Below are 60948 nucleotides of genomic sequence, written 5' to 3' on the forward strand. Positions count from 1 at the left end.
GACAGTGGTGGACAACCTTTTATTTTTCATGGCACATTTTGGTAATCAACCTCGATCAAAATCAAACACGACTTACGGTTCATGGAATTTCCAAGAATTTTTGGCATGCCGTGGCACACAGGTTGCCCACCACTGCACTATAGTATTTATCATTGAATATTTCCACTAATTTATTAACAATTTTATGATATTGGAACTAGAGATGTCAATACAAATACCCAAATACCCAAATATTTGGGTTTTTTGAACTATTTGGGGTACCCCAAATATTTGGGTTTAAACCCAAATATATTTGGGTCTTAAAGTCATCACTTTTTAGGAAATTTTTCATAAAATTTCTGATTTTCATTAAAATTTATAGTGTTAATTTTTTGCCAATTTGAATTTAATCTCATATTTTGGAATATAAAGCCTAATTAGCTTAAATTTCTAAAATTATTCAATCATAAAGCTAACTTTAAGACATTTATGTTGAATATAAGTTATATTTTGGTTATATAATGTACCTTAGAAGAAAGCATAGTAAAGTTGCATAAATTCAGCATTATCATTACCAAAATCCTAACGAACAATCATACTGCTTATATCAGATCTACTGCAAATTTGAGGAAAGAAGAATTAATATTTATAAAGAAAAAAAGTTTAATCAAGAATCTGCTGTCATTGTCTCAGCTCTTGTGGGTGCAACTTTGGTCCAAAGTGGGTACATCTTCAGTGGGTACAAGAATTAAAATATTAACTATATTGACTTTTTTGCTCATCATTTTAATTAAACTAAGCAGTGAATGACTTTCGCAATGATGTAAAAAAAGCTCAGCTGTTATTTGAGACAATTTTTAAAAGAATTATTCTGGAAATTGTCCTTAGGCCTACTTTTTAGACCAAAAAATTTTTTAAAAATATTTGTACAAATATTTGGGGTTTAATATTTGGGTATTTGGGTATTTGTACAAATAGTAAAAACCCAAATAATTGACATCTCTAATTGGAACTAAATTAAAGCTATTGTTTAATTGAAATGAGATATATTTACAGTTTTGGTGCTTTTAAATTGATATTTGGAATCAGAGACGTATTCAGGGAGATTGGGGTTAGTGGTCGCTACCACTTTGGTGGTCAACTTTCACGCCCCTTCGGAAAATTTTCAATTTCATGTGGGTTTTTCGTAAAAAATTCAAAATCTTCTTTTTGCTCTGTTAAGCACCAAAAGAACCTCCTCTTTCATCCAGAGCACCCTACCTCAGGGGTGAAGCCAGAAAATTTTACTAGGAGGCCCGGTTGTTTTTTGGAATGTTTTTTAAAGCGAACAAAAAATGGATTTTCAATTCTCATAGGCGCTCGTGTACTCAATCCCCCCTGGCAACACCCCTGCCCTACACCCTCTCTAAAAAAAATATCTAGCTACTCCCCCACTCGGACTTTATATAAATTAACGAGAATTCTTTTCAGCACACCTAACTCAATTTTTGTAATTAATCATCAGAAAACTCAGAGTATTTGTAGTCATGAACATCCATTAACTCATGATAATTATGCTCACTCAAAGCTACAATCTAGACAAAGAATCATTTTTTTTAATTGTACGTTTGAGAAATAAAAAAGAAACTTGGCATTAATTAAATATTCGTAATGGATTTTAATTGTTTTAAGAAATCATTTAATTAAAAATGCTAGATATAACTTATCTTCTGATTGATGGATAGATGATATGAAAGATGGACTTGATAAGGAGGTTACTTCTTGGCATATCATGATTAATGGATGTTGTAATTCACGGTTATTTTAAGTTACTTAAGTGTTGGAGCTTAATTAAAGGTAAAGGAACTTTGAAGTTGCTCTTTTTGAATGTAGTCTTTATGGTGTCTAAGTGCTGTGGAATCTGGACTATCGAGACATATATAGTCAAATTTGCCAATTCTAGAGTTAATTCTATTTGGCTGAGTGCTTAGGCAACAGACTAGATATCTGTATTAGTCTTTGTGAGTTCGTGGGTTCGATTCCTAGCAGATGCAGCCCTACTCAATCATTACGTATAGAGTGTTGTCGATATGACAAGAATTCCCCTCAATGCTTACGACTTTACAGTTCTCAACAGTTTCTGAACCTTCTGAGATTCTTCAGATTCCTAAACTTTTCTCCTTGACATCTTATTTATGTATTTTTATGTAAATCCATTACATTAGTGAAGATTTTTCATTCAACAAAACGATAAAGCTTTTCGTCATCAATTTTCCTCAACAAAAAGAGTCTTAAAGCTTCCCTTATTGCTTCTCATTTAAATACAAAAATCGCATACGATTCAGATTTATAAAATAATCATGAACACGAAAAAAAGCATATATGGAACCTATCACATTATTTGATCTCAAATACTTGAAATCAATCTTTATTTGATTTCTTATTCTTGACTAACGTTGTAAGGCATCTATCCCACTTGTGCTTGACTGTAAATACAGGCCGAACAGAAGGAGGAGAATATAAATATCGTGCAATCATCTTGATTGTGGCATTTTACATAAATAAATTCCTTTCTTCCTTTTTCCGTTTTTGGCAATTTTCTTTATTTTCAACTTAGAGCAGTGGTGGGCAACCTATGTGCCGCGGCACTCCTTGATGGTAAGCTTCGACTGAAACTCCAGACGGTATACAATTCATGGGATTTCATTGAATGGTGCCGCGACACACAGGTTGTCCACCACTGACTTAAAGCCTTAGTTGCCTTCTTTTATTTCCATCTCATGGTGCCAAATGATCAATTTAGATAAAGACTACACACATACATACAAGCTGCGAGAAAAATGTGAATAATAAAAAACCAATAGCAGTAAAAATGGAAGTTAATTTAGTGTAATAAGAACACATCAATGAGCCTCAATCAACAAAATCTTTTGTAAAAAAAATAATATTGAGACCAGCAGTCCATTGACTACTTCCTACATTATATTCCAATGGTTTGTTCCATTTACCATTCAACATCATTAAGGAATTTTATTGCTAAACTTTTGCCTTTACTGCCTCCTTTTTGTATTATATATGCCATATTGTAAATGCTCGAGCTATTATTGAGCTTTTCATGAACAAAACTTTTCATTGTTCTTATTGTGTTGAGTAGAAACTTTTTTGCCGGCTTTTTAGCATTGTATTTATGAAGGAACTTTATTTGTTGGATGCGGTTTGGGTCCGTTGAGGACGGTAATTGATTTTAATAGTTTTTGAAAGCTTTTCTGAGAGATTTTATGGGATTCTTCTGTTAAAAGTTTATATTGGAAGTATTTCATTGCATGGATGTATGGAGGATAGGAGTTGCCGGGGTTCAGCCCCTCTCCCCACTCCTTAATGGGAAAAATTCTTTAATTTAGGTTAGAGTTTTTCGTAAAAAATTTCTAAAATCCTCTAAATGTTTGTACAAAAAATGACGATTTGCCTGTTCCTGATTCTAAATCAGTTGCATGGCCCAAGGTATGCTGATGCAATGGGCTTAGCCACAATTTTTGTAACGCGAATACACAAACCGAGTTAGAGTGACTAGAAACAGCGAAAAAGCATCCGAATCCGACTAGACTTTCCCTGGGATCGAACTCGGGTCGTTAGGGTCGGTTGGCCGACACTCTAACCACTACGCCACTGATGCCTTTTTGCTGCTGGATACTACTCGTAATATTCAAATATAAGTGAATGATATTTACTTTATAAGCAAGATTTCCATTAGATGCAATCTAGCTTTATGCAGTGGTAGAATCAAGCCTGATGGCTATGTACTTACTTTACTTGAAACTTCCATTTGTGAAAAAATTCCATTTCAGCACCAAAAATAAAAGACTTGTCTAACACTCTGATTTGAAACACGTCCAATAGTGTTGCTAAGCTGCGTTCCAGCACATCCTCAATAAACAAGTCCTCATCCACTTACTCATTCTATATTTATTATTATTTCATTCTCTTCCATCTCATTCATGCCAAACAACTTTTTTTTGCTTATTGAATTGCCAATGATTTACACAAGTGGAGCACAAAAAAAGTGCCTCCTTTTGTGTCTATGCCGATTATTTTGACCTACTTAACAACGTGTTGGAATTAATACTCAATCGACATCATAATGTAATGTGAGGAATCTGTCATTGACATCCTCAACTCAATAGAAAAAAGTTCTTTGTTTTGGTGCGTTTTGGAGGGGGCAACAAAAAGTTTTATAGCACATAGGAAGGAAAAATCGATGATTAAATCTAGTCCGGAAAGCATATGATGGTAAAATGGATGAAAATTAGGTCCCATGCCGAGTTGACCGTGGACTGATTCCGGGCTTCATCAAATCTGGCTCAGGGCAAAGTCATGCTAGCTTGGAACCTGATTTCCATGGCCATTCCTTAGTCATGTCCCGTCCGGGTGCTACAAAACTTTCACTCACACGTATCGACATTGAAATTTAATTGAATGTTCTTCTTATTCAGCAACAGAAGTCAGTAAGAGATGGAAATTAAATATTTATATTCACTTTCACTTTTCCATTCAATTCCTGGATGGATGAATTTATTAGCAAGTGTATTGTAGAAAATAGCTAGCATGGAAGAATTTGATGATCTCGATGGAAACTCCCAATAGACTATTGTCGAATTTATATTAGGATGAAATTAAAAGGAAAAGAAAAAAAATTGCGAGGTATATACACAAAGCAATCGGGTTTGGTGTGTAGAGTAAATAATAAAATATTAAAAGGGGGATATAAATTGGATTTTTTGCAGGAATGATTTTTGACTGTTTTGATATTTTGAAGTGGTGGAGGTAGTTGGTTGGAATTGCTTCAAATTTTCTTTTGAGTCATTAAGAAATGATGGCTTTAATATATTTAATTTAATGGAAATTAGAGACCGACCCTCTTTATTATTGAGTTTTCTTAAATTCTGTCAATTTCCTCAAAATTTCCCTAATAGACACTGAGTATACTTAGCAAACTAAGATTGCTCATAAACATACTCAATCTATGTAGCTGAGCATGCTGAATTTTATGAGCATACTCATGAGCATGCTCTTTTTTTGCTCGGGTTTGTTTGGACTGCCACACGGATTCTTATTTAAATGCCATTTTTGGAATTTTCGAAACATGTTTCACAAAAGGAGCTAATTAATGCACAGTGTTCGTATGGCTGACGATAAATCCTTTTGATCTAGACATCGTAGAGTACTCTAGTTTATTTTAATAGCTAACTTCTATCGAGTTATTGGTCTGGCGGTAATTTAAAAGTTACAAACCAAGGAGTAAATACTACAATTAACAAAATTTCATAAAAACACGTTTTTTATTGTTTTTTAGGGCTCTTCAATGTTTTTCAATGTTTTCGCATTGTTTTCTGAACAAAGTTTGAATTTGTCGTAACGGTAAAAAGGTTTGAATTATAAAAATACGTTACATTATGAAATTCTAAAATGAATTGTATGATAATTTAGAGCTTACTGGATCTTGTTTTATGCCCCGAAAATTTAATTGGGCATTATTTGATCTTGTGTTTTAGGTTGGGATAGTGAATTGGATTTTACTGGATCTTATTTTTTCATACATAGTGTTGAGTTCCTTTTATGTTAGAAACATTCATTTTCTGATTTCAATTCAACTCAGCTCAACTCAACTCTTTTTCTTTTTACAACCATCCATGATAAGTATTCCAAAAAATCCCCATTCTCCTGAATATTGACAACAATATGTAACATGCATCCGATAATAATAACATAATATATTTACCATACGCATATCCAGAAAATTCCCCATCTAGAGATATAATAATAAAATTTTAATTACGTCTTAAGTAGCTTGTATAACGTTCTTAACGCTATTGTTTGATAAACCCACTCAGTATTTCAATATTATTCCTATATCAACTCCCTAAAATCCACTTTTTGTTCTTTAATTTAACTTCTCATCTAACTTGTCACATCATATTAGAACTTCAAACTCAAATTGTAACTCCTTGAATGTCTAAAGACACTTGCCACAAATATGGAAGGAATTAACATTTTAAAATTCAATTTTGACTCTTTTTTTGATGCTGAAAAAATAATTTTAACTCGTTTAAAAAAATATTTTGCTATATGATAAAAAATATCCTATGTTTCTGATTAAACCGCAGGGGATTTAATTAAAAATATGGAAATTTGTTGATGTTTTTCCTTCTCAACCAGGAAGAGAGAGTGAAAGAGTCGAGTATAAAAAATTGATCACATGATGAAAATAAAGGGGGAAAAGCAAAACAAAGAACGACAATAATTTAATTACGCGACGCGTTTCAATAGAGCAGTTGTGGGCAACCTATGTCCCGGGACAAGCAATAATGTGACGCCAAAAATTTTTGGGAATAAATTGAATCGTATGTTTATTGTAGTTTTGGTCGAGGCTTACCACTAAGACAGTGATGAGCAACCATCGTGTCATGTGACTGTAGTGTGTGCCATGAACAATGTGCAGTAAATGGTTTCGATTTGGGCTTACCACCAAGGCAGTGATGCATAACCTATGTGGTGCGGAACACTAGTTTATGTATTAGATAGGACATGAACTTTATTCCATGTGCGGTTTAAGTCCAGGCTTACAACCAAGGCAGTGATGGACAACCTATCGCCGGAGAATCCCGATCCCGATCGCGATAGCGAGAAAGCATAGGTACACTAGTGTACGCAGTGGAAATGTCATGAATCTTGCCACGTGCAGTATCATTTCGGACTTACCACCTAGGCAGTAATGGACAACCTTTGTACCACGGTACAATAGTGTATATGTAGCTGCTTATGTTATATATACAGTGAAAAATAACCCCATGAACCGTATGCTTTGTAAGGTTTCGGTCGAGGTTTGTCACCAATCCAGTGGCGGGCAACCTAAGTGCCTCGGTCTAGACTTATGCCTTGGAATTGCCTTGAACAGTATGTCATGTGCAATTTCGATCGATGCTTACCACCAAAGAATTCTGTCGCACAAAAAAGGTTGTCCACCACTGCAATAGAGGAACATTCTTTAAACTGTCTGAAAAATGTTTATAATAGTGAGGAAAATATGAAAATTGAGTGCAATTTTGTGTTGGGGAATTAACGGAAAATCCTGTCTCTTTAATATTATTTATACAACTTGAAATTACAAACTTTTTTATGCCGCATCTTTACAAGCAGAAATTCTTCATTTTTCATGCTTTTCAAACCTAAATGAGTAAATAAAATAGAAAATAGAATGGGGTACGAGGATATATAAATTGGAGAATATTTGAATAGAGTAAAAATCTGGTTAAAAATTGTGAGCTGCATATTTAATTATTTTATGCGGAAATTGTTCTCTTTTCGGTCTAGCAAGTTTTGCAATTTAGAGAACCAGAACAGAACAGAGGAAGAAAGAAACTTTATTTATGTCCATTCAAATAATATGTAGGGTATATTTTATGTATCTTTTTTAATACCACCACCTTGTTAGAAAGGAAATAGGAATCGACTTTTTTTATTTTTTATTATTCTGCTTTCTTTCTTCTCTATATTAAAAAGACCTTTAATGATTATGGGGTAAGAAAATTTCTGCATGATTTATTGGATTCTTTTTTTGTAGTTTATAATTTCAGAGGCTCAGGGGTTTTGGAATCATAAAAACGTGCGTGAAGGAAGGAAATTTTTAAATTTTATTCAAAATTGAGTTTCAGGAAAATGATTGAAATTTGAATATCTAAGGTTAAAGCCGACTTGAGTTGACTTTTCTATTCTAAATCCTAGCCGACTTCGAGATCTAAAATTTGAAAATTACCGGGTTTCAAAAATTTCAATTTTAACGACTTACAAAAATTTAAATTTTAACGGCTTTTAAAATTTTGAATTTTACGGCTTACATAAATTTGAATTCTAGCCGTAGAATTTTCGTTCAAATTCAATTTTGAGAAAAGTTAAAATTCAAGTTTCTGAAAAAAGTTAAAGTTAAAACTTTTAAAAACCGTTAAAATTCAAATTTTTAAAACTACTAAAATTAAAATTTTTGAAATTTTTAAAATTCAATTTTATGAAAAACGTTAAAATTCAAATTTTCGAAAACAGTTGAAATTCAAATTTTTGAAAACAGTTGAAATTCAAATTTTTGAAAATCGCTAAAATTCAAATTTTTGAAAACCGTTAATATTCAATTTTTTGAAAACCGTTAATATTCAAAATTTTTGAAACCCTATAAAACCTTTAATTGTTGAAAATTCTTCATTCGATACTTTAAAACTCCAACTCTATTCAATCCTACATTGAATCCATTTTCACACATTAACAATTTTTATCCTGCCAAAACTCAGTGTGTCCATTAAATAACAATCATCCTATCCCCAATACTAAACCCCTCTTTTATTTAAAATTATTTTAAAGAAAAGGTTAAATAAATTTTTTATAATAAATAACATTGTGGAAATATTTTGCATGAATATTTAAAATAAATTGAAACTAGAATGAATTAAAAAAGGGATCGATAGGCTTTGCACAAAGCCTTCAAAGAGAAAAATACCTTTCATGTTGGATATAAACCTCAGATTTTATAAAAGCATAATTTTTTTGAATAATTCTCATAATCGTTTATGAACCTTTATGAATTACGAGAATGAAAATTTATGGGCAATATAGATATACACAAAACATCTTTGCTATGGAAGCAGTAGCAGACAACTGAAAGAGAAAGGGGCAAATTTAAGAATTTACTCAGTGAAACATTTTCGAAAATCATTTCATGCTCTCATTTTGTGCCTCTCTCGCTCTCTCAAACCAATTTTCGAACTTTTTTTCTCTCATTTAAATCCTCTCCGGCTTGAAATTTAATGAAAACATTTTCATGTTGAATTTCTCCTCAGCATCATGATTGAGCAATTTGAAAGATGCATGAATTATAGGAAAAAATGTTTAAAGTCTTTGTGTTATTGATAGAGGAACTTAAGCGCATTTTGCTCAGCAATCAGTATTTGGATAGCAATAAGTATCCAATCGTAGATCCACAACAAAAATTTCATGGAAAACAACGGTCAAAATTTCATTTGAAAATTAACGGTAAAAATTATTTTAAAAATTAACGGTCAAAATTTATTTTGAAAATTAACGGTCGAATTAAATTCAAATTGTTGTTCAAATCCGACCATCTAAGCTCGTGGAAGACCAAAGAACTCCTCAAAGGAAGCTGTCGATAGAGACAGTATTGAATTCGGAATTGATAACTGGCAAACGGAAGCCAGCGATAGAGCCAGCTTTAGGCGTCATCTTAGGGTACAATTGACCTTCACGTCCAACAAAATAAGTAAGTAAGTAATAGCTTAAAGTTGGCAAACCAAGCAATAAACCAGTAACCTAATAGTACTGAGCTAATGCTTCAAACCCGAGCTCTCAATGATGTCTGGTTGCTGAGATATCTCGTCTTACCTAGTCAGCCAGCCAACAAATCAAAGTCATTTCTTTCAAAAATGCACTAAAAATTTTCATTGCCAAAGAAAAATAAATAAATAATTTTCCGAAAATAGAAATTTACTTAGGGATTAAAACTTTGATATCGTCAAAAAAAGATAGATAGGAAAATGTTCAGCTGCACGTGAATGTGCAAAGGATTGATGTGGGTTGAAGAATTTCATTTTATTATTCTCAATGCAATCATTATGACTTGAAAGTAATCCGATTTAGATTTCAAACGATATGGATGAGATTTTTTTATTTTTATGGAATATTTTCAGCATTAAATGAACATTTTCCTTTATACTTGAATAGACAAATCTAAAAACTAAATAAATAAGTTGTTTATGGTGCTGTGTCTGGTCGATAAAAAAATCCTCTACTTTAATTTCGCATTATAGAAATTGCGAGCATTAAAAGTCCCTCGATAGTTCTGTTTCCATAATAATATTTCACTATTTGACGCTTGTTTAATGCGTTTAGGGATTTTAACTGTTTACGGAACTTAAATTATCCATTTAATGTTGGTCTCTATAGGTAACTGATATTTTAAAAAAGGAAATTACTTTAAACAATCTGAATTGTGTGCAAAACATAAGCAGGAAAAGGCATCAAATTGAATTTAAAGCAATGCTTTATTTTTAAAGTTACGATTTGAAGCGTGACTTGCTATTCAAGGCTAATGATTGTTTAATTAGTAAGGGTGCTTCAGATTCTGTAGGAAACTTCAGTTCCTTGGGCTAATAGCAACATCGGCACTGGAATCGATGACCTGTTGTACCATTCTAAAGTCTACAAAATTCCTTTAGCTTTGATAATACCAACAATGTCTAAACAACGCACAGACCTATAGTTGATCGAATTCAGTCCTTTAGTGGGTCAGAACAACTTTTTAAGGACATTAATTTTTTAGCCTTCAAAGGAAGGCTATGAACTGCATTTCCAATACAAATGATTCGAAAAAGGACGAAAGTGAAAAATTTCTTCTAGCGAGTTTCGAACCCATGACCGTATGGGTCGGTTTGCAATAATTATCTACCAAATTACTAAACCACTCCGCCACCAAGCCACTTTGACTTGATAAAATGTCAATGGCAAAAGTAAATCCTTTATACAGTCGTAGAATATTCAATTCATGAAATTTTAATGCAACTTACACTTCAAATATTGAAATAAATTTAAAAATCCAGCATTAAATTCACATAAATTAAATAATCAGCACATAATTTACATCAACCAAGTAGCTTCTGTAAAAAAAAGGATAACTCTGAACCCCTAAATCTAACACATAAAGATAAAATAATCAATTTAAGTAAGTCGTAATGAAATTTTCGTACAACAGAAGGCAGTCTGTAATGTCCATAAGTCTATCTAATATTAAGCAATTTATATTAATGGATTTCATACATCGTGTATCGTACAATCTCCTATAATGAGCCGACTTTTTTTTGGGATTTATTAAATTAGTTTAAATTAATATGTCACACATAATGCATCTGTTCAGTGTGCATACAACAATGTTGTGTATGTCCGCATATATATGAGCAGTAAATTGTTGTGTAATCATTGTGTGACATTTTACTGCTATATAAATGAGGGATAATTTAATTTGAGCGCTGTCTATATATGCACACATCACGGCTAAGTGCAATGAGTCACCAACGATGTAGTGAGAATGATTGCACATGTAACGAGCAAGACATTTTACCAGATGATGGGTAGTCTCTTTATGGTGCTTATTTTTTGTTGTATGTTGCAAGTGACTTGATAGAGCAGTGGTGGGCAACCTTTGTGTCGCGGCACACCTTAATGATAATCCTCGACCGAAACTACACAAGCATGTGCTTGATAGCATTTCAAAAATACACAATTGTACCGCGACACACATGTTGCCCACCACTGCACTAGAGCAATGCATAAAAAAGTCAACACAGACGAAAGCGTAGAAAACAAAGAAATTTATGTGCGATTATTTTTTGATGTCTGTAACCTAAAGAGTAAAGAGTCAGATGGCCATCAATGTATTAAATTACAGATTCTCGTATTGCACTTCCCTTGTTATTAATACATAGACATGGATAAATATTTTGCTGTTACTGCTGTCAAAAGGCAAATAAAAAATTCAACGTACTGGACAGGTTAGGAGGTTTTATGGCAGTTGATGTGGATGTGGTGCATTTGGGGTAGGAACATGGGACTTGCAAAACTTACATTACTTCCGAAACGAGGGTCCATTGTGAGTCCTTCTGTCTTTAGATAAAGTTTCTAATTCCCTGCAATTTTACATGGGTGCTCAAAGTAATTGATACTTATCTTGGATCTACCTCGAGACCTATTTCAAAGATAGGGTTGCAAGCAACTAAAATCCGACTAGATTTTAAAAATTCAAATATTAAAAAGTCGTGGGGCTAAAGAACATTTCAAAATGTTCTAGCCCGCCATACGGCGTAGGATAATCAATGTCATACAGGTCTGGAGCTGCATTTTGGCCATTTCTAGATCATGTGCTTTCCGGATAATCCATAAAACTCCACTAGACAAGCCAAATAAGTCATAAAAGTCTTACAGACACAACATAAACATTTGAATATCCATACCGCAAATTCCTGCATTCCAAAAGAGAGATGAGGATGCAAAAAAAATGTGAAAATGTCTGTTTGTATTTTGGTTTATGTTGTGTTTGACATTCATTTAGTTGCCCGCGACATAATGTCTCTTATTTCTCCTGTCGGATAAACTTAAAATGATACTACAGACAGAACATATGTGGTCATTTATTAAAATTCTATACCGCAATGCACGAGGACAAAAAAAAAATTCAATTTTATAAATTTGAATGTGGATATTGGGAATCACAATGATGCTTCACGTCATGGTGGTTTTGAAGTGAAAATTATGAAAATTGTTTGTCGTCTTGCTGCCTTTTTAACCCTTTTTAAATGATATTTTGTTGTATAAATTTCCATCATGCATAATTGACAATAATTGACGTTTTTCACAAGCAGCTTAAATGACGAAGGAATTTTTGAAAGGGAGTAAGCACGCGACAAGCCCTTATTGCTTGCTGCCGCTCATATTTTCAAAAAGTGTCATCTGTCAGAAGCTAATTAGGAAATTCATATTGTAATTATTTAATTTGATTTTTGACCTCTCCCTTATATTGTGTCAAATGGATTCTCTTTGTGCTGTAATTCTGAATAGTCATAAATATTCATTTTAGTGCATGTTCTGAAGGCTATTTAAATGAACAACTAAAATTCCGTTAGTAAAAAAGAACCTGTAATCTTCAATTGATGGGAATATAAATCATACAAAAGCTGGTTATTCGGCATTAATCCACATGTGGTTGAATTAATTAACGAGAAAAAAAAAATATGCTGAATTAATGCAATAAGGCAGAAGTAAATTAGCAGGGAATTATTTAAATTAATTTAGTGAATGCAATGTTGCTGTCCTAATGTCTTTTTTGTGACGTTTTCTATGTTCTGGAAATTTCTGGCGAATTTCAAAAAAATTTCCAAATTTTCAAACTAAATTTTTAACGGTTTTTTAAATTTCAAACTTATTATCGGTTATTCAGATTTCAAATTTTTTAATGATTGTTAAAATTTTAAAATTTTCAACAGCTTTTAAAATTTCAAATTTTAAACGGTTTTCAAAATTTCAAATTTTTAACAGCTTTTCGAATTTTTAACGGTTTTTAAAAATTAAATTTTCATCGGTTTTTTGAAATTTTAAAATTTTTATCGGTTCTTAAAATTTCAAACTGTTTATTTTCTTCCAAAGTTGATGGGGTTTGAAGCTTACCCCCAAATCCTTTCACCTCTGAAACAAATTTTGGCTACGCAACTGACTTGCCTCAACAAAACGTCATCATCAGAACCTTAAAACAATAATATTTACAATAACAGCAACATTCATCAATGTAAACTTACTAAAACCTTTCTCAATGTTTACTTATTCATCAAAATATCGCCTAAATTCCATTAAATCCCGAAAATAAATCAACTTATTTTCATAAATTTTTGTGCCTTTTCATTTTCATGTTTCACATGATTTCCTTTACTTTAATGTAGAAGTAAATTTCAAAATATTGTGTTTTTCTAACCTAATTTTACTTGCTTTTGATTGATGATATGACTTACATCATAAGCAATAAAACTTGTAGTTTAATATGACTTAAAACATTTACAGAATAATTTCTTCAATCGCACTTCATGTTGAGTTACTTTAATCTTGAGAAGTTGTAATAAAAGTTTCTGCATCCAGATTACGTTTTCTCTACACGGCAATAACTAAAAAAGACCGTCTGATAAATTTAATGATGCAGCATTCCATTAATCACCGGAACAAAACTGCCATGTGCATGAACCGTGCTCATCTATTATTACTGCAAAACATCCATGATAGTTTCCCATTCATTCCCTTCGTTTCACGGATAGTTTTTACCGCATTTTAGAGAGAATAGGCAGCTTAATGACGGCACTTTGTACTGTAGGTCGGTCGGCTGACGTTGACAACTCGTTAACCAGACATAGAGAGTCCAAAAAAGCTAGTTCCTTAATTCGATAATTGATGATTTTAATTTCATTTGTAAACATACCTGAAGTTGGCTGCGAATTAAAATTGACACTCGAAAATTTGAATTTCAAATGACCGTTACAAATTTTATTTTCTATGGATTAACAGAAAATTTTCAATTTTATTAAAACCGTTAGAAAATTTGAATGTCAAAAAGCCGTTAATTAATCAAATTTTGATCGCTGTGATAAAAATGCGCCTAAGTCACTCGATAAGAACTAGGAACTTTTTTACTTTATTTTGAACTCAGTATATCAGAAATGTACTTATATACTGCTATCGATGCATTTAATTTCCCAACTGAAATTGATTATTCACAGGAAGGCGATTCGATTATATTGTGTTGCTGTAAATGGTTGTTGCTACCGCTGCTTGCTATAAGAGAATAAGTGCACTTGTGATATATATTTTTTAAAAAGTGAAATCATGTGATTGCGATGCTCATGTGCATCAATAGATTCTGTTTTTATTTCCTATTAAATAATTTATTTGCATTTTGTTCATGCAATTCGATACGATTTTTAGTTTTTTTTTGTTCCTGTTTTTCTATTGTGGAAATTCGATGAAATTAATTGTTTTGCTTTCAAAATGAAATTTATTGTAGAAAATATTATTAAAATATTTATATGAGCGTGTCGAAGATTTTCATTGGATTTGTTGAAATGGAATTTATGGAGAGTTGAAATTTTTAAATTAAATTAAATGAACTTTTCTGTCATTTTTTTGTGAGTTATTGCACCCTTAAGAGCTTCTTTCGATTGAATTTTAATTCAACAACTTATTAGTTCTGATAGCAATTTTAATTGGTATTTATATGTTTTCTGAGTTCATCATTTTGTTGTATCATCCATGATTTAATACAGTGGTGCAACCTGTGTGCCATGGCACCTTAGTTGTTAGACTCGTTAAACCGTGCACAGCACATGGCTTATGACATTTTCAAAAACTTTTAGTAACACATAATTTTGCGATGGCACGCTGGTTGTTCAACCACTGATTTAATACATTCTTACTCTGAAGACCAGAAGTTCTCAAACTTTTCAATGGTCGATAAACTAAAAACTTTTTAAATAATTCGAGACACAACGCCGAATAGCGCAAATCGGTTTATCAATCAAAAATCCGACTTCAAACCCGGCGTGACTCTTACTTGGTGCCGGATTTAAACCGAATCTATAATCCGTCAGCAGAACGACGTGACTCTAACTTAGTTTCTGGCTGATTTAAATCCGGATTTGGTCTAAATTCTGCACCAAGTCAAAGTCACTTCGGTACAATGTTGATCGATTATACTAATCAGTCGACTTGTACTAATCAGGTTAATAGAATGATGACCATTTTAGGTTGAAATTTGAGATTTATCTCGACATACCTGAGATTGCGTCACAACCCAGTTGTGAACCCTTAGCAGGTTGCTGATACTTAGATGAAAAGCCTCTTTGCAATCTAAGCTCCACATAGGAATAAGGTTTCAGTAAGTTAGTAAGTAAGTACAGCTTTGCATCTAAGAACATGGTTTGATTAACATGCTATAGAAGAAGCGAACCTGTATTAAAGTAAAAGGATATATAGCAAAGTAGTTAAGCAACAAATAGTAAATCAATAAACCCTCAAATTAGTAGAAACTTAAGTGATTCCCATTAGAAGCCTATACTTAAGACATTAAATATTCGACATGTGACAAGGAACCGACTAATACTCCTCAACGTCACAATCTGAAATCATCAAACTCCATTGTTCATACTAAGACAGCAATGGATATCTTTACTCTTCAGTTTAAAGCAATCAAAATATCCTTTTTGAATTTCTTCATCCTTAAAAGTAATGAAATAAGTATGAATATATAACTAATAAATTTAAAATCATAATAATTCACAACAAAAGACTTAACTCCTACATATTTCCAAACCACATTAAATTTACCCAAAAGTCTTCTATCCTCCCCATTACTGAACCTCAGCCATCAACTCAAATCTCATTATCTCTTTGTTTACTCTTATCATTAAAGTCATTTTTGTGTACATATAGGATATGCATGGAAACCTTTATTCTATTTTTGAATGATATAAATCTCCCTAATACATAAAAGTAGATAGACATCTTGAGAGATATAAATTTTTGACATTTTCTTCTTCTTTATCTTTCCTTTTATTTTATTATCTTTTTTTTGCCATCAACATCCTGCATCTATGGGTTTATTCACAAATTGTGTCCATCAATAAATAGGATTTGAACAATCGTCCATTGTCATAAAGTTTCGAGACTGAATACATACTAGAATAGGACAGTTTGCTTGGGTAAAGCTTGTATTAACCAAATGACGCACAAGTACCCTGACGACATCGTGATGGCTGATTTCGACCCACTTTACACGTCGTCACATTTTGCACCTCAGAAGAGTTCCAGACTCCAACTACCTCTATTTACTTTTCTGGTCATAAAGGTCAATTTTAAATCATGGCCTCTCTCAAATGACACATGAAGCTGAGAACGGTTTCTTAACATTGCCGGGTTACTCTAGGCTACTCGAGGATACCTGATCCATATCCGACAAAACCTTAACCTAAGATAAAAAAGGATGACTTAAGCTATCCTTGCTAACTCTAGGATGATCCACTTATCATATCTCATTTTCCATCTAAGGCTACACCACCTACTCTTTTCTAGCTTTTCTAGCACTGGGTTATCCTCCCCCACTTCATCCTTTGTTCCTATGATTACTCTATCCTACACTATACCAGACCCCCTAGAGTTGTTGTATACTAGGGGTTACCCTAAGATAGTTCCATCTACCCGGTTGGTAGGGTATCCGAGCTAGTTTAAGAAACCGGTCACAAGGCCTCTATTGCTAGCCTCCATCTGTTAATTTCCATTATATGTTAATATACATTATTTGCGTATGACTCCCATCATCCTACCCTGATAATTTTCATATGAAATATTTTTCACAATAGAAAAAGCCACATGCGGTCAAATTAATCACTGAATTTAATGATGATGAATACAATGAGAAGTGATGCGACTAGAAAATGAAAGCAAATTTTCCATTTTCACATTTTCAATACAACAACAGCAAAAAAAAGGGAAAATTTTCATTGTGTCTGTTCTCTATTGATTTTAAAATGAGAAAGACGTGTGGCTGAACAAGTGAAATGATTGTGTGTGAAAATGAGAAATAACCGCAAAACCGTAAGGTTCAATTTTAATTTAGCATGAGATGTGATATGATATTAATGCTGATTTTAAAATTCAATTTGTGCTGCTAAAGATGAAATTCGATTCCTTTTTGTGTGTCTCATTTGCTTGCAGTTTGCAGAACAAATTTTCTTTTATTTTTCACACTTTTTTTTTTTGCAATAATGCAGTACGCATTAATCTCCCTTAGTGACATGTGCACAAGTCGTGTTCATTATTTCCATAAAACTACATTGACGACATGCTGCATTAAACAACTAACATGCTTTGTATGCTCATTAGAGCTTGTTTTGTGGAAAAAATGAGATTGATGGCTGTAGTTTGTTTTGTTGACTGTTTTGGTTAGGAAATGCTTGGTATAAGTAATAGTTGGTCGGTGATCCAGCTGTTTAGTCCAGTGGTGGACAACCTAAATGGCGAGGCAAACTAATCAAGGCTTTCCACCAACGTGTAGGTATGACACATTTTGGTAAGCATTGTAAGCATAGTGCACTTGCAAGCCTCGACTAGTGTGCCGCGGAACACAGGTTGGACAAGACTGGTCAAGTTCAGTGCTTGGCAATTTCTGTGCCTCAAATTTCTAGTGTGACAACAAAATTCTTGAAAAAGCTGTGAGCCGCATGCCATGTGCGGTTTTGATTGAGCTAGTGTGTCGCGGCACAAAGGTTGTCCACCACTTGCATAGCTCTTTGGCACCTTAAAATGAGTTACGGTAGTTATGATTTCCAAATCATAGGAACAAAGAAGGATGCTAACATATTTTGCATAGAGCAGTGTAGTCCAAACTGTGTGCCGCGGCACATTAGTGTGACTTCAAAATTCTAGGACTTGCCATGAACCGCCTACCGTGTGTGGTCTCAGTCGTATTTCACCATCAAGAAGTATTGTGTCACAAAAATGTTTGATAACACTGATGTAGAGTTAGAAAAAATGCGTTCCAAAAATTCCCAACCTTCACACATGACCATCACAAGACTTTCTTTATTATTTTTCATGAACAAACTATCAATTGCATTTAATTTCCATCCAAATCGATTTTTCACGGGAATAGAAGCAAAACAGAGAAGGAAAAAAAAAATTTCATTTAATTTCAACATAAACATAAACGTGCATGCATGTTGAAGGAAAAATAAACACTTTTTGGCCTTCCAATGAACGGCAATGAAAATGAAATTATTGAAAAACATTTTCATCAGAATGAAGAAAAAAAGAGATGTTGTTGTTGTTGTCATTGCCTGTACATGGAAGCGAATGTTTTCAATTTATTTATTCTGTCAGACATCCGAAAATGGCTGCTGCTGCAACTAAGACTGCATTATCATGCCGAAACTATTTGTTATTCTAAACCGTTAAAGCAATATCACATATATCCAGCATTTGTTGAGCATTCAATGCACTTTTATCAATGAATAAGAAATTGAAAGAAGCAGAAATGAATTTTTAATGAATATAATGATGATTCGACTCATTTTTCATCCTTTATGGCATAAATATTCTACATGCTGCATTGAAATTATTCATTTCCTTTGTGATTCATACGAATATGTGACTAAATTTGATGAGCTAATTACTGACTAATATGAACAATGTAGTATTTGGTAACTTGTGTTCGATAGTAATTCCACAAATCGCATGCAGTATGCGGTTTTGGTCGTAGCTTATCATCAAGGTTTCCCGTGACTCAAAAAATATTACTCATCTCTGAAATAATGATTAAAAAAACCAATAATTTATTATTTCATTGAAACTTAGTCAACCAAGTTTATCGGACAATAATCCGCACAATAAGAATTAATTGACTTTGTATGTTCTCTTTGCTGCAAGTTCTTTATAAACAAAATACAAATCTCCATTAAAATCTTGCAAAATCAGCATAACGATCATTAGAAATTTGAAAATTATTTCATTGAAATTTGGAGCCAACTTCACGTTGATCGGACAGTTATAATCCGCACAATAAGTAAAATTAAGATTTAAAGACATTTTTGAGTGAATTTCAACTAATTAAATAATAAAGAATAAAGTCTTAAGCACTAATGATCTGAGTAAAGAGGAAAAGAATAATTATAAAGAAGAAAGTAAAAGCACAAGAAAATTTAAAGTTATTGATTAAATTTTGTTTTAAAAGTTTCTGGAATTAATGACAATAATTAAGTTTTTGATCCTATTTCTATAGTTGAAAAGGAACAAAGTCATAAGAATGTATAACTAGTTTTTTATTTAAATTAAAAGTAAAAACTGTTGACTTTATTAAGTATTTTACAATAAAATTAACATTTGTCAAATAATTCACTTACAAAACTACAAGAACAAGGAATGTTTGGAACTTAAGTAATACTAAAATAACAGATTATGAACCCGAGCAACACAAATGAAAAAGGCTTCGCTATGGAGCATATAAGGTTTAAAATCCTTATTAGCACCAACTAGAAATACCTAAATTTGGCAGCCATATGGAGCCTTCTTTGAAGTTCCACAGCGGAGCCCTCTTCATTTGTGTCGCTGGGGAAGCCCCTTTGCCCTTACCACAATGCATTGAATTAAAAGTTTAAGCTTCATTTTACAGATGCAAAATCAATGCCACAGGCAATATTACATTTATTATCACTATTACGTATCATTTTTACGTATCCATCTTCACCCCAAGAACTACTCCAACTATTCTTAACCAACCAATAATCCAATTCAGATGATCCATAGCCAACAACAACCATCGCATGATTTACATCTCTACAGTCATTTGGGCAACTATCTTCAGAGAATATTCCTTCTGTATAATGGCTCAAACTGTCTGGAGCAAATAGTGATACAACAACTGGTCCATGATTTGCTACATATGATGCCAGGTCATCTTCATTACCATTTAACTGATCATGTTCTGTAGAGGATATTTCTGCGTTCATTTTTTTCACGTCATTCTTACATTGTTCATCCTGTCCATCATATTTATAGTCAGATAAAGCCGAAAAACCGTTGGTTTTCAAAAATGCTAAGAAAAATATAATCATTAATATGTAAGTCGGGTTTGAAATCGTAACTTACTTAAAGCTTGTTCAGGAACACCACCTCTATTGACGAAAAATATTAAAGATACATTAAAATCCTTTATTTAAAGCGTTGCTGTCCAAAATGTTTAATCCAAGACACACCTTGGTGACAAACCTAAACCCATTCACGACATGTGGCACACCAGTGTGCCGCGACACACATTTTGGACAACACTGGTTAACAGAAAGCTTAATAAACTTACTCGCAAGATCCAGCACCTGAGCAATCCATAATATACTGTGGTGATATGTAAGTATTATAATTAGGATCACGTCTTTTCAGCTGTGCCTCAACTTGAGCTGTTGATGCAAATGCCCAACAACTTCCACAATTTCCTTGATCCAATGGTGGCATGCAATAGTCTTGGTAAGTAATTTCGTCAGGTATCGCTGGTCGAGTAATATTGACAATTCTTTCAGGAACTCGAGGAATGCCTTTCATTGACTGCAAATAAATTTCTTTAAATTCTTCTTGACTCATGTCTGAAAATTGATTATGTCCCATTTTGTAAGTGGCTTGTCCTTTGGAATATTTGTCGTTATGCATGTTAATCATGTCATCTTTTAATTTGAAGTTCTTATATCTGATAATCTCTTCCTGTTTAGTTGGATATTGCTTATTGAACCTATCCTTGTAGCTCAACCACTGTCGGTCATTTTGATGAGGCTGTTCAAATACTGACAATGCTAGTGTAATAAATATTATGGACTTCATTTCACGTCTGAAAAGTTAGAGCACTAAGTATATACTGAACATACTATTTATGTGATAAACATGATTTCGTTTTGTGACTAATTTAATATGATTAATATTTTATTGTATTAAGATTTGATGAGTCTCACATTGTAATTAATACATTCAAAAGCCTAATACATTAAAGTGTGACAGTTCTATTAATTTTCATGGGATCGTTCACTAATAACGTAACGCCAAAAATCGTCTTATTGACCCCTTCGTTCCGTGGAGAAACTAGACGGAGAACATCGACACCCTCCCACTTTCCAAGAGCATTGCATAATAAGTGGATGGACCCAATATATGAATCTATTGCCTACTATTGCCTATCATCGGTTCCTTATTGGGATTCTAGTAGAAAAAAACTTTTAGCATCTCAGATCTTTTGAGATCCATAGCTGCGCTAGGGCGATTCGCGGCTAAAGATTGTTTAACGAGTGAGGGTGCTCCAGACTACTGCACTTAATGGACCTAAAAGTTTATAGTGAGATCACGACCACTCCTTTAATGACGCTATTTTCAGCTTTTTGTCTCTAGCCTACAAAGGAAGGCTATGTGCTGTGTTTTCACTATATATGATCCGAAAAAGGACACGAGAAAATTTTTCCCATGTCGAGTCTCGAACTCACGATCGCTGGATTGGTGTTGCATTAATTATGTACCGAAGTACTAAACCATTCCGCCACTGAGCCACTTTGACTCAAATTCACTTCATGCTGTAATAAGAGGGATACAACAAATGTATAATTTACATATGGCACTTTACCATATAGTCGCGAAACCTCCAATAGTTCAGTAGTAGGAGCATGCGGTCAAAAATCGTAGGACATGTTTTTGAGTCTCAATTGGAATCTGATATTCGGAGTTATGAATCTTGAACATTCCTAGCAAATTGAAGATTTACTTCTTTCTGGATATAGTCATGCTCTAGAGTTTTATTATGGCTGAAAAGTGTTATTCATGACTGAATAATTTTGATGGAAATAAGTGCACAAAAAAAAATTCATAATTTTTTATCATATTTATTACGATAAATTTTATTGTGGTTTAAACTGTGACTACATTTTATATTGTAAAATAAAAGGATGAATCCAATACATGTTCATTCCCAAAATGTGTTTAATATATGGATTAATACTGCGATTAAATGTAATAATTTCACAAAAAATAATAATAATCTATACGACAGAATACCGAATATAACAAGCGACATTGCAGTTATTTTTCATAGCATTCCAGCCCTTAATCATCTTAATATATCCACTATCACCCCATGTTTTACCCCAACTATTCTTTACAATCCAATAATCAACTGGTGTCTTATAAGTTGTTTTGTCTGTGCCATATCCAACAAGAAGTACAGCATGGTTAATACTACCGCAGTCTGATGGACATTGTTGATCCCAATAAACTCCTGATTTGTAGTTAAAGAATGAACTTACGGTTTGTATGTAAACCACGACAGGACCAATGTTTATTAGGGCTTTCTTTAAAGTCTCTTCATCTCCCTGTATAAAAAAGCTGGATGTTGAGGTAATTTTCTGTGGAAGTTTTCGAGCACTATAATTGCAGGTATTTTTTGTTGAGGTGTAAGGATAGCTAGTGAGGGCCACAATTCCATTATTCTTCATGTATGCTGAATAAGAAAAGGATGAAAAATGCTGGTTATTATCCAGAATGCACATGACGTAGAAATGTGTGAAAATCCAGACCCAGGCTAACTTGACGACTTCGAATCTTATTGGATCTTGCCTGAAGCAAGTGTCATGCTGGCTTGAGGCTGGATTATCAACCATTTCTACGTCTTGAGTCTACCGAGTAGCTATGAATCCGTCTAATACAGTGGTAGACAACCTCTGTGCTGGTTAGAAATGACATGAACCGAATTTTGTGTGCAGTTTCGGCTTACCACCAAGATGTGCCACGAAAAGTAAAAGATTGTCCACCACTGATCTAATACTTACCTAAAGCAGTTTCCGATTGTCCTCCACTATTTAACAAACAGAAGCATTAATATCAGCAGAATGAGCCATTAATCTCAAACTTACCTGCAACTTCCACCATTAGAGCAATCAAGAACATATTGTGGAGATATGTACTGATTAAAATCCGAATATTTTCGTCTTAATTGAACTTCAACTTGAGCAGCAGCAGCAAAAGCCCAACAGCTACCGCATTGGCCTTGATTCAATGGAGGAAAACAAAATTTTTGGTATGAAAGTTCTTCTGCTTCAGGCAAGGATGAATTGAATGATAATTCCGTATATTCCATTTTTGGCTTTATTGGATGCAAGTAAATTGATGCAAATTCTTCATGGCTCATATCCGAAAATTCATTGTGTCCCATCTCGTATCCAATCTTTCCTTTCATATATTCGACATTGTGTGTTTTGATCCTTTCGTCATTCAACTTGAAATTGTTGTATCGAAGAACTTCTTCCTGTCTATTGAGATAATTTTTGCCATACTCGACTTTGTAGTTGGTCCAATCTTGATCATTTTTGAATGGCTGATCAAAGACGGACAGTGCCAATGAGATGAAAATTATTGAGTTCATCTCATAGAGGATTTAAGGAGAACTAGCAGATTCTTTTGAAAATTATATACTGGCAATTTTATAAAGTTATTTGGCATTTTTATACTAAAATGTATTATCTGTTGTAGTTACGCATATAAGTTTGTGATTCTGTCATGAGAAATGAAACCACAGTTTATCACTCATATTTATTACGACTTGGGAAATACTTGAATTACTATAAACATGAATTACTCTTAATAGTAATACTATTTCTTTGCTACGCACTGTATTATCTTTAAAGCTTAACTAGTAAAGCTAAAATAATTAAGATTAAAGTCAATGCTTCTATGTGTATGCTGAAATGTGTTGCTTATTAATAACTTGATAAACAAAATTCCTGGAAGGCAATAAACACGCAATTGCATTAATATGACTGGATAGGTCACTCACGGAATAGTGGTGTAGCGGGATGAGAGACACAAGCTTGCTATACTGCCCTTGGTTGGAATCCACAAGGGAAATGGTGTCCTGGTGCTCCAAGAGCAACATGGCGTAGCATAGTAATGAAGGAATGCCAGTTAGATGTCAAAACAGCAAATTTGTACAAGCTTTGTGATGCGGTCAGTAATAGAGTCAGATTGAAATGCTTTCCTAGGCATCAGGTCGGAGCATGGTTCCATTAAGTAAGTGTTAAACGCGCAATATAAAGGACTAAAAATCATGTGCAGGCTAAGGTATTGGGCTGAATAACCTTGGCTAGGCCATTTGTGAAATCTACCTTATGACAGGTGTCAAGCTCCAAAAGCAAATCCTTCGGCCACCCTAAATTAAGATCAAAACAGTGATGGGCAACCATTAATCCACGGCAAACCTTATTTATAAACCTCGACCAAAACCATCCACGGCATACGGTTCATTTCATTTTAGGCGTTTCACTAATGAGCCGCGGCACAAAGGTTGCCCATCACTAACTTAAAATAATAAAAAATATTTGATACCATCACATTTTTTTATTGGAACTTCTTAATATTTAAGATGAAAAATCAATCATGCACGCAATGTTACAGTTGTTCTTAAATGTAGGTGAATTTCTGATCATTCGAATATATCCAGCTTCGCCAAAAGCTGCTCCAAAACTATTCTTAAATAGCCAGTAGTCAATTGGCTCAGAATAAGTTTCCGTGTCGGTTCCATATCCAACCAAAAGCATTGCATGATTAACCTTCTGACATTGATTTGGACAGGTTTCATCCCAATATATTCCACTTTCATAATGCATAAAAGTTGCTGCATTTACGTACATAGATACAACAACTGGACCTACAGCTGCTAAAACATTCTTTAATAGATTCTCATCTCCATTCAGGTCATAGTGAGTAACTGAAGTGACTGTTTGGGTTAGTTTTGGAATATTGGCTTTACAAGTTTCTTCAATGCCTGTGTATGGATAGTTTGCTGCATCAACGAATCCATTTTGCTTGAGATATGCTGAAATGTAAAGTTTTATGTATATTCATGTTGTGAATCATATGATTATTTGACTTACTAAAAGCATCAGAAACAGCACCGCCTGTTCTGTGAATAATAGAAATTTGCGATAACATTACAGTGTAAGCATATACTTCATCATTTTGGAAATTTTCTTGATTATCAGAACAATATTAAACAGTGGTGGACAACCTTTGTGTCGCGGCACACTAGTGTACCGACTAAATATTTGTTTTGCTATGTACCGCATGCCGTATGCGATTATCGTCGAGGCTTAGTGTACCGCGGCTCAAAGGTTGTCCATCTCTGATTTAAAACTTACGTGCATCCAGCATTTGGTGAGCAATCCAACAAATATTGAGGTGAAATTCGAGTAGCGTATGCAGGATCCTTTCTTTTTAATTGTGCCTCAACCTGAGCAACAGCTGAAAATGCCCAGCAACATCCACAATCACCTTGATTCAAAATAGGCAAAGTAGATGTTCGGTACGAGATTGAATCTGGACCAGGTGGATAAGAAGAAGCCGGAACTGTTGGTGTCACTTTAGTAAAATCACGTCGAGTAAATTTATGTAAAAATTTTCGTTCTAGGTCTGTATCGTTTCTGTCTGAGAATCTATTATGTCCCATTTTGTAATGAACTTGACCAGTCTTTTGCTTCTCATTATGTTTTCTGAACTTATCGTCGTTCTTCTTAAACTCATTTTTTCGATGCTTCTCTTCTTCTGGACTTTTGTATCCCTTCTTATTGCTTTGCTTATACTTATCCCATTTAGCATTGTCATCATCATGCTCATCACTGTCACTGTCATCATGGCCCTTTTTACGACCCTTTTGATCAGCTACAACTGCAACTGCAAGCAGACAAAACGCTAAAATCCACACTAACTTCATTATTGATAAGACTACCAAATTAAACTGAGGTGACCGAGAGATGATTCAGATTTTTATATTCGAATATTAAGTCAATACTAATGAACATCTTAAACTTATGTCAAGTATTTACAAACAACTTCAGATGTCCAAAATTAGGTAGCATTTTCTGACTAAACAAGATTATTTCTTCATATTTTGTCTGAATGTCATCTTATGAATATAGAATGAGTGAGCTCAGGGGTTACATACCAAGCATGCTACTCACCAAGTCAGTTGACAGTAAACGTATGAAATTATCATGCATTTAAAATTAGTGAGTATGGGAATTTCTTTAATTTCTAGTCTTACTTGTTTTGTATGATTATAAATGTGTACATTTGTATATGTCCGATAAGAACAAGTTTCTTGTGATGTTCATAAAATCTTAATTGCTTGAGTATTAGTTAATCTGTTTTAATAAATTATTAGGTTTAAATTCAGATTAGTTTTGTTTATTGGATGTTTTTGTTTGTTGATAGCCCGAGCAGTACATTACGGAGTTGGGAGAACTTCAAAGTTGAGGAGACTCTGCTGGCGTTCGGAGTCCAAATATTGGAATCGAGTCCATCTATTGAGTTATCTATTGAATACATGTATTGTATAGTCTTAAATCTTGTTATCATTCCTAAATTCGATAATTAATGATTTTAAATTCATTAATTTTTAATTTTTACCACACCTAAAGTTGGCTGCAAATGAAAAATGTTATTCGAAAATTTGAATTTTGAATAACCGTTAATTAATTAATTTCTGATTGCCTAGTCAAAAATGCTCAATAAGGTCGAAAACTTTTATAATTTTTTGGAGTTCATAACCCAAAGGACCCGAACTGACAAAACATGCTTATTTAAACTGATTGAGTATACTCGTGAATCAGCTCATTAAGGTGAGTATGCTCATTGTCTGTTAGTTTTTTGGAAATATATCTAACATTTGGAGTTCGGACTGCGGTTGAAGGAATTCCAATTTCATAAATCTAAAAAAATGGAACTAGCCAACAACTTGAAATCATCACCTAAACATAACACGACATTCCGTCCCATGTACAGATTTAAAATATGTACATAAATAAAGTGAACATTTGTGTAAACATTTTCAAAAGTAATTATACAACCGACTTGTTATTATTTCTCATTTGATCCTCACACAAAAAACTTTTAGGTCCCTTTCGTATTAACATTTCGTTCTTCCGTCCCTCTTGTATTTTTAAACAGCATTAATGAAAATATAAAAATTTGTATCCCATTGCAGCACGTGACAAAAAAAGAGAAAAAAACTCTAAATACGCGTCAATAATTTTAAATACTAGGGTTTAATTGCCACGATATCTTCATTTCACATGTGCTGTCGATGCTATTATATCTGAATTCGGGGTTGATGCTATTGTAGGAATAAAGTCATTAAAAAGGAAGAAAGGAATTTAGTATTTGAAGCAAATGCTCTCCAAAGTGTAATAATTCAATTCTTGAGTAAATAAAATAAAAATTGGAAAAAAATTTTGATCAGTGCCGGCAGAGTAGCTGTAAAATAATAGGCAATTCATTTTAGATGTTATTCTCTGTATTGTGGTCGTGATTAAAAAATTGAAAAAAGATGTTCCAATTCTTCGTATTATTGACAATTTATTGATCAAGGTACTCAACCCCGTTGGTGCCCAGAAATCAGTATTTGGTTAGCTAAGAATAACCAATTATTAAATTTCATGAAAATTAACTGTCAAAATTTTATTTGAAAATTAACGGTCACAACTAATTCAAATTATGGTCGAAGGGAAAATTTTCAAAGTATTTTGCAAATAAAGCAGATCATTAATTAAGGCATTTAGCGATAGTTTTAAACTAGTAAACCAAACGATAAGCTGGTGACTCGATATGACTGAACTAATGCTTCAAATTTGGACTCTCGACGATGTCTGTTTGCTGAGATCTCACTTACATCTTCACCCTTTTATCCAAAGGTTAGGTGGTATACAGAGCATAATATTCTCTAAACAGTTGTGTGCAGCAGTCAATTAAAAACATAGGGTTCGCCAAAATTAGATGCAGATAGATGCAGAGATGCAGAAAACTGCAGGCCTTGGATGCGCATCCAAGTGCATCTGAAAATTTAACCAAATACTTTAAAAACTATGAAAATGACAATTTTTTACATGAATTCACATATTATAATAATGAATAATCTTGGAAAATGCTAGTTTTCCCTTAATTTTCATATATAATGGTGAAAAACTTGGAAAAACACTGGAAAATTAAATTTTTTTAATTTTTTAAAAATAAAGTTAGAATATCGTAGAAAATGTTATTTTTGATTTAGTTTCCCAATTACGACGGTGAAAAACTCTCAAAAATGCAATTTTTCATCATTTTTTTTGAAAAAAAGGCCTGCTGCAGGCCTGCGCATCTGGGCGAACCCTATAAAAACACTATTAGGTCTTAGGCTCGGTGTTCATGTCAGCTCTCGTTCTAATTTTCAGTAAGCTACAATTTATTCAGGCCCGTTCCAGTAAAAATCCTCCTCGGAGAATTTACAGCTGTCGTGTCTTTATTATTCTAACTACATCATTCATGACCCGTGCTTACATCACACGTTGTCTAATTCTTGGTTTCCGTCATTAATCTGCTACACCCAAGAAGCTGAAGTATTTAAACTTCCCATAAATCACTAGGTTGATTTAGGGATTTGAACCCGGAAGTTCAAATTCAACATCAACTTTCGTGACCCGCACCTTGCTATAGTTCGTTCAAGGTTGCAGGCATACGTATTTTGTTTTCAGATCTGCAATTTTAGAATAACCTTAAACAAGCCTTAATCCATAAAAAGAAAAGTTTTCCATTTATTCCCCAAACTATAGATAAAGTTCATACCAATAACAATGCTAATGCAAAACACTCCAACAATAGAAATGCTCAAAACTAAAAATTTTCCACATCTAAGTAATTACCATACAATTTAATTTCAAAGATCAACGTCAAAAAGTTCTAAAAAAGAGATTTGTTGGAAATGTCATTTGAAAACCACAGAAACTACTCATCATATCGTGTAAAACAATTTTCTTCATCATTGTTGCGACTCATTGTAAGCATTGCCACAAATTGTTTTAGATTTTAGACACTTTTAAAATTCCCAATTGCCATAAAATAGATGTAATTTAATATACATTTGTATCATGCATGTGTCTGGTTAGTAAAAGTTTTTTGGATACGAAACTTCATCAACAGTTAAGGAAGTCAAAAATATTTTCTAGATCCATAAAATTATTAGATTCTCCAAAATATAAATATGATTTTATTTCACACACAAAAAGTCTTTCTTACTCAATTACATTGCAAAAGTAAGCGACTATCATCATCATCATGATAATCCATAGTGAATGTGTGCAGAATTAAAAGTGTGAGAAGCAATTTTCATTCAGCAGTAGCAGCAGCAGCATTATAAGTATAGAGCAGATGTGGGCAACCTGTGTGACGCGGCATGCTAGTGTTTGAAATGCCATGAACCGTATAGAAGGACCGGAAAGACCTTCCTCCGAGAATTGGAAACCATTTATTTTGTAACGGTTTTTTAATTTTTAAATTTTTCGTTTGCTTTTTTGAATTAAATTTCAAAAAAAACCGTTATGAATTTTTCTGGCTACGCCCCTGCCATGTCCAGTATCGATCAAGGCTCACCACCAAGCTGTCCCTTAGCACACAGGTTGCCCACTCCTGCCACAGAAGATAGCAATATGAAAACTAATTAAAACTATGCTATATGTCTGTGCCGATGCTGCTGCAGGGATAAATTTTTATCCCTTTTTTTTCATGCTCTACGGTTAGAGTTAAAGTGTCAGACATGAACATGTATATGAATGTGTTCAAAATTGCCACAAAACATTATGCAGTTGAAATAATTTTCAACACAATAGGCACAAAAATTAAATTATTTAAACGCCTAGAGATGAGTCGTCTATACTACTCATGGTGGTACTCATAGCCGTTATTGTCGTTGTTGTATTTCCAACATCACCAACTGCCGGTGAACGCTTCGATGCCAAACTAAATTGAATGAGTATTATCAGGTAGCTTGTTATCGCACCAGATATAGAATAAATCGTTTCCATGTCAAGATCAAAAAATCCACAGGCTGTAAAGTTTAGATGATGGTTGAGTAATTTTAACGACAAGTGATTACAGACATTATACAGATGATTCTCATCAACAACATTTGCGATTTTATGTAATTGTACGCCCGTCTTTTGTGAGTCAATTTTCGTTTTCCAGCTTATGTAAATGACGATGACACATTTGTATGCGGTGTAGACAATCGACACGATAGTCAAGCCGATATTTTTTGCTGTCCGAAATAGCACTGGAATGAACTTGTATGGACACTTATTAAAATTAATTAATCAACTTAATGAGTCACAAGCGACTTTTTACCTGTTCCTGTAAGCCACAATACATGAAGTAAAATTGTGCGGTTATGAAAATGAAGCCATAAGCCATTGTTATTAGCATTTGAATGCTAAACATTCGATTCACTTGCTTTGCTATTTCACAAATTTCATCATGTGCTCGACATAAATTGATTAATTTCATGTCCAGCTTCTCACTAACCATAACATTTGAATTGGTGAGCATTGAACCTGAAAATAAAAATAAAAATGGAACTGCCGTTAATAGCGCATAACGTTCACAATCAATCATCAACGAACGTTATCGACCTTTATAAGGAGCAACCTGAATAATTTTCTTCATTGACTTTATTCCACTCAAATTGTTGACATCACCAACTTTATTTGTTTTATTGTTACGTGCTCCATCCCAGTAGTTCCACCCATCGATTTTACCACTTGTCGTTGAATAAATTTCCGTCTCCAAATAGCCGACAGTCTCCATGAATAAATTATCCTTTCTCGATGGCTTCAATTCGACGGCTTTTACGTGACGTAATTTTCTCTCCTGAAAGCTCCTTTTTATATCATTTAAATAGGTGTTAATTGCTCGTAGACGACTTTGGACGAGTAGAATGAGCATCAGGAACCAAGTTTTAGCAATCACATCGATAAACAATGGAACGCAGCTTATGATCCATGAGAATGCTTGAATCATTGAAAATTCTTCCCAAAAAATACAAACTACAGCATATCCAATACCAATTTCACATATTATGAATATAGACAGAAATATGGTTGATGTAAAGCGATTCTGACGATTATCAAGGTACACATTCTCCTTTTCCAATTTATTATCAATCTCCTGTAAACGATCAAAAACATCTATTAATGCTGTTTGATTAATAAGCGCAGCCATAATATCAATAGTCATCATGAATGGTTCCAAATAGATTATAAACATTCCAATTATGGCTGTCAATGTGGTAATTTTATTCTCGGGATTTTTTTCAACCATTGTCTCTGACATGAGAATGTGATAAGTGACGATATAAAATATGCAGGATAGGACGGAAAAGGCACAACCAAATGACGAAAGTTGTAATCGCTTTTTCGTGATGTAATCACTGAGTGAATATGGAATTACACCGAAAAGTTTTGATATATAAAATAAGCCGTCCAGTGACTCTAGAATTGGACTTTGATATGATTTTTTGTTGCCAATTTGTTGGCCACGATTGACAATTGCCATGTTTACGGATGATGAGTTGAGCTGTGATGTAGGTTGAGTATCAGTGGAGATAGATGCTGTCTGTAAATTGATGGGATTTGTCAATAGAGTAAGTCATATTCTGCTTTACTGTCTTTATCCAGTGGTGGACAACCTTTTTTGTGCCGCGGCACACTTTTGTGACAAGCCTTAACCGCACACAGCATACGGTTCACGATATTATCCAGGAATTTCAGCAGCTAATTAGTGTGCCGCGGCTCACAGGTTGTCCACCACTGGTCTATATCAGTTATGGAAATGGCATGAGCCCTATGGCATGTGCGGTTTCGGTCGAGGCTTACCGCTAAGGTGTTCCGCGATACACAGGTTGTCCACCACTGGTCTATGCCTTAAAATAACCTGCCTATGTCTTAAAATGACCTGTCTACAACTTAAAATGACTTCTTTATGAACTAAAATAAGTTGTCTATAAATTGTGACAATTGACAGCGGATAAACGTCAGTTGATCACTAATTGAGGTAAGTTGACTACATTTTGAGGTATGTACACATTGGTTTGGATGTCTTGTTTTATATTTTTACATAATTAAAACGTATGTGGACACTAATTGATTGGGATATTTTGATGACAATAGTTGATAATAATGCATTATAATCAAATTAATTTCATGCTTCATATTTTGTGGGGGGAGGGTGATGTGGGATTCCCAGTTTGTTAAAAATGATGCATTCGATGTTCAATGTATGACTGAGTACGAAAAACCGCATTCGCTTCCTTGTTGCATGAAATATAAAAAAAATAACAATCAAGTTTTGCGGTTTGTAAATCGGGGCATGATAATTATATGTACAAAATATTGTGGTCGTGAGTAGCTATGGATGAGGCAGTGGGGTAATCAATAAATTTTGATGAGGGGTCAATAGGGGGAGGGGGAGGAGGTGTTGAATTGCAAAATTTGAGGGGTTTTTTGATTTTTGACTAGCAAATATCCTAGCAAAATTGAATAATTTTGTCCAAAAGAGAGGGGATGGAAAGGGGGTTTGAGGGTTTTGGGGTTTAACATCTACCTCCCCCACCCTCTGTCATGAAGAATTTTTCAGAAATTTGGGAGATGAGTTCAACTTTTTGTATCGAATGCAAAAGTTGAAAGAAGTTTGGATTTTGGACTCAAAATGGCAGGGAGTGATTTAAGGGTTCAACCCCACTGTGTACTGTGTCCACTGTGCCTGTTGTATGACGAACTGCATATGAATTATTAAGTTTGTGGCTAGCTACAAATAGAATATTTAATGCAAATAAAACTATTACGTCATGCAAAAATACCAAGCCATAAAAAATCCACACAAAACAGCTGACTCAACGATTCTTGTTCTCACTGGGTATGGAAAAAAAGAATTAATAATAAGAGAAAAAAAAATTCATTAAATAAATTACTAAAACCCCGCAATCTATATCTCTTCCACTTAATCGAACATTAATTGGATTAATAAATTGAAACAATATTTTACTTTCACCGCACATATACAGCCAGCCAGCACATTAATGGATTGATTTGGGATGAAGCTTTGTGGGGAAAATAAAATAATAAAACAAAAGAGTATATCCGCATTCTCTTGAAGCTTTTAGTTTTGTAAAAGTTTGAAAGCATTTTGATGTTTAACATAAAATTAATTTCTTCATCCTTAACTTTGCTCTTGGTTGAGACAATAGACATCAAGATAGAATGGATGGATGATGATGAAGGAAATATTTTCCTTCCTTCTCATCTTCTATTACTCAAAAGATAAATATTTGCTTTCACCATCCGAACATTTTTTGGTATCGTATTGAGGAAATACGAAGAAAGGAGGAAGAACAAGAAAATTTAATTGCTAGAAAATTTAATAAAAATTCTTTGTGGGCTTATTGAAAACTGAAACTTAGATGAAGAACAAAAGGGAGTTCCTTTTATTTGGGGAATGAATTTTTTTGGGAATTTTGTGTGTTGAGATTTGAGAAAGCTTTACGTTCAGTTTGTCTGGAGTGTAGACGGGGATGATTTCGAGATTTCGACTAATCGCAGCGTATGTAGCTTGTGTAGCTAATTGCAGCTACACTCGGAATCATTATAATCAATTTTTAGAACCAGAATTGGAAAGTGCTGGGTTTTGCTGTTTACCAGTCCACCTTCTCTTTATGCTTTCTCGATACCGGGACCGGGACCGGGAAATCCCGGGACAGTCCCGTCCCGGTCCCGTCCCGAGTCCCGAAAATCTTCCGGGACTGGTCCCGCGGGACCAAGTTTTAAAAAAATTCGTACAAACTATTAACAAAATAAAAAGAATAAAAATAAAAAATTACAAAAGTCCTCGTGTTATTGATCGAGGGACTTAAGCGCATTTTTGTCCCAGCGATCAGTAATTGATTAACAAGTCATTTCCAGACCTAAAAACCAAGATCCAGGTCACTTCCAGATCTAAAAACCAATATCCAGTAAGATCCAGGTCACTTCCAGATCTTAAAAACAAGATCCATATAAAACTTCCAAAAATTTAAGAACTTCATCATTTAACGGATTTTCATAATTCAAACCTCATAACGGTCAAAAAAATTCAAACATTGTTCAGTAAACACTGTAAAAACATCGAAGAACACTGTAAAACAATGAAAAAACGTGTTGTTGTTTTTGTTGTTGTTGTATTTGAAAATGAAAAACTGTTAATTATAGTATTTATGCGTTGATTTGAAACTTCTAAATGACCGATAACCCAATAACTCGATAGAACTAAGCTATTAAAACAAACTAGAGCTCTCTACGATGTCTAGTTTTCGAGATCTCGCGTTCCAGCCGAACAGCCGACCGAACGAACGAACGAACAAAGTGCATTATTAAGCTACCTTTTTGAAAACAAGTTTCAAAAATGCGCTAAAAATGTTTAATTTGTAACCAAAAATTTAAAATCAATATAAATTATATAATTTTATCATCAAACTCAAATCAAACAAACCCTTTCAAATAAACCAATGGATTTTCAGCTAATTTTTGGGTTTTTCAAAAATTTAAAGATTTAATGCTTTTTAAATTGATCACAAATATTTGAGATTATTTCTCATAACTAAGATTTGTTCTTCATAATCATATAAACGGTAAATATGATAGTTAAATTCAAAATTTTTTAGTGTTTTTCTATTTTAAAATCATTCAAAATGAGTCAGGTTCAAGAGTTCTGAAAATTTAAATTCATCTTTAAATTTTTGAAAATACATATTAAGCTTAAAAATGCCGAAAAAATAGTATTTTTGATACACTTTTTTTTTTCGGGAAATCCCGGGATTTCCCGGTCCCGTCCCGATACCGTCCCGGTCCCGGAAAAGTTTCGGGACCGGGATTTCGGGAAAGCATACTTCTCTCGATGCACTCTTCTGCAGGTTGCCCCTTCCACTTTCTGTATCCGCTTTCTTTTGATGACGGCTTTAAATTTTGCAAGACTAAAGGCTCAAGACTGGCAGGAATCATCTGCAGAGAGTGGCAATCTGTGAACGAGGCCATCGATGGAAAACGATAACCTGTGAAAAAGTCCAACCACAGAAGATGGCAATCTGCAGAAGGGTCAATCAACGGAAGGTAGTGACTGGAGGAAAGACTATTGTCGGAAAGTGGCAACTGCAGAAGGAGCAGCCTGCAGAAGTTGGCAATCTGCGGAAGCTGGCAACCTGTGGAGTTGATCATTTGCACAAGTTATCAACCTGCATGTCGACTCTACTTAGAACAGTACGCTGCTTTAGAGAATTCACAGACAGTAGTCAATAGTCAGGAAAGTGATAGAATTCAAGAAAGTCTAATTTTGACTAAGATAGCTATAACTTGGATACAACCTGTATCTTTTCCCAGCTCATGGAACGGGACCTTTTACAGTACAAAGAGCAACTTTAAGATACATGAAAAAATAATAACCCTGACTCCAAAAATTTTGCAACTCATATTTATTTGTTTTAAAAAATATAAAAAAATAACTGAACTTGCTCCACTTTTCATTCCCTCCCCTCATTGTACATCTCCATGGAAACAGAATCGATCGATTCAACTTTTTCAAAGTACAAAAAGGAATAAAAAATTAAATAACAAACTAATTTTCCTTCATTTCCAAACGAAATCTTTGTACATTTAGAGTTTGTTGTTCAAAAAAGTTACAGATTTGTGAACGGAAATAAGCTTTATCATCATGATATCGTGTTTGTGCGTAGGACCAAAAAATTCTGGCAAAACAATGCTTCTGACAAGTATCCAATATCCCGACAGTGTCAATTTTACATCACATTCCGTTAACACAGTTGGAACCAATATCTTTACAATCAATTATGTGCCTTCAGCTGACAAGAAACCATTGAAGAAGAATGCCAAGAAAAGCATCACGGTTCGGGAGCTTGGAGGCGAGATGGCAGTAATGTGGAAAAATTATTACTCAGAAGCTGTAAATAAGATTATATTTGTTGTCGACACATCCAATTTATGCCAAATATCATGTGCTGGTGAGATTCTTTTAGGCTTAATTCAGTGTTGTCTAAACTGTGTGATGCGACACAATAATAGCCTGCTGTGTGCCGCGACAAATTAATGTCACAATGGATGCCACGAAACACTAGTGACACTTTGCGTGCCTCGAAACACTAGCGACACATTGCGTGCCACGACATACTAGTGTCACATTAGGTGCCACGATATACTAGTGAAACACTGTGTGACACGACACAATAGTGACACAATCCGTACCCCGACACACTAGTGACAATTTGCTTGACATGACACAATAGTGACACATTGTATGACACACTGCATGACATGGCACAATATTGGCACACTGGATGATGCGACATGTAAGTGACACACTGTGTGCAACGGCACACTAGTGACACACTGCATGACACGACACATTAGTGACAAACTGTGTGACATGATACAATATTGACATACTACATGACACAACACATTAGTGAGGTTACACGGCACACTGCGTGACACGTCACACTAGTGACATACTACATGTTACGACATATTAGTGACACACTGTGTGACATGCTTCACTAGTAACACACTGTGTGCCACCTCACACTTGTGACAGACTGCGGATCGCGACACACTAGTGTGCAGTTTTGGTCGAAATTTACCATCAACATGTGTCATGTCGCAAAAACATTTGGACAGCACTGGCTTAATTAAAACTTTTCTTTCATCCATTCCACGACTAAACTTATTTAATCCACCCCAAAAAATAAAACTTTTTCTGTTGTTTCTTTAAGGCGTCCTGCTGTATTCAATTTTGGTTGAGCCGAGACTTCAGAAAACAAAAATATGTTTGGTATTGACAAAAATGGATTATGCTTATCGACAAATGCGAAATGAGGCTCTACTAATGCTCCAAATTGAGACATTAAAGAAACAAGTTCCACAAGATATAACAATAATTGAAGCTAGTGCCATCACAAAAGAGGGTTTGGATCAAATAACTGAATGGCTCTTTAATTGAGTTTCTCTCACTCTCTCACTTCCTCTTCGTCCACAAAACCGAGCTGAATAGTGAAAAAATTTATTTCTTCTTCCTTCCAATTCTTGTGTTCATTGTGCTGACTTTCCTTTGTTTTGTTAGTTTTTATGTGTGTGTGTGTGTAGGAGAACAAAAAATGATGATAATAAAGTACCCGACTGTCGTGCATTGTCGTGGATGAATTGAAGTGAAAGCCTGGAATTAAATTTATGAGTTTAGATACTCTCTCCTGAAATCTAGATAATGACTTAAATTTTCAAGCATCCAGACAATAAATTTGAGGCAATTTATTCTCCTGTTCCGGTACTCAGCTTATAGTCTTTTTGGTATAGCAGTCATAGGGATTCTGGAAGTTCGTGAGATGGTTTTATATGAAGGAATAAATTGTAGCATATGTTAGATATGCTGAATGAGTAAGTATCTATTTAGGTAGTTAAGTTTATAGTATAGAGTGTATTTATATGGCATATCAGGGTCATCAACTGCAGGTTTTGTTGATGTGGATTTCCAATTAAAAGGTAAAGATCTAAAGACTGTCTAGAAACCTTCAGAGCAGCTTTCTTCTAGCTCTGCACAATTGCATAACCCAGAGTATACCAATGCAATACACCTAGTCACAATTTGTGTATCGCGAATACATAAACCGAGTTGGTGTGACTTACAACAACGAAAAATAATCCAAATCCGATTCAGACTTGCTCTGGGATCGAACCCGGGCTATTAGGGTCGGTTGACCGACACTCCTACTACTATGTCACTGTTGCTTATTTGCCGCTTAAGCAAAATAATAGTTTAAATTGTAGTTCTGTCAAGCACTTCAAACAGCCTCGATAGCTTAGTGGTAAGAGCATTTGACTGAAAATCATAGGACGCGGGTTCAATTCCCGATCGGAACAAGTGGTTGGGAAAGTGTCCTTTTTCTGCTGTACAGTCAAGACTTAAGTTATTAAGTACCAATTTTATTAAGTTTAAACAGGTTTTTATGTCCAAAAATTGTTCTGATGTCTGAAAAAACTACATAACTTTACAGCCTTTATCATCCTTGCTAAATAACTGTACATTATCAATATCCACAAAAATATTGATACACAACAGTATAAAGCCTTAAAATAAAGCCTCAATATCTTCATGACTCCAAGCAAAAATCCCTAAAGAAGAAGCGAACCTCCTCCGTCCTCCTTATACTCTCAGCATCCATATTTTCTTTTTTATATATTTCACATTTAAAAAGGTTTTTCATCACAGGAAATGATGTTACTGGAAACGGAATGAAAGCCACATCCACACACAGAGAGATGGGAATGAAACCACACACAACGGAAAATAAATAATGTTGAAATTATTTTTACGGCACATTAAGCACTGCTGGAGAGAAAGATATAAGTCTGCAGTGAAATAAAAAGCTTCATTGAGTTTTTCGACAAGTCGTATTTAATGGAAAAGAAAGGAACAAAAAAAGGCGGAAGGAAGAAGGAGCATAACAAGTTATGAAAACCGCATTATCCCACAGGACTCTGTCGATTCCTTTGTCTACTCTTTTTTTTTGGTTCCAATTGAGAATTTGTGTATTCGCTCAACCACAATTTTGGATGATTTTTACTTGATTTCTTCCATCCAATGCCGACTCGTTCCCGAATTTTCCCTTTTGTCATAATTTCAAACTTTTTTTTGCGATGCCTTTTTTATGAAAGTTTTTTAATCATCTTTCAGCTCATCATTCCGATGATTATGCATATAAAAAAAGTTATTTATTCTAATGAAACCAACTTTGAAGATTAATGAGGAACAAGTGACACATTTCTCATGATTTTTAATTAAATGTCTTGTGTTTTACAGCTGTGAGCCATACAGTTGTGTAATGTCTTACTTCTTCGCAATGTCTATAAACCTATTTAATTTTTATTTCAGCATATTTTACGATATCTGGGTGCTTTACTGTTGAAAGAATATGAATGTCTTCGTTTTGAGTCGATTTTTTGGGAACAGCTTTTAAGCGGAGAGTTTAATGATTTGGTGGCTGTTTATTCTTTGAAGAGTAGCACAGTCGAAATCCCATACTAACAGCGTGAACTAGGAACCACCTCCCCCACCCCTCTCTTTAAGAGAGTATCTGGCCTCTTAAAGGCATTTTAAGCAGAACAATAATCAACTCCAGAATTTTTGTTGAATTATAAAGAACAAAAACCATCCCGAACAGCACATCGTGTTTGGTATAGCACCGATGCATCGCCTGATTATCGGTAAGACAAGAAACTGAACTGACGTTCCGTGACGGCATATTTCAAGCATTTTTACAGCAAAGGTATTCAAATGTGACTTTCTAGATGGCAAGAGTGCATGTGGGTAACCTAAGAACTCTTGGAAGGAAACTGTTGATAGAGATAGTGTTGCACTTGGAATTGGAAATTGGCAACTGGGATCCAGCAAGAAGACTCAACTTCAGGAAACATCTATGGACCTCCCATAAAATCATAATTGATCTATTCCACCAGCAAAGTAAGTAAGTAACTTAACAGCAAAAAAATGATTTTCACCACATTGAGCAGCGTTGGCAGACTGTTTCAAACAAAACCTTTTATTAATCTTCAAATGCATAACGGACTCTGTTGGCTACAGGAAACCAAAAACCAGCAAAATCTCAGCTTTGTTTATTTTATCTACCTGCAGTAGCCAAAATAATTGATCCAAACGACTGAATATTACTCATTGTATAATTTATGAGCAAAAATGTTGCGATTTCCTTCATATCTTAGAACTGTTCTGACTTCATAAATATAATTTGAGGTTTCTCTCAATGAAATCATAAAATTTGATGTTCACAACTTGTGATCTGCGGGACATCAAAATGTTGCTTTCTAAAAAACAGTCCGGGCAACCTGCAAGCCGAGGGACACTAGGCCAATTTTTTTGGAAATGCTACATGAACCATGAGTTTGATCGAGGCTTACCATCAAGATGTGCCGCCAAAAATAAAAGGTTGTCCACCACTGTCATAAAATCACAGAACATAGGGACCTTCATAGAACAGAAAATAGTTTGACAGACACTGACATAGAATATTCTCATTAAAAGTGATGAAACAATCATGTGCTGTACATCATCATGTGAACTTTCTGTAATTTAAATCTTTTTATTAGCTGAAAATGTTTGAAGCATACTCACTAGCGTCATCATTAAGATAATGTGATGATTTAATGAATCTAATTCAGTGGTGGACAACCTTTTTTGTGTCTCGGCATACCTTGGTGGCAAACCTCAACAGAATATGCGATTCATGGCATTTTCAAAATTCTATGGCGGCATACTAGAGTGCCGTGCCACAAAGGTTGCCCACCACTGATCTAATCCACCAACCGTATTATGAATCAGTCATATGCTGGAAAAGATGCGCTTCAGCAATCGACAAATGGATAAATAATATTTTTAAACTAAATTTATGAAAGCAGTTCCACCTTTTCCTTCCACGAAATTATTCTTATCAGTTATGTCGCATGATTATTGAGCAATCGGACGTATTTTCCAAAATTTGCATGAATTGCTTGCCTTGCGTCACAAGAATTTACTATCAATTGTCAATTTGTCATCAATAGGTCAACAAAGCGCGCCTCATACTTTAAAGAAATATGTAAATAAGAACTATGCGAGATAACCCCCAAACCCATCCCATTTCAAGGTTGTCGTAAACTTCAACTTCAACTATCAATCAGTGCGACAGTGAATTGTGTGAATTTTTTTCTGTTCTGTTTGTTAGTCATTACAACAAAAAGTCGTTGTTGTTGCTGAACGCATGAAGAAAAATAATCTGCATTGTGTTAAATTACATCAGTCTCGCTGCAAACGTTGAAGTGAAAAGGTAGAAAAAGTATAAATTTTAGACACAAAATCCGCAAATTAAATTAGAAGCCATACAGAAAAGTCGCTGTGAATTGTCGGTAGTGAGAGGAGAAATAAAGCATAAATAAAATTAACAAACAAAAGAAGAAGAATTTTTGTGAGACACAAGAAAGTATCAAGCTATAAGTCAAGTTCAAAATGTTGCGGAAATCCATTGTCTTTGTGAGTGGCGCGAATCGTTTTTATCTCACTGTATAGCCGCGCTGTGGTGTACTTACGCTAATAAAAATCACTTTCATTCTTTTCACAGATGATCTTCGTGGTGTTATGCTTCAGTAACATACAAGCTGAGCCACAATCTTCATCGTCCACAACGTCGAGTGATACACAGGGAAGATGTAAGTGTTTTCGGAAGTGTTTGTTGTGAAAGTGAAAGAAATTTTTTTGGGTCAACTTGTGAAAATATTTGAATTCGTGGGATGGAAATAAGAATTATTAGATCAAGCAATTTATGTCACTGAACATTAATCTTTTAAAATGTTGAAACTAAAGGAATGTCAGAATTTATTAGAAATTAGACCGAATGTGTTGGATTTGTGCTATGATCCAAAACATTTATAACAGCTGTGTAATGACCAGTGGGTATATAAAAGAAGGTTTACATGTTCATCGTGATACGTTCCCTTACAAATCCCCGGTAACTCAATGGTAGAAGTATACGACCGGAAATAGTAGGGCGTGGGTTCGAATCTCACTTGGGCTATATTGTGGGGGAACCTAAGTATTAAAAGTTCCGGATAAAATGGACAATTTGATGTCTAGTTAATAAGCAGATATAAGGTCGACTATTGACATATTTTATGGATCGACCTAAAGAAAATGTCACTAGTCGACCGTAGATCTCGTTATTTGCTAGAAATCATATCAAGTTGTGCATTCGGATAACTAAATGCTTAACAAAAGATTCAAATTAGTGATTAAATGTTCCTAACAACTTCATAAGCTTGCATTGTGTGCAAATTAGTTTACAAATTATCTGATTAAATGCAGCTATTAGATTATCAAATCTAGACAATAAAGTTTATTTCTAGAGATGTTGATACCTAAGATGCAAAAAAAGTTTAAATAATTCACATTGACTCCATATCCCGAATATCTTAAATTGATAAATCGAACAATATTTCGATCCCAGTTCTGTAGGATTCTGACTTGGCATCGGATTCCTTTATATTTTAGCATCATCCCGTGTGGAAAACGTGGCATAATTTCTTGTTAAATAATAATCTAGACCATAGGTCTAATCTTCTAGACTAGAAATTGCGTCAAGTTGTCCACTCAGGCATATCAGAGTCACAACATTCTGGTGTCCGATTTTGGATCGATTGACCGACTTATGTTATTTATTTTGTTTTCTATACTTCAAAATCAAATCACTAAATAATCTTTTCTCAATCCAGTCTTGGATTTAGGATCGCTTCTAGGAATCAATAGATATCGTCCATATGGTGGCTATCCTGGTGGATATCCAGGTGGTTATCCAGGTGGCTACCAAGGTGGATATGGAGGTGGCTATCCAGGCGGTTATCCAGGAGGAGGATATGGTGGCTACGGAAATGGTGGATATGGAACAAATTTCATTGGAGGCGGTGGATATGGAGGTAAATTAAATGTGCATAAAATTGTGCTTGTCTTTCCTGTGTTTGTCTTTAAATGTAAACTATTTCTATTCCTACATAACATAACTAAAAAGGTTTAGGTGGAAATGGTGGATTAAACAGCTATACTGGATATAACAATGATCGTTATTCAGGCGGTGGAAACTTATATTATGGATATTATGATCCAAATTTATTTGTGAATCGAAATGTTCGTCCTCAATACAATCCATCAGGTTATCGTGGCTATAACTAAAAGTAGAATAAAATTTACTAAATTCTAAAGTTGTGCCTTGTGAGTGTTCATGTGTGCATTTATGCATAAAATTAATTTCTCATTGTGACTGTACAGTATATGTTTAGTTTTGTGAAAGATAATTAAGTTGAAAAGATGAAGGCATGGGAAATGTGTCAATGATGCAAGTTTGCATGATGCACAGTGAAGATGAAAAGACGAGAAAATTCATATAATTATAATTAATAAAAGTAAAACGAGTATAAATGATCATAATAATAATGAAATATGATGTGTTGTGTTTACATGTTGTTATACATCCAATGTTAAGCATTAGACGTTGTTGTCAACTAAAGGTGGTGTTGTTTATGCTGTAAAATGGAATATTACATTGTTTGAAATTCTATAATGATAAGAAGAATGTTGAGCAGCAGGAGGGAAAAAATGTGTTGTTAACATTAAGGAAGGAATTATTTTTTTCTATAGCTGCAAGTCTTGGTCATGAAGAGTTTTAAAGGGAAACTATTGTAGTAAAAGTTCTTTGAAACTTTAAGGAAATATTAACTAAATTAGAGAAGAATAAGTTGTTCTTACTTACTTGACTTCTCATGCAGATCAGTTGCGATCCATGGCCTTTCTCTTGATGACTCTTAAAGCTGGCTCTATCATTGGATTCCGTCTGTCAATTTCCGATATTTAGTGCATTGCTAATTCTATCGACAGCTTCTCTCCATGAGTTTTTGGACCTCTTTCGCATTCTTTTGCCATCAACATAATTTGATTTACTTACTTACTTCCTTGGCGCACGTAGGCTCATTGCCGCGAAGAAAGAACGTTTAAAGGCTCTATCCTTCGAAAACTTCTGTTAATTCGGAATTTTAAGGGCTTAAGCATTCTTTTTCAATCCAAGAATTAAATTCTATTTAAATACCTTATATAATGGAGCTTCCAAAGGTCTCTTAACAACATGTCCTGCCCACCACAGCCTGCGAATCTTGATACTTCTCGCAATCCCGAGTGGATAAAAATAAGTTATAACTAGTTGATGGGAATTTAATGTCCAGTTGATGGCTAGTTCTAACATTTTTTGTTCATTCTTGAATATCAATTGTCCTAAATAAGTTGTTTTTAGGAGATTGAAAATGTTTGTCTAATGGCTTAGTAGCTTAAATTCGGATAGTAAAAAGACAGTCTTGAACAACCTTTGTGCCTTTTGAGCAAACATCAATAAACCTTATGTTAAACAACCTGTTCCATATTGGAAAGCCGCAAAAAAATCTAGTTTCTAAGCTTTCTCGCTATCGGGATCGGGATCCCGGGATTTCCTGGGAAATCCCGAAAATTTCAATCCCGATCCCGAACCCGAAAATTTATCGGGACCGTGATTTCGAGAAAGCATAGTAGTTTCTGAGGTACAAAAACGGATGCCCTAAACTGGTACTAAATGTAATTTTATATATTTCCCTAAAGTGAAGTGAAGATACAAACACTAAAAATCTCAAAAGGAACCTTAAAAATCTGAGCAATTTTCATTTTCAAAATCCTTTGAAATTCATTCGAAATCCCAACTTATTCATTTAAAATTCATTGTTACAAAAATTAAAACTTTTTTGAAATCTAATTAACAAAAAAAGAACTATTCCGAATGGAACGTGACTCGTATCCAGAATTGCCATCTATAGGGAAATATTAAGTAAATTATTGATTTTCATTATAATTACCCCAGCACCAAAAAAAACTATACGAACGGGAAATACGAAAATAAAAAAATATTTATGATTGCCCAAGGCTTGAAAATTTCCATTCCAAAAAACGGACGATGAATAAATTTTTATTCCTCTCATTTCTTTCCCTTCATTAAACTGCGACTCCAGACTGCAGACTATAATATTTAACACATTTAAAAACAGTAATTGAAATGAGATGAATGGATGAAAAAAAATTATAATTTTTTTAATCATTTCAACATTCTATCTCAATGAATTGATGCTTTCCTCTCCCGCCCTACGTTTCATTCTTCTTTACATCATTTTCTTGTTGTCTTGTGAGTATGAAGAATAAATTTTCATGCCATTAATTTCTTTTTCCCTTCAATTTGCAATTTTTGCAATGAGAATAAATTTAAAAAATAGATAATGCAATTCTTCTCTTTTCTCTTTCTTCAGGATTTGGCTTCTACAGATGAGCGCATTGAATCATCAATGATGGAAGCAAAGTCAATGAATTGAACATAATTATGCAATTAAGAAATGATGTAAAGAATGAAGTAAAAAATCAATAAAGAAATAATTATTATTATTTAAACTAGAAAAAAAGTGTTAAAGTCTATTAATCGAGAGGCTTAAGCGCATTTTTGTCCACTGATCAGTATTTGTCAACTTAAAAATCAGTAAGATCAACAACAAAAATTTAATTGAAAAATAACGGTCAATTTATTTTGAAAATTAACGGTCAAAATAAATTCAAATTGTTGTCGAAGTGAAAATTCCCAAATGTTCCTGAAATCACTATGTCAATCAAGAGCAAAATTTCATGAAAAATAACGGTCAGAATTATTTTGAAAATAACGGCAAAGAGGGGAAATAGTTCCATTAAAATCATTAAGCAATAGTTTTAAGCTAACAAACCAAGCGATAAGCTAGTAACTCGATAGTACTGAGCTAATGCTTCAAACCCGAGCTCTTATCGATGTCTGGTTGCTGAAATCTCACACCTCACCCAGCCAGCCAGTCAATCCAAATGATGTAAGAGTCATTTAAATGCGTTAAACAAGATAAGACGATAAGGCATAAGCTTGACTTTAACATTTGTTATGTGACTAACTTCCGCTACCAACCCACCGAACGTGTGTGCTAGAAAATTTCATAATATTTACCCATTTGACTAAGTGAATCATTTATTTTATGTTGAAATATTTTACTTCCATTAATACTCATTTCTATGGCTCTTTTCAAATGAAAATGCAATTTTCGACAAATTTTCTTGTTCCTTAAAATTCCTTAATTCAAATGCTAGCACAAAAGAGACTGAAATGTGTGTAATGTGAAGGGGATAAATAATGGATGAATATTTGGTAAAAATCCATTAAAATTCACATCAATTCCTCATTTTTATTAAATTGCTGGCATGTGATTCATGTTGACGAAAGGCATCGACTCAAATTTTCATTTCAATGCGCATCGAAATTTCATAAAATTTAAATTTTTTTGACTGGATGTCAATAATTTATGTCAAAATTCTCTTCTTCCTGCTTTTTGTATTTGAATATAAAAACCTATTGTGTATGTGTATAAGAACAACAAGAAGTCACAAGTGGAAGCAGCACAAAAAGTCTCAATCTCGACTGGCTCGTAAATATTCCCCAATTTATGTGATTTTCATCATGTGCATGTTGTATATTTGTAACATAATGTTGACGCTGTGTTGTGAAAAGTACTTTTTTGCAATAATGATGACAGCAATAGAAGGATGAAGACAATTTCCTTACAATATGCAGCACAAGCATGCAGATTCTTTGGGAGAAAGTCGACGATAATGCGATTTTTATTCAATTCCTTTTCTTTCCCTTCAAAATATGTTAAGGAGGAACAGCAACAAAAAAGATAAATATTTTCATGTATATCGACATAAACAGCAGCAGTAACAATGACAGCAACTTGCTTCCCTTCAATTTTGAGGAAAATTTTAAGCAGCAAAAAAACTTTTTTTCATGTTAAAAGCAATCACGAAATTTTCTCTCATGTCCGCCTTTGCTGCTCCTCCTTTTTGTCATAAAATTTCCATTCAATCTTCTTCTTTCACTTCCTTCATTACTGTTATGTCTAAGATGCAGCATGTAATGTATTTTTCTTATTTTCTGTGTCTATCCGTAAGTTCACTTACGATGCGATCTGATTGAAACTATAATCGCATTAGAATCAGATTATTTTCGCATTATTTCCTTACTCACACATTTTCGTCGTTCCTTTATTTTTCTTACTGATTAAATTGATTTTTTTTATGTGTCTATCAGCTAACAAATTCCTTTAATGTTTGAGAATTGCAAGGATTTATTTATTGCTTTTCATGTTTTCATTCTCATTCCCATTCTGTGTAATGTGCTGTCGTGTCTTCTACTTTGTCAGTCATGAAATAAGTTGTAAGTCACACATTTATCTCATGAGTCATTAATGATAATTATTGACACAATTTGTTTTCATTAGGTAGCCCTTCCAATAATCCAAATTACAATCAAACGCTCTTTTGGAATGGGCAAGGACCGAGCTATGGAGGACAGAATCCACCGACATTTAATGGCCAGACACCAAATTATGGTGGACAATATCCAACAAATGGGAATGGTCAAACGCCAAGTTGGAATGGGCAAAACCCTCCAACCTGGAACGGACAGAATCCTACAAACTGGAATGGACAGAATCCTACAAACTGGAACGGACAGAATCCTACAAACTGGAATGGACAACAGCCTCCAAATTGGAACAATCAGAGTCCAACATATAACGGTCAATATCCTTCAACAAATAATGGCCAAAATCCACCTTCCAGCTTCGGTCCTGAAATCCCACCAACATGGAATGAAGGTCAAGATTCCAATGAAATTGAAACTTTCTATGAAATTGGATCACCAAACTCGAGACCGAAACGAGAAGTGAAATTTCCGGAAGACGATGAAAATGTGAGCAACATTCCAGCTATAGATGATGATAATCTAGCTGTATACAATAGAACAATAGATGATGTTCTTGTTGAAAATATTACATCATTTGAAGGACGTGCTTTAAAGCAAATGATGCAGAGTGTCACGAAAATCGATGTTGGTGCACAGTCTCAATTATTTGTAGCTCCAGGATCAACATCTGTGATTTATTTTGAAGTGACAAATTTACGAAATGAGCCAACTTATCACAACTTCAATGTCCAGGACGAGAAGAGATTTTTGCGGCAAATGGAACCAAGATTGTAAGTTTAAGATTTATTTAATTAATTAGTTCTAAAATACATCCTTTCATCCAGCATCTGGCTGCAGCCAAATCAGAAAGAATCCATCCGAGTGACAATATTAGTGCCACAAGGAACTGAAAGTGGCATGAAGGATGTAATTACATTGACATCCCAGAGTCTAATTCAAACACAGCAATCAGTTGTTGTGACAGTTGCTTCAAATGGTGTAGTGGATGCATGGCAACCGCGTCTTTGGTATACATACAACACAAGATGTGATTGGCGTTGGAATTGTGTCGGTGGAGTATGGTCAATTGAAGTTGTAGCCCGAGACTATGAATCTGGATTACTGAGTTTGAAATCCAATCCCGAAGGATTATTGCTACGTGCTCCATTTATAGCTGGAACAAATGAAGAAGTCACAGCGACTTATTCAGCATCATGCTGTGAACCGAGAGTAACAATTACAGCATACGATTTGAATAGGAATCAACGAACAATCCAATTGAATGTCGATGAACCGTGGCTTAGTGAATATGGAATTGCAACCGTTGTTCTTGCCTGTCTATTTCTCATTCTACTCATAATCCTCATAGTTATTTGGGTCAGATGGTGCATTAGCCGTCGACGTGCAGCTCGTGATTTACCATCATATCGACCAGGTGATAGATTCACTGATCCACCACGTGCATCAAGCAGTGCCAACATCTAAGCCATTCCATTTGTAATTTAATATGATAATTTTTGAACAGTTTTGTGTGCCAAGAAAATTTATTTAATTTATAAAATAAAATCAAAGTTAAATCCAGTGATGGACAACCTGTGTGTCACGGCACACCAAGAAAATGTCATGAACTGTATGCCACGTGCGGATTCGGTCTTGGCTTGCAATCAAGGTGGGCCGTGGCATAAAAAAGGTTGTCCACCACTGATTTGACCAAACAATCTCTAAACCCTTTTGATGACATCAGTTCCACTTTAATTTTAGTCAAATATTTACTTCATCATGTTTGATAATGGTAGCCTGTAAATATTTAACTTTATTTTCATGCTCTACCCCAAAAAATATAATTCATAGAAATACGTGACACATGATCTTACTCACAGAAAGCATAAAGGATTTGAGGAGTAAATAAATTGAATCATTCATCAAAGTATTTTCATCTCTCATACTCATACCATTTGGGACTATTATCATCATCCATATCAACATCATCTTTGCTCAAGCAACAGAGTGCATGAAGAAGAAACAACTGACATGGAAAGTTGGATATACTTTTTGGCGAATTGAGACGCAATTTTCGTTGGCTTAAAAAATATAATCCTGTCATTTGAGCCAGTGGTGGGCAACCTTTGTGCCGCGGCACGCCTTGTTGGTAAGCCTCGACTGAAGCTGCTCACATCATGCGGTTCTTGGAATTTCTAATTTTTTGGAGGACATACTAGAGTGCCGCGACACACAGGTTGTCCACAACTGACTTAAGCTGACAAATATGTCCTATATCAACAAGATGAATGGATAAAGAAGCATTTAAGGTCGTCAAATAAATAAATGTTCAGTATAATCGGCTAATATCCAATAAAGAATGTCTCATAATAACATTGGCCGTTGACAAACAACACATGCTCTACAGTAGATCACTTTGAAGCCTTATGGTCATAAATCCATATGACAATACTCATGTGAATTGCCATCTATTGACATAGGTTGTCGTATAAATGTCAGGCTGTAGAATTATTGTTAGGCGATGATTTTTATGTTGTGTTATTGTACAGTTGACAAAAGGTCGCTTCCTTTAAACATTTCAGATCATAAATTTTATATTGATATTTGGACATGTCCGGCTTGTAGACAGTAGGACATAATTTCAGCATCAATCCTTGCATTGAAAATTCCACAGCAAGAAGCAGAAAAAATCTTTTGGCAAATAAACAGAATGAAAAGAGAAATGAAGATAGGATATAGAGTGGTAGCGTATGTGCTTGAGAGCCACTTGAACGTTCCTTATTGTTGATATAAGGATTCACTGATTGTTTCAATTGTAGATTATCTCATCTGTCTCAGCATGTCGAATTTACAGTGAAATAATAGATAAATATGAAGGAATGAAAATTTTACAGCAAAATGTGCTGTTAAGATGTGTATATTGATATTATATGATGCGTCATATGATACTCGAGTAAACAGCATGCGATATTTCAATGGTAAAACGTACATCCATATGTGAATTGACAATGATATGTAAACATTGAATTACGTGAGCTAACTCTGCACATTCTCTGCATATGTGTAATATTTTTGAAAATCAAGAGCAAGGATGAAATTCCTTACATTATTATATGTAGCTTAACATTCAATTGTGTACTTTCTCTAGATCAGTGGTGGGCAACCTGTGTGCTGCGACACATAAACACAGTGGTAGGCAACTTGGTGGTTAGCCTCGACTGTAACTGAACATAGCATACTATTCATGGTTATGTGTGCCGCGGAACACAGGTTGTCCACCACTGCACTAGTTTGCTGCAAAAAATTTTCGAAATGCCATCGACTACATGTCGTGTGATAGTTCTAGTCGTGGCTTCCTAATAAGATGGGCCGTATCATAAAAAGGTTGATCAGCACTGCTTTAGATCCACTCTTTTTCTTGGCAGCAAATCCTTTTTATGTACACAAAAATATCAAAATATTTCAGCAAGTCACGATGGCTTTTAAGAATATCAATACATACCTTTCCCTTTCCTACATGATTCTAAAGATTTTTTTTTCTATCCATTCTTCAGATGAAAGTTACTTTAATGTTGAGTAATAAAGTGATTTTCGACAGTTTTTAACAGAGTTGGGAAGTTAAGGAAGTTGATTTGTTTTGTGGATGTCTTCACGAGGAAGGTAGAAGAATTCATGGAAGGAAGCCGTTGACAGAGACATTATTGCGGCAATAGGGTCAGTTTTTGGTGACATCTGAAGAAGACCATGGATCACAATTCTATATTCTAATAGGTGACAATGAAGGAAGCCAAGAATCGTAATTGATCAATAACAGCGAAGTATATCAGAAATATGCCTTGTATCAAAATAAATCACCATTTTGTTGGAATTGGATTCTTGTATTGGCCCATCAACGGTATACAATCGCCTTTCAACGGCAACAGTGAACGGGATAAAGAAGATCCATAATTATTATATGACAATTTGCCATATAGCCAGATAACCCCCGATAGCTCAGCAGTAGGAGCATGCGACTGCAAATCCAAGGACATGAGTTCAAGTCCCACTTGATATCCGTTAATCCGATTTATGCTTTTCCTGTCAGATCATCAATCAGCACCAACCCTGAGCATGCTTTTACATGAATCGATTTACTGCAATTTAACAAAGTCATTATTTCGAAGATTAGGAGATGGAGATGGAAAAAGAAACAAGCAAAAGCTTTTAATCGATAAAATGAGATTCCTCACATTTATTTCAATGGGATCTAACAGAAAAGTTTTCATGTTTTTATCAAATTCTTCTCGTTCTGCTTTTTTGCTCAATCACGTTAATTAATTTTACTCTCTTTTTTTTGTGTCTTTATCTTTAATGATTATGCTGTTGCCAAAAAAAAGGCGAATTTAATTTTGTCATTCAGCATTTGTAATTACTTTCATTCTCTCCCTCTTCTTTTTTGGAGCTTCGCAAATGTCAAATGAGATTTTCGTCTTTCCTTTGAGTTATGCAATTTGTAAAGCGAAATTAAATATTTTCTCATTTAATTCATAGAAAAATAGTTTCGAATATCTCGGAAACGTTTTACTTTACTTCCTTTGCTTTATGGAATGAGAATTAAATAATAATATAAAATTGTGTTAAGGCTTGGAAATTTTATAATTACAAATTATTCTTAAATTCGCTGAGTGGATGCTCAGATCTTGATTATTCTGCTGGTTGCATGGTGCAGTTTCCGATGAACTCTAAATGCGGCAATGGGCCCTCGTGCGCTTTGCCAAGGAAGTAGTTAAGTTATATGATTCTTCTCATAGCAACACAAATGAAGAAGGTTCCATTATGGATCATTTAAGGATCCGCTTAGTCTCTTTAATTAACACCAAATGGAAGCCGCCTCTAGGCAGCGAAAAAGCGGTAATGGTCAAGTTGGTTAGGAAGTCGGGCAATCGACTCATAGGTTCCGGGTTCGATCCCAGGGAAAGTCCACTTGGATTCGGGTACTTTTTCGCTGTTCTAGTCACATCAACTCGTACGTTGTATTGATGTACCCTGGGTCATACAACGTGCAAAGTTGGGGAATCTGTACAAAATGCGTCTGTTAGGATATTAAAAACAGTCATCACTTAGATGATGATTGGTTCCTATTGATCCAATTCATCGTCTTCAATAATTTTGTTAACGTTTCAACGTAAAAATCAACATGTTTGAATGTCATATGCCATTGCTCGGGTTCTGCTAACCTGTACAAGATGCGTTTTTGGAAATTAAAAAGCTTAAGGCTATGGTCACTTGGTATTAAAAATTGACAGAAGGAAATCAGAGTTAGAATCAGCTTTCAGCACCAACTGCGGGAGGCCATGGATTACAATTGATATGTGCAGTCAATCAGGAAGAGGAAGAAGAAATCGATATTCACCAATTGATTTTTCCAGCCAGAAAAATTGAGTAAGTAAGCATAGTTAAGACAAGTTAGGATAGTTTGAGGTTATATTAGGTATGTACCTGAATTGATCAAATGCGTCTCAACTCCAAATAGCTTAAAAAAGTTATAATCATCAGTGTAGCCAAAAATGACATTTTCCGCATAGTATCGCACAGAAACTTGAACAATGGAAACATAAAAAGGCACTTATAATGCTAATGCAATCTCTCTTTTATTCCTTCACAAAAAATCACTCATTTCCATGATAATACGCCTAATTTCATCCATCTCCATCCCTTCATAATGAGCATTCGTACCTATAACTGTAATAATCGTATACATTTATTATTCTTAATATCATATGCGACTCTACAGCTTCATAAAAAAATAGAAGACATGACAAAAATTCTATAAACGTACGACCTGCCATTTAATTTTACCCATTTTTTTGCCATGCTCCCCTTCATGAATGTCATATCCTTCTTTTATATGCGAAATATTTACATTTTGACTTTTCAATTACCGACTGAAAAGCGCTTTCAAGAGTATCATGACACATGAACGAATGATATTATGTTGTCGCATCATTAAAAGCACTTTTTGTCTCTTCTCATTCATTCATTCATTCGACAAAGCATAAAAAAATTCTGGATTAATGTAAAAAAATTGAAATCTCGTGATATCGAGTGACTTTAGCGCATTTTTAGGCAGCAATTAGAAATTTATTATATTCACACCGTTTTCACGTGTGAATGTATTGAATTTGTTCAGATTGAAAAATCAGTTTTTTGGATTTTACAGCCAAACTAAGCATAATGGCAAGTTTTGTTCTATCGCAAAAAGTTTGTGCCTAGAATTCCTCACCATAATCAAAAAACAGATTTGAAATTGGTTGAGGCATTGCTGAGAAAATCGAAAAATTCGCTTTCTGTAAGCAAGCAAACAAGCAAACAAGCAAACAAGCAAACAAGCAAACAAGCAAACAAGCAAACAAGCAAACAAGCAAACAAGCAAACAAGCAAACAAGTTAATCAGCAAGAAATCTCAATAACCAGACATCGTAGAGACTTCTAGTTTTTTGCAATCGATCCGTGTTGCTCTATAGAAGAGCTGATTAGTTTTTGGACATGCTAGGAGCAGCCGTTGCTTCTAAAAAAACCAAAAACTTTCGTTTTCATACAAAATTTCAAAATCAATGTTTTCTATGATTTTTTGAAAGATTGAACATTGCATGAAAACTGATTCTGCAAATATGTGCCAAGCGAAGCTTGACCTATGAGGCCTGATTCCTCAAACATTTGCCAAAATACCCGCTGGAACCTGATCCTCAAACATTTGTAGCTTGGCCTACCCGATGACGCCTGATTTCAAACATTGCCAAGCGAAGCTTGGCCTACCTGATGACGCCTGATTCCTCAAACCTTTTTGCCAAAGCTTTTACCCGCTGGAGCCTGGAATGACGCCTGATTCCTCATTGCCAAGCGAAGCGTGAGCTCAAACATTTGCCAAGGTACGCCTGATCCTCAAACATTTGCCAAGCGAAAACGCCTGATTCCTCAAACATTTAAGAAGCTTGGCCTGACTTTTTATGGAACGGTGTGAATATATCCGCATTGGGTTTCTACCCGATACACTAGTTAACTAACGGTTATTTCAAATTTAAATTTCAATTTCATTCGCCACCAACTTCAGGTATGTTTAAAAATGAAATTAAAATCATTAATTATGGAATTTATGTAGGAATGATTACTAGATTTAAGACTATGTGATCAGTCAATAACTCAATAAAACTGACATTACAAACTTAATTGAGTTCTCTACGATGACTGGTTAACTAGTTTTTAACGACTGACCGAACAATATGTTTTATTAAGCTGCTCCTTTTTAAAAATCCGCTAAAAATTTACATACATAAATGGCACGAATGTGAGAACGTTTCATCTTTCTTAATTGCTCATGCAATTAAACTTTATGTTGACACAGAATGCTGTAATGAGTCAAACAGATTTTCGTTAATTAAATTTCATAATTTTTAGGAGTAATTTTGTTGTTGATTTTAAGGCTTTTTTGTGTACAACATGAAATTTTTATGTCAAATGTGGCATTAAAATGTTTATGTGGATTTATGTTTTAATAAAAAATATTTATTTTATTTTAGATTCTAAAATATTTAATGCTTCATGTCCCATACATATTTTATTATTAATTTGAAAATTATTGTTTGTTCCAGTGAGATTGTAGATTAATGGCTTTAGTCAAATTTGAAAATATATGGACGATATCCTTATTTAATTTATTTACAAATATTTCAAATAAATCCTGTTCGGAAATTACGTAACGCTAGAAGTAGCTTTCTTAGATCCCATCCCCACTGCTTAACTGTAATGCTTTGCAACAAAATCTTACTTCCTATAATTGATTAATACGACCAGTGAAGTAAGTGCTTACTTACTTATTTCGATAGCCGTACAGAACAACTGTGATCCATGGTCTCTCTTAGTTGACTTTATCGCTGATTGTCATTTGCCAATTCCAAATGTTATTCAGGTTCCATCAACAGCTACTTTCCACTAAACGTTACGTAATTTCCAAACATACCCTAACAATACAGTATGGCTTTAATAATTGCACAACTTTCATATGATAATAATGTGCATGGATGGAATTAACTTAGCAGGTAAATGATTGTCATTCAAATAATGTTCCCCTCAGGACATAAAATAAAGTTGAAAGTGAAATTGTACAGCTTTCAAAATCTACTTGGCGCTTTAGTTGTTCCATTGAGTGTTCCAAAGTTTTGTAAAGCAGTACCAAGATTGTGAAAAATAATTCCAGCAAAATGAGCCCAAGGTCTTTCGACTGCGCTAATTGGTTGTTGTTGTTGTTTTGGTTGAGCAAGTGCAGTAATTGAAGGCTGAAAATTAAGCATGTTTACATTTTTATTATTTCAGGTTTATATTTTTGCATACTATAATTAAATGGGATATAAATTGCCCGAGCGACATGAATGAAGAAGGATTCGTCAATATGTCTGCCAAATGGAGGCGGAATACAGTTCGGACAGAGCCTTAAAAGCTCCGTGAGCCTTCTTCACTTGAGTCGCTCTGGATTATAATAAAGAGTTTCCGATGCAACAGTCAAAACTGGATGTTTCGATCTAAATCTCGAGAATTTGTAGAGACTGAGACATCGGAAACTCTTAGTTCTGCTTAAATTAATCAACAATTATGTAAAGGATATGTCAACTGTCGTATAACCATCTCAATTATTCTATGAAGTTCTAAATCAGACTAAAATACTTATATGAAGGGTTCAACAACTATAAAAAGGGGAAAATCAACTGATTGCACTTGCAAATAAAATTTGAATATTAAACGACAGTTGACATTATTTTTCAAAACTTAATAAACAATTCTTTATTTTCCATAGAAAATCTTTTTAACTTACAGCTATCAATAAAATACACAGCAAAACCACTGACGACTTCATGTCTGATTGATGTTCAAATTCCAACTCAATATGTTGAAGGTTTTCGCGGAAATATTTATATACCGAAGAAAGTATCGAGGTCAATCCTCTATTTCTGTATGATAAATGTCTTTGTACTATCTTGGTGAAATTTTTATGCTTCATATGAAAGTTTTTGTAGACGTAGACATGTGGATTGCAGACGGTGATGGAATTTTTATGGTCAGCAATTTCATAAAGTCGCAGTATTTTTATAGAAGCTTAGCATTATTTACATTTTTAAGTCTAATTATTTTTGCCTCAATTTTGGATGTTCCTGATGATTACTTTCCAATCGCTAATAAGCCACTGCCAACTCCCTTGAAAAAGTTCGCCATAGCAGTGATTGCTGGATTCTTAATTGGTTGAATTGATGGAAGTGTGGGTAATCCGGGAAATGATGGAAATTGTGGACGGGCTGTGGCTTCCAAGATCTATTCAGAATGTGATTAAAAATGGTAAATCTTTAGAAAATTCTAAAGAACCTGCATATGGTTTCAAATGTTTGGCTATGTTCCTTCCCGATCGAGTGATATTAAGCTTCGAACAGCCATGGAGCTTATGAGTATGCTCACTAAATTTAGCATAATCTAATGCATTGCTGGAATACACTCATTTAGGTGATTATGTCCATTGTCTGTATAGACCCGATCAACACAAGTTTTTCATGGATGCTAAATGGTGGCCATATGACATGTTGCGATTTTCATGACAACTGTCATAAAAGTTGTGGTTTTGTGACAGGTAACATGAAAATTACCGCTTGGAAGTCATATTGCAACCATTTGGTGGCCATGAATAAACTGTATTGATCGGGTCTGTACAGACAGTGAGCGACATGACACCTAAAAGAGCCTGCCCATGAGTATACTCAAACAATGTAACATTACATGCTCAATTTTGGAAGCATACTCACGAACATTCTCCTAGACAGTTCAAAGCTCAATATCACCAAATAATCCAAAAAATTCTAAACCTTAACATACCACACAAGCCAACACGATAAAGACAACAAAATAAAGCTTCATAACTGATAAAAATGTAAAATAAGACTCTTGACTTTATGAGACTTAACGAATCTTTTATATATAAAAATAACATTTAGGTCAATGTCATCAATTTCACTGTCACATCCACTCCTGTTGTCACTCATATTTTTTTCATACACAAAAACAAGTCGAAAGCAGCTTGCCGAATAAAATGATAATGAATTTATGCAAAAAAATCTCCGTGTTTTATTGTCAATGAACTTCAAGATGTTATACAATCAAGTTTTAGGTTCCACATTGAAACTTTTCATTAACAAATTAATCATTAAGTCGATGACAAATTTCACTTTCCGATGCTGCAGTCATAGCACGTGTTTCCAAAGCATCTACAACCATTGTTTTGCTGTTGATATCCTCTATTATTATTGTTTCCTCTGGAATTGTAGCTGCTGGAACTGTAAGAGCTTCTTGAGGATGACGAATACCCTCTGTTGGAATTCCGCTGAGCAGGTCGGGCAGTAACCCGATTGCTTGTGTTGGGCCTTCTGTTATTATAGCCTGGTGATGGAGATCCAACAACACAGTTGTTGCAGACTTGTCTTGCTATTCTTGGTGAACTAAAGGCAAACTTCACATAAAATGCTCATAACTTTACAGATCATCTTCACTCACCCATCATCCGGTACTGGTGGCTCCTCAGAACTTCCTAACGAAAATGCACAAACTGCACTAATGCATACGATCAATGCAAAAATTAGAATTTTAGAATTCATTTTTGAGTGAACTCAACTGTTTAACCTTTTAATTATGAATGAGGGAGATGAGTGTCTGCAATTAAACTTTTATAGAAAAATGTTCATTAATGAAATAAGATTGTTTATTATTCTATTTCTATCCGTCACGACTTTTCAATAGATTATATCATCTAGCTAGAAGTACAAAGTAAGTGGAATTTAGTGGAGTAATAGTATCCCTAGTGGACAATATGGCATAATGCCTAGCTCAAAGTGAGCAACCTGTCTGTCGTTAATTTTTTTGGAAATGCCATGAACTTTATGCTATGTACGGTTTCAAACAAATCTTATCATCATGATATCCCTATTATAATAACTAGACCTAAAATCGAATATTGACGTTACTTCCGGAACACTAGACACGGAGACGGAACACTACTAAACATTATGTCAGACAGACTTACTGCCTTACAATTTGAGTCGAAAAAGGATGGAATCGAAGTATCGAGTATGCAAGGAATCTAACGATCGAGATTTCAAGAAGATTTCAGGTGTCAATCAAACTCCATATCGTTTTTTTTTTTCTTGATGAAATTGTTCAAGTTGCTTGGGGTTTTTGAGAAAACAATCAAAAACTTTTGGCTATGACCCTTCTGAGAGCTGGTTGAGGGGTTAGGCAACAGAATGGATACCTTTTATTGTTCCTAATGTGATAACATGAGTTCGATTTCCATTACTAACCAATCTCTCAATCAAGTGATTGGCAACCTGTGTGAAACCCGTGAGCAGCCAGGTTCAGGGTTACCACCAAGATATGTCGGTTAACCTTTTTATGCCGATAATAAAAGGATTTGTACAATAGTAATGATATTACACAGTTTCAAGTAGAAGTATAAAGACCTGATCGGAATACCCCGAACATGGATTGTAACTTGACATTGAAAACTCAATTTCCATCATATTAATCGCAAGATGTATTATCAATAAATATGGCTAATATGATGAATATTAAGCTTAATGCCTCATAGTCTTCACATTTAAATTAATAAAAATGTGATTTATTTCATTTACGTTTTAATGAGAATTATGATTTTATCTCACAATAAAATCTCCGCCATAAACAATTTAATTTTGTTTTACGTCTCTTAAATATTCCCTTTGTGATTCATCATCATCGCGGCTTTTCAAGACACATCAAAATAAATTAAATTTCGAAAAAAATTTCCTTTTTGGACAGAAAGAAGAAAAAAACAGCAAAAGGATCTCAAAGGATAATGAAATTAATGTCGGTTCATTCTATCCACTTTCTATAATCTCCAATGCCACAGTAAAATGTCAAAGTTAGTGTGAAGAGGGTAACCGAAATGAAAACCATGTACGAGATACAAAAAACCGAAAGAAATTAATTCCGATTTAATTTAATTTAATGACCATTAAATCTCATCTCCAAATTGGCACAATTTTGCAGCCATCTACCAATGGAGAGCCGAGGTTGCTTTTTTGTGTGGATGTGCAACTTAAGCTCCAAAAATACCTCAACTCATTTTTTAATTCTTGCTAATTTGAGAAGTGCAAAATCGACCCCTTTTAATTATCCGGTAAAAATATAATTAAAGTAATTGAATGTGATGTGCTGGCTTGAATTGAATACTGATGTGTTTATTTATCTAATTAAATATTCATCAGCATATGAGAATCTGTAACTGCTTATTATTATCGTCATCAACAATACAGCTTCATTATGATAAATTTATCATTTGCGGGTACAATTTGCAATATTTTTTAGCGCATTTTTGAAAATTGGCAGCTTAATAAAACACTTTGTCTGTTCGGTCGGCTGCCGTAAAGAACTCGCTAACCAGATATTAAGTTATTAGCGAATCACAAAGTCTTAAATCTTGTAATCATTCCTAAATTCGATAATTAATGATTTTAATTTCATTCATATTTCATTTGTAAACATACGTGAAGTTGGCTGCGAATGAAAAGTTTTACTCGGAAATTTGAATTTCGAATAGCCGTTATAAATATTATTTTCTATATCAGTTGTGGACAACCTTCGATTTTTCGCGGAACACCTTGATGATAAGCCACGACTGTACATTAGTGTGCCGCGGCACACAGTTTGTCCACTTCTGTTCTTTATGGATTAACAACTCAACAGAAAAATTTCAAATTTTCCAAAACTGTTAGAAAATTTGAATTTCAAAAATCCGTTAATTAATCAATTTCTGATTGCTGGGACAGAAATGCGCTTAGGACACTCGAAAGGAACAAGTACTGTATCAATTTTTTCCTCCATTCGCTCCTGTAAATTCTCTCATTCTAATCGTCTTAGAATCAAAAGGTTCGTTTAATCTTCTTTGTACTTCTCATTTACCCCTCTCAATATTAAGCCCTAATTCAAGTGTTTCCTCCCTCGCATATAAAAATCATTTTTTATTAAAAGAATTTTTTTCATTCCTGCCTATTTTTTTATTATTATTCCTCAAGCGAATAATCCCAGATCAGAATAACTGCACCAAATTGAAATTGTTTCGTTCAATGGATGTGATGCAATAAAATTGAATTTAAGAAGAAAATCAAAACACACAAGACGAAATAAATTTTTACGATTGAGGGTCGCGTTTCTGACAATTGCTTTAAAAAAAAGAAGGAAGAAGGAACGTCGGAGGGGATGAATTGTAACGGAATCACGGCAAAATTGAAATTTATGTCTTTCAATATTCATCGCATGCTTTCGCATTAGATGTGACATTGTTTGCTTTCCATAATTGCATGCATGTGAGCAAGCGAATAATCTGATTATGCAGAAGCGACTAGGAAAGCTATAAAGAATGTGATTTAAAACTTCCGGGTAGAAAATGGGGTATGGTAAATTTTATTTAAATTTTGTGAATTTTTTTGGAGTTGACTGTTTAAGTGACTATCCCTATGGGCACAAATTATTTATGGCAGGCCATGTAACCATCGTGAATGCCATGTGGCCGTCATTTGGATGTCATATGTTTTTGAAAAACTCGTGGCAATCGGATGCTATTTGAGGGTTTGCTTGTGTAGCCTAACAGTTACTTACTTCGCTGGTGATACAAATCAATTGAGATCCGTGATCTCCCATTAATGAGGCATGAAGTTGGCTTCCACTTATCAATTCCCGATTTCTAGTACAATACTATCTAGACCAACAGCTTCGGGTTCTTGAGACACCCATGAGCATTCTTGTCATCTTAAAAGTCAGACTTAAAGACCTTACTTAATTGAACTTCCACAGGTCTTCTAATAAGATGTCTAGCCTGTAGTTGGCATACAAATAGAATTGATCAGCAAAATGAGACCGTCTTCAGTTGATGGTCAATGCTGTAGATTGCCACTTTCTGTAAAGAGTCCAGGAACATCCAA

General features: G+C 34.3%; 6 protein-coding genes and 1 non-coding gene across 8 annotated transcripts; 4 read left to right on the plus strand and 3 right to left on the minus strand.

The window, feature by feature from the left end:
* Positions 1 to 19663: 19663 nt before the first annotated feature.
* LOC139097879 (cathepsin L-like) lies at positions 19664 to 20969 on the minus strand. Its single transcript, XM_070649835.1, has 3 exons — positions 20450 to 20969; positions 20242 to 20267; positions 19664 to 20188 (listed from the first exon to the last, which is right to left on the minus strand). Exons 1-3 carry the CDS (start codon positions 20959 to 20961, stop codon positions 19755 to 19757), a joined length of 972 nt encoding a protein of 323 aa, XP_070505936.1. The 5' UTR covers positions 20962 to 20969; the 3' UTR covers positions 19664 to 19754.
* Positions 20970 to 21988: 1019 nt separating this feature from the next.
* Positions 21989 to 25932, minus strand: LOC139097880 (uncharacterized). The gene is made up of 6 exons (XM_070649836.1): positions 25311 to 25932; positions 25047 to 25075; positions 24539 to 24988; positions 23031 to 23547; positions 22947 to 22972; positions 21989 to 22618 (listed from the first exon to the last, which is right to left on the minus strand). The coding sequence occupies exons 1-6, from the start codon at positions 25880 to 25882 to the stop codon at positions 22161 to 22163; spliced, it is 2052 nt and encodes a 683-aa protein (XP_070505937.1). The 5' UTR covers positions 25883 to 25932; the 3' UTR covers positions 21989 to 22160.
* Positions 25933 to 29605: 3673 nt separating this feature from the next.
* Positions 29606 to 31527, minus strand: Gr66a (Gustatory receptor 66a). The gene is given in 2 exon segments (XM_070649837.1): positions 29606 to 30260; positions 30322 to 31527. Coding segments are annotated over 2 exon segments (1641 nt in total). The 3' UTR covers positions 29606 to 29825.
* A 4182-nt stretch (positions 31528 to 35709) lies between these two features.
* LOC139097930 (ADP-ribosylation factor-like protein 16) lies at positions 35710 to 37137 on the plus strand. Its single transcript, XM_070649941.1, has 2 exons — positions 35710 to 36016; positions 36785 to 37137. Exons 1-2 carry the CDS (start codon positions 35710 to 35712, stop codon positions 37009 to 37011), a joined length of 534 nt encoding a protein of 177 aa, XP_070506042.1. The 3' UTR covers positions 37012 to 37137.
* Positions 37138 to 37853: 716 nt separating this feature from the next.
* On the plus strand, positions 37854 to 37925 carry TRNAF-GAA (transfer RNA phenylalanine (anticodon GAA)). Its single transcript has one exon. It is a non-coding gene; the product is annotated as a tRNA-Phe (tRNA).
* Positions 37926 to 40844: 2919 nt separating this feature from the next.
* On the plus strand, positions 40845 to 45068 carry LOC139097913 (pupal cuticle protein Edg-91-like). Of its 2 annotated transcripts, none has more exons than XM_070649877.1 (4): positions 40845 to 41085; positions 41174 to 41261; positions 42321 to 42521; positions 44919 to 45068. In XM_070649877.1, the coding sequence occupies exons 1-4, from the start codon at positions 41062 to 41064 to the stop codon at positions 44936 to 44938; spliced, it is 333 nt and encodes a 110-aa protein (XP_070505978.1). In that variant the 5' UTR covers positions 40845 to 41061; the 3' UTR covers positions 44939 to 45068. The 2 variants fall into 2 exon arrangements, with proteins under 2 accessions (XP_070505978.1, XP_070505977.1); XM_070649876.1 differs by lacking the exon at positions 44919 to 45068 and adding an exon at positions 42614 to 42964.
* Positions 45069 to 47242: 2174 nt separating this feature from the next.
* Positions 47243 to 48544, plus strand: LOC139097910 (uncharacterized). Its single transcript, XM_070649874.1, has 2 exons — positions 47243 to 47712; positions 47767 to 48544. Exons 1-2 carry the CDS (start codon positions 47540 to 47542, stop codon positions 48404 to 48406), a joined length of 813 nt encoding a protein of 270 aa, XP_070505975.1. The 5' UTR covers positions 47243 to 47539; the 3' UTR covers positions 48407 to 48544.
* Positions 48545 to 60948: the final 12404 nt, after the last annotated feature.

This window comes from Chironomus tepperi, unplaced genomic scaffold (genome assembly GCF_022539635.2).
Source record: "Chironomus tepperi strain 1889 unplaced genomic scaffold, CSIRO-AGI_Ctep_v1 contig_441, whole genome shotgun sequence".
NCBI lineage: Eukaryota > Metazoa > Arthropoda > Insecta > Diptera > Chironomidae > Chironomus > Chironomus tepperi.

Bases quoted from the DNA above. Each gene is read 5' to 3' on its own strand.
- LOC139097879 (XM_070649835.1), bottom strand. From the start codon at position 20,961: ATGAAGTCCATAATATTTATTACACTAGCATTGTCAGTATTTGAACAG. The intron at 20,268-20,449 runs GTAAGTTTATTA...TTTCGTCAATAG, and splicing joins TCAGGTGCTGGATCTTGCGA to AGGTGGTGTTCCTGAACAAG. The intron at 20,189-20,241 runs GTAAGTTACGAT...TATTTTTCTTAG, and splicing joins TGTTCCTGAACAAGCTTTAA to CATTTTTGAAAACCAACGGT.
- LOC139097910 (XM_070649874.1), top strand. From the start codon at position 47,540: ATGATGCAGAGTGTCACGAAAATCGATGTTGGTGCACAGTCTCAATTA. The intron at 47,713-47,766 runs GTAAGTTTAAGA...CCTTTCATCCAG, and splicing joins CGGCAAATGGAACCAAGATT to CATCTGGCTGCAGCCAAATC.
- LOC139097930 (XM_070649941.1), top strand. From the start codon at position 35,710: ATGATATCGTGTTTGTGCGTAGGACCAAAAAATTCTGGCAAAACAATG. The intron at 36,017-36,784 runs GTGAGATTCTTT...TGTTTCTTTAAG, and splicing joins ATGCCAAATATCATGTGCTG to GCGTCCTGCTGTATTCAATT.
- LOC139097913 (XM_070649876.1), top strand. From the start codon at position 41,062: ATGTTGCGGAAATCCATTGTCTTT. The intron at 41,262-42,320 runs GTAAGTGTTTTC...TTCTCAATCCAG, and splicing joins GAGTGATACACAGGGAAGAT to TCTTGGATTTAGGATCGCTT. The intron at 42,522-42,613 runs GTAAATTAAATG...ATAACTAAAAAG, and splicing joins TGGAGGCGGTGGATATGGAG to GTTTAGGTGGAAATGGTGGA.
- LOC139097880 (XM_070649836.1), bottom strand. From the start codon at position 25,882: ATGAAGTTAGTGTGGATTTTAGCGTTTTGTCTGCTTGCAGTTGCAGTT. The intron at 22,973-23,030 runs GTAAGTTTGAGA...TTTGTTAAATAG, and splicing joins TCTAATGGTGGAAGTTGCAG to TGGAGGACAATCGGAAACTG. The intron at 22,619-22,946 runs GTAAGTATTAGA...TTTCTTATTCAG, and splicing joins ACAATCGGAAACTGCTTTAG to CATACATGAAGAATAATGGA.